Below are 72,089 nucleotides of genomic sequence, written 5' to 3' on the forward strand. Positions count from 1 at the left end.
ACAACAGCCATCTTGAAATTAGTACAAAATACAATCCCAATTTGGCTTAGTAAAATGCCAGAGCAATTTCTTAAGCATCGACAAAGAAAAAAGCAGCAACCAACAAGCAGTGGCTCAGCAAGACAGATTAGCTTTGCTAATACTTGGTATTATTTTCCTTTGAGGGACTATGAGTGTTGTGCCATCTACCTGTAAGAGTTTGTTAGATTCCCACGGTTGAAATGATTTCGATAAAGTATCAAAGAGCATGGTCCCTAAACCCATGCAAATCTTCACTTGAGCAGCAAACATTACTCCTTCTTATCCATGCATATTGTCTCTCAGGGAAGATTACCTCATTTCATGGAAAGTGGTGTCAAGTGTGGTTTGAATGTCAAAGGAGTGGTTATAAGCCTGAAGTGTGTTTCATCCTTACTGCTCGTGTGAGTTGCTGAGGATTCTGTGGGTGCTCGAGGTGATTTGATGAGTGACTGGTCGGCGTGCCTGCCATTCCTGGCTGGAAGGATTTGTATCTGTGCTCAGTGCTAGAGAGGGAGCTTGACCCTCTCCTGAGGCGGAAGGGAGAGTAGGGCAGGCTTTCTCCGAAGATGGAAATGGAATGAAGTCTCGCACTTGAAGTTCTGACTGAGTGACAAGGAGAGACTTTTCTTCCCGAAAGCTGATCGCTATTGTATTGTCCTACTGGAACATGATCGATTTTTGTCTGGTTCTACCAGTTATGGAGAATCTTGCTTTCCTCTGTTCTTGCAACACACCAGACATTACATACCCACACCTGAACGCTAAGACTGTTAACTACTCTTCAAGAGTTTCTGTCTGGCAAGTGCTGCCTTGAAACAGGGCTAGTAGAAGGGGTAGCACTTTAACATCTGTGTGGAGATAAGTATTGCAATAGGTCTTGCCTTTCCCAGACTGAGTGAGGCTGGTGCTTCTTTTAAAAATCATATATTGGAACCCATGGAGTTTTGTATGTCCTTTGATTAATATTCAGATACTAAAATGGCTTATTCTGCTTTCCCTGGAGTGAGGTAGAGGCATTTTAGAGTTTGATCAATTCTAGCATGGGTACTGATTGGCCGGAAGTACCACTTGACAAACAGGAGAACTTCCTTGACCTTGTTGCAAACGTTCTGGTGGTTCTTCTTTATCAAGGACAGGACACAGGGACCCTTCTTCAGGCCACAGGTTGATTTCACACTATAAGGGGAGTAATACTTAGTAAAGTAACGTTAACCTACCCCCAAAAAACTCTGTAATATCTGGGACAGGCATGCAGAATGTTCAATTATTGACAGCAACCAGGACTAGCTGCAGCGGGAATATTACGAGGTGCAATTCTAAAAGGCAGAAACTCACCTGATAAACTTGCATGTGAGTCTGGGTTAAGGGTCACTAGCCAAGTCAAAACATCGCTGTTGGGGGGCATGGAACAGTCCCTTCAGTAGACTCTTCCCAGCCCCCTAATAATTTCCTGATCCCCACTTTTTGCTCGGTGACCAGCATAGACTCCCCTGCTCACTTTTATCATCTGCTCAGAGCTGACAGTAAATCGGAGCAGAAACATCTCTGTAATCAGGGACAGCCATGCAGAAAAGGACAGGATAAATCCAGATCCTTATTGTTATTCTCCATTCTGGGGACTCAAGCTGATAATTGCACTGTACTAGGCCTAGGGTGTAATCGCCTTGGTGATTGCGGAACCCCTGCACGCACCTCTCCTATTCAGGGGGAGTAGTCTCTGCAATTATTGGATGTACTTCTTGCCTTAAATGAGAAGATGTCTTCCTAAGCCATCTTTCTCTAAATGAGCTCTCTAACTCATACATGTACTGATGGTGTGAGAACAGTTTGATTACTTTGCTCTGAAAAACGCGAGGACCTTCTTCACTTCCTTTGAATGTACATGCTCTTGTGATTCCTCTGTCAATGTTTTTGAGAAAACAACCAAATGAAAACACGAAATCTGTCTCCTATTCAAATGTAGATTCACTTACTGATACTGTTATTAAATATCCATGCTTTGTGTGGTTTCACTTTCTTATAGATATGGTTGCTTAAAAATTTATTGCGGGATGAAAAACTCGTCAGTGGGCATGTTCCAGTTTCGTGTTTTGTCACATATTAACAGTTTGTGCTTGAGAACTTCAGCGTTTACATTTTACTTTTTAAAATGGAAACTGTTTTTGTTTCCGGTCTGTAAGGCTCAGCACATACACGTTTTCTTAGCTATAATCTGGTATGGAAACTGATGCCTTGTTTGCTATGTTGCACCATGGTGCCATCTTTGAGAGTGGGGTCACTAGAAATTGTCTGGAAGATAGTTTTTTTTTTACCAAGATTAATAACTGATTTATATTGATGAAAACTGTAAATGTGTTCGGCCGGTGCATGCCGGGCGCCACTCCCTTTTCTTTCTGTGGAGCATTGACTAAGTGTCTGTCCTCTGACCATGCTGTGATTGAGGTACGTGGTGCAGGACACTTCCTATGTTTCTAATTCATGTGCTGCTTTCTTCATTCGTTCTGTTTTCAAACGGCTTTTTGGACACTGTTTAACTATGCCTACATCTTTTGTCTTACTCGTACAACTAAAATGAAGTGACACTTTGCGTGGGTTTGATTAAGCAGTTATAATGTTTAAATGTCACATTAACAACACATTTACACCTTCTCAATGCTTTTTTTTTTTTAAACTGTTTTATTAATTTTGTGCACACAGCATACAATCGTAGTTTACACACCTGTCCAATCGTAGCGCATACAGCTATGTCATGTCCTGCAAACCCCCAGAACCGTCCCTATCCAGAGCGTCTCACCTCCCCCTCTACCCCCACACCGCCCTTGTCAGTGTGCCTCCATGCCCTTGATACAGCTCATCAGATCCAGCTTGTAGACGGCAGGTGATTCTCCTCTCCAGTCCATATCTACGTATAAGTCCAGGTGCTGCCCAATGCTGCACAAGACCTCCACTCCGGTCTCGGGCTCAAGTGACCCATGCAGGTCGGCTTCCCCCTGCACCCAAGTTCCCTGTCTAACTCTCCTCCTCTGCCACACCAACCTCCACCTCCCCCTGTTCCGCGTCCCCTTCCGAGTGCGCCGGCCCCCCAGCCTCTCCACTATCATCAGCCTCCAAAAGTGATTGCAAATCCGTCACAAGCGCACTCCACGCCCTGGCTGTATCTAGCGCCTTATCGTTGGTCGTACGCCTAGCTAATTGCAGTCTGAGAGAGCCTTCGCACGCAGCCCATTGCAGGAAGCACCTCCGCCACCTCTGGAAGTTAGGTCCCCCTCTAGATTTCCAATGTAGAGTAAGTTCCCTCTTGGCCATAATGAACCCCAAGTCATAAAACTTGCTAGTAATTTTAGTGGCAGGAGTATGAGGAAACCAAAGTAGCAGGCATGCACCCGCGTCTGCAGCAACCTGACGACCCGCAACTGCATTCAGGCAAGCGAAAACATCAATCCAGTAGGTGCCAAGCCCTGTGCACGACCAGAACATATGCGCAAAGTCAGCATCCTCCGCGGCACAGCGCGGGCATAACGATTGCGCACCTCCAAAGATCCGTTGGATTTTGGCAGGCGTCCAATACGCCCTATGGAGTGTGTAATATTGAACTAGCTGGAACCGAACATTACGGGTGCCCTTCCAGGCCCTGCGTACAAGCTGAGGCCAGGTCGCCTCCGGTATCTGCCGACCAAGGTCAGCCTCCCAGCGCTCCCGCAGCCCGTCAAGGGGAGGAGGATCAGCCAGCGCCAGCCTCCTATACAGGCATGTGATGGCCTTAAAAGTGCCAGCCGCCATCACGACATACTGGCAACCCAACGACGTGGGTGGTTCCACCAGCCCCATCCTCCAGTGCCTCTGGATCCCAGTAACCAGAGCCGCATGTAACAAGAAGTCACCCCTCGGCAGGTCGAAGGCCTCCCGCAGGGCGCCGAACGGCATCAAGGCGCCGTCCCGATATAAATCCCCTAGCATGTGAACCCCGGAGTCCTCCCAACTGGCAAGCGCCGACCAATCCCCACCATGCGGGAGGGCGGTACACATGCCCAAGGGAATCTCCGGCGCATATGGGGCGCGACACCCCACCCGCCTGTGACCACGCAGCCAGCACCGGCGGAGGGTACGTTCCTCAAGAGTCAGCCGCTCCAACCGAAGCTCCTGGTGGAGCACAATAAAGGACAGGACATGGCGCTGCACAATCCGACCCTACGGTCCGTCCAGTCCTCTAAACTCCCGCGCCACCGCCTGCGTGAGCCACTGACGCTGAGCAGCCAAATAATACCATTCGAAGTCCGGCACTGCCAGGCCACCCTCCTCCCGGGACCTAAGCAAAGTATTCAGGGCTATGCGTCGCCTGCCAGTGCCCCAAATAAAACCTATCACTGCGGACCGTAAAGTTCGGAAAAAGGAGGGCGGTATCCACACCGGCAGCGTGCGGAAAAAATATAGGAGGCGCGGCAGGACCACCATTTTCAACAACGCAATTCGCCCCGCCACAGATAACGGAAGGACGCGCCAAAACCCCATGCTACCTCTAATGCCCCTCATGGCCCTACCTACATTCCCCTCATAAAGGAGTGAATGGGTGTGATATATATGGACTCCGAGGTATTGCAGGCAATCCGGTTCCCAGCGCAGGCCGTCCAGCACCTCAGGCTGGGCGCAGCGGGAAGTCAAGGGGAAGAGGCAAGTCTTAGACCAATTAACCTGTAGGCCCGACAGGTTCCCGAATTCCTGGAGCAAGGCCTGGGCTCCCGTCACTGAGGCATCGACATCGGCCAGGTATAACAAGAGGTCATCAGCATACAAGGAGATATAATGCAAACCGTCGCGTGACGGTACCCCCTCAAAGTACCATCCCTGTCGGGCCCGCGCCGCCAGCGGTTCAATCGCCAAGGCGAAAAGGAGTGGGGACAATGAGCAACCCTGTCTAGTGCCCCGTCCTACTGAGCACGCCGCAGATATGGAGCGGCCCGTCCGGACCCTAGCAGTGGCCGACTCATATAGCAGCCTTGTCCAACGGACAAAGCCATCCCCCAGCCCGAACCGAAGGAGCACGCAGAACAAATAAGGCCATTCCACACTATCGAATGCCTTTTCGATGTCCAGCCGCTCCCGTGGGGCCCTTCCCTTCAACATCCATGACCCTTATCAGGCGCCGTATGCATGTCGAGGTGTTCCTAGTGGGGATAAAACCCGACTGGTCCGTGTGCACCAGGGAACACATATGGGCGGTCAACCGCGTCGCCAAGATCCTGCTCAACACCTTGTAGTCCACCGTGAGCATCGATAGCGGACGATATGCCGTCCTAGCCGTGGGGAGGCCGCCCTTTTTCAACAGCGGGACTACGATCGCTTCTCGCGCCGACGCCGGCAATCTACCCTGCTCCCAGGCCTCCCCATAGACCTGGTGTAATCGAGGAGCCAGGAGATCCACATATGCAGCATAAAACTCCACCGGGAGGCCATCCCCCCCAGGCGTTTTCTTCCTGGCCATATGCTTAATTGCTGCTCTGATCTCCCCCAGCGTAATAGCCGCCCCCAACGCGGCGCCCTGCTCCGGATCCAGCCGCTGCAGCTGAGCCTCTTCAAGAAAGGCATCCAGCGTCGCCGGACGTGCTGCCATCCTGCTCCGATAAAGGTCCGCATAATAATCCCGGAACTGAGTGTTTATCTCCTGCTGCGAATGGACCAGGCCCCCAGTCGGAGTAGCCAGCGACAAGATCGGCGTACCCCTAGTGTCAGGATTAGCCAACCATGCCAGCAGCGAGCCGGCCCGATCCCGTTCCGCATGCGCTCGGACCATATATTCCCGGTAGTCATGGCAGCGGAGCCTCTCCACCTGGGCAGCCACCCGCTCTCGAGCCGCCAGTACTTCTTCCCTATTTCCGCCTGCCCCGTGACTGCTCCTCTCCGCCTGCCGCAGAGCAGCCTCCTCCCGCGTGACATCAGCTAGCAGCGTCCGGCGAACCCCGGACGAGGACGAGAGGCACGCGCCTCGCACCACCACCTTGAAGGCGTCCCACTCAATTGCCCGAGGGGTTGCGGTACCCTCCAGCGCCAGCGGGTTCAACCGCCACGTGGGAACCGGCTGCCGCTGTCTGGTCCAGAGGACCGTAAGCAGGCAAGGGTTATGGTCCGATATGGTCCGCGCCAGGTACTCGCAATCACTCGTAAGTTCCTGAGCCCCACCCGAGCAGAGGAAAGTGTCGAGACGCACATGCAAATCATGCGGCGCCGAATAAAACGAATAATCCCCATCCGTGGGGTGACACGTCCGCCACGCGTCCTGGAGTCTCCACCGGTCCTGCCAGTCCCTCCGGGCCTTGGTCACTCTGCGCACCGCTGACTGAGCAAGCGGCGGATGGGAACGGTCCATCTCAACATCCGCCACAGAATTAAAGTCCCCTCCTACGTACACGGTGCCCACGAGCATATCCGACAACCGGCTTGACAACACGGAGAAGAACGCAGCCTGATCAAAGTTAGGGGCGTAAACATAACAAAACGCAACATCCCGGCCATCCAGCCTCCCCAACACTGCCACAAACCTCCCTTCCGGATCCACCCTAGTGGTCAATGGCTGAAAGGGGACACCCGCCCGCACCCAAAGTAGCACCCCCCTAGCATGCGCAGAGTAAGTAGTATAGAAGAGTTGCCCTCTCCATCGCCGCTGTAGTGCCTGCCCTTCTGCCGACGTCAAATGCGTCTCCTGCAAAAAGGCCACCTGGACCCCCCTCCGGACTAAATACGCATGCACTTTGTATCTCTTCCTCATGGAGTTGAGCCCCCGCACATTCCAGGTAATGCACTTCAAGTCTAATCTAGCCGCCATCAACGGGTACACAGCAAAGGCCAAACCCCCACAGTCTCATCGGCACACTGACAATTCCCAAAAACTCAGAAACCCCAAAACAACTCCCACCAACTCCCACCCCACCCACCCCCAGAACAGGCATCAAACAGTTGTCACCCATCCAAACCCAACCCCCGAGTACGAGGGAAACTCTGGAAGATACCAGAGACTCACAAGTTATGTGAGATCGAGGGGGTGACTCCCACCAGCCGGCCGGATAGCCAAGACCCGTCACACCAGGAAAGGTCGATCCCGACTAAGAAGAGACCTCCCCCATCCCCCTCCCAGCAGCACCACCCCCCATTAAGAAGGCCAGGGACCCAGCACCTCCCACAGGAAGCAGAGGGCAACTACAGTCCCATCCGCTCAGAAAGCAGGACCTCATCCGCCCACAGCGTGCCCACCCCACAGGGCCAGCACATCCCCTTACTGTCCACTATGCTGTTGCCCGTAGTCACTCATCCAGTAGTCCATCAGCGGTCTGCGGGGTGATCAGAGGCAAGCCCCCAGTTTCCTTGTCCGAAACCTCATCCGAGCCACCCGGTTCCGCCTCATTCGAACCCAACCTGGAGCCTGAGTCCGCCACCTGAGTCTCAGGCACAGCTCCGGAGATGTCCGACACCGCCTGTAAGGCAGCCCTCCTCTCCTGGTCCGTCTGTGAGGCCGATGGGGACCTCCTGCCCAGTTCTCTCCTCCGATTACGCCTACTCCTGCGCGGTTTCGGCCGGTCCTCAGCATTCCCCGTCCAGGTACCCGCACCATCCTTGCCCGCTCGATACCGCTCTAACCACTGCCAAGCGTCGTCCGGGGAGTCACAGAACGTTGCCACTCCGTCCACCAGTACCCTCAGGCGAGCAGGGAACAGCAGAGAGTACTGCACCCCCTCATCGCGGAGAGCTCTCTTGACAGCGACGAAGGAGAAACGGCTGCGTTGGACCTCCTGGGAGTAGTCAGGAAAGATTGACACAGATGCGTTATCCACCTTGTAAGGACCAGCCAGCCTGGCCTGCCGCAATATAATGTCCCGGTCCCTGAAGTGGAGCAGCCGAACTATCACCGGCCGGGGAGGTCGTCCCGGGGCAAGGGGACGAGCCGGGACCCTATGAGCTCTCTCCAACGTGTAGAAGTGCATCAAACCTTCAGGGGCCACCACGTCTCCAAGTACGCAACCATGTCGTCTCCTTCAATATTTTCGGGTAGACCCACCACGCGGATATTGTTGCGTCTGTTGCGCCCCTCCGCGTCAGCCGCTCTCCGTTCCAACTGCTGCACCCTGCGGGTTAAGTCCTCCAGCGTGGCATCCGACGCCTTCTGGGCCGGTTCCAATGTTCCTATTACCAGCTCTGCGACCTTGACGCGGTCAGCAAGCTTGTTATGATCCGCTTTCAAAAGGCTAAGGCCCGTGGAGACCTGGGCGATGTCCTGGCGCAGCGCCTCTCTTGTGTCCCCTATGGCCTTAAGAATTTGATCCATCTGTTGCTGCTGCAGCCCAGTCGCCCGTCTGCTGCAGGTCCTGAGCGTCAAGGGAATCTTCAACCTGGTCCGGCGGCGCTGCGCCCGTCCCTTTCCGCGGCTTCCCCATGGAGACCAGCTGGCGATTGCGTCGACGCCAAACGCAACAGGGCCGATCCAACGTGTTCTGCAAAGAAGGCCAAAGTCGTTATCCCTCCGGTAAGCCTGGCGAGATGGTGGGGTCACACACAGTGAAGGGAAGGGAGGGGGGGTGCAGCCAGTAGGCACAGCCGGGCTTCGGCACCTGGCACCTCAACGAGACTCCCTCCTTCCCGCGTCCCAGCAGCCGCCAGCCCAAACCACCAGCAACCCTACGCCGCTCCGGGCCTCTCTCGATTGCCGGCAGGTCCCAGGGCAAGTATCCAGGACGTCAGCAAAGTGGGCCCAGGTCCCCACTCAGGGCCAGGAGGCTGCCCCGATGAGTCTGCAGTGCCCCCAGCACCCTGCGGCCCGCGGACTGTGGTGTGGTGCCAAGATCGCCGCTGCTGAGGTCCGCTGTGGGCCAGAAAGGGCCCCCCCCAGACAATCTCGAGCCCCTACAAGCACCGCGGACACCAGTCCATCCGATATGCCGCCACTGCCCGGCAGATCCGCAGCCGAATTGGCACCCCCGGCACCAGGCCGGTGTTCTCCTCCAGTGACGCCGCAGGACCTGAGCGCCGGTCGTCCACGGCGCCGGTCGTCCACGGCGCCGCTTACCACAGAGGGGCGCCTCCGCTCCCAAAGTCCACTCCGGGCCGCTCTGCAACACCAGCGGCCTGGCACTCCTCGTTCCGGTGCCCAGCACGTCGCTCCTTGTCCGTCGGGCTCCCAGTGGGCGAACTCCCGCACTCGGGACCAGGGCACCCACCAGCTCCGTCCTCCAGTCACCCGCAGCGGCTCGGTCTCCGGCGGCCCTTCAGAAATCGAGGCCGGGGATCGGCCGCGAGACACAGGCCCAAGCAAAATGGCCGATGACCGCCTCCGCGGACTGCGGGGCGGTGCCAAGATCGCCGCTGCTGAGGTCCGCTGTGGGCCAGAAAGGGCCCCCCCAGACAATCTCGAGCCCCCACAAGCACCGCGGACACCAGTCCATCCAATATGCCGCCACTGCCCGGCAGATCCGCAGCCGAATCGGCACCCCCGGCACCAGGCCGGTGTTCTCCTCCAGTGAGGCCGCAGGACCTGAGCGCCTGTTGTCCACGGCGCCGCTTACCACGGAGGGGCGCCTCCGCTCCCGAAGTTCGCTCCGGGCCGCTCTGCAACACCAGCGGCCCGGCACTCCTCGTTCCGGTGCCCAGCACGTCGCTCCCTGTCCGTCGGGCTCCCAGTGGGCGAACACCCGCACTCGGGGTCTGGGCACCCACCAGCACCGTCTTCCAGTCACCCGCAGCGGCTCGGTCTCCGGCGGCCCTTCAGAAATCGAGGCCGGGGATCGGCCGCGAGACACAGGCCCAAGCAAAATGGCCGGTGGCCGCCTCCGCAGCGCCCTCCGATGAGTCCAGTCCCCAGCAACCACGGGACCCAGCGTACTCCAGATCGGCGCTAGGGTGTCCCGCAATGATCAGGGAGCAATCCCGGGTGGTGGTGCCGCCAGGGGGGTCCTTAAGCAGGATAAACACCGAGACCGACCCGGAGCTCAGGGCTCAGGCGTCCATGCTCGGCAGCGTCGTAGCCACGCCCCTACACCTTCTCAATGCTTACCAGCACATGCCAAATTTTGTTGCCTTTCAGACATGAATCCCCTTAATGCCCCATACCTCTGCGTTAAATTTAAGTTTGGTTCCTTGTTTAAGTTACTTACACCCACAACTGTCCTACTCTATGCCACGCTACTCTACTCTATGCTACTCCACTTCATGCCACTCCACTCTACACCACTCCACTCTTGGTCACGCTATCTCACTTCCCGCCACCCTATGCTACTCCACGTCACTCTACTGTATGCCACTTCACTGTACTCTGTGCCACTCTATGCCACTCCACTGTACCCACTCCACTCTATGCCATTCCGTGCCTCTCTACTTTACATTGCTCTAAGCCCCTCCACTCCACACAATGCCACTCTACAGCACTCTATGCCACTCCACCCCACACAATGACACTGTACGCCACTCTACACTACTCCTCTGTATGCCACATTTCTCCACTCAGCGCCACTCTACTCCACTCCACTCAATGAACCTCCACTCTGTGCATCTCCATTCTATGCCATGCCACTCCACACTATGCCACTCTCCTCCATGCCACTCCACTGTACACCACTCCACACCACTCTATGCCTCTCCAGGCCAATCCACTCTCCGTCAGTCCACTTCACTCTTCTCTACTCTAAGCCACTCTACGCCACTCCACTCTCCTTTACTGTATGCCACTCCACTCTATGATAGCCCACTCTGCTCCGCAACACTCCACGCCACACCACTCCACCCTACGTCACTTTACCCTTTGCCACTCCATGCCACACCACACCAATCTCTGTCACTTCACTCTACTCAACACTACTCCACCCTACGTCACTTTACTCTACGCAACTCCATGCAACACCACTCCACTCTCTGCCACTCCCCTCTACTCTACACCATGCAACACTACACCACTTTACTCTATACCATTCTACTCTACAGTTCTCTATGCTACTCCACTGTACTCAATGCCACTCTACTCCGCCCCACTTTATACACTCTACTCCACTCCCCTCTATGCTACTCCATTCCACTCTATGCAGCTCTACTCCCATCTATGCCACTCTGCTCTATGCAACTCTATGCCACTCTACTCCACACCATTCACTTTTAGCAATGCTTAAAAGTAGCCACACTGCTGTACGGTGTGACTAAAAGACATTGGCAAACCCAACAGCTCCTGTATATGCTTGTTAAAAATGTAGTGTGCAAAGCAAATACATTTAACAATGGAACTTCATGTAGACCACAGTGAAGCTACATGGAAGAACAGGGGACATATCAAATATCATTTTGGGACAAATTATGTTGTAAAGAGTGAACGTCTTTGCATTCATGTATAGCTAGAACAGATCTAAGAAGAAACTCAAACCCTAGGCAAATAAAGACAAGGAAAATGCCTATTCTAACTCGACCTAGGTTGCAATACGCTGTCATCTGCAATTTCTTTCAGAGATTCACATGAATTTGCTGAGTGCAAACAGCAATGGTAATATTGATTAAGTGGAAACAGAATAACCCCTACCAAGGCAGTTCTAATTCTTAATTGGCCTCCGGTGGTTTAAAGTGTAAATCTAAAATTAATTGGCTTGTAAGCAACCTGTGCATTGTGCTACAGTACTGTGGGGTTCCTGTGATAAGTGGCCTTTGTACTAAGAGCAAACCAGTATGCCTTCTGCCTCTGAAGTGTACTGTCTAAGGTTAGCTGCTAGGAAATAAGAGGAGTAGTAAGCATGAATAGGATTAGACGAGAGTACAGAGAAGAAGAACAGTCTAAATCCCCATTTCACAAGGACATTGGCACTGGTGCTGTTTATGAGAACCTTGCAGAAAATAATCAGCAAAATGCATACACATCCAGTAAAAATTCAGTTTGTTGACTTTATTACACAGCCAGCTCTCCGATACAAAAAGTTCGTCATTTTAGGCGATTTAAACCTCCATTTTGACGATAGGGAATGTAAGGAGGCACAGGAAGTGGCGACAGCTCTGGCTTTATTGGGGCTGAACCTACAATCCACCGCCCCTACACACCTACATGGTCATCTCCTAGATCCCATCTTTGCTAACTGGGACGGTATTATAGCCTTCCCTCCGGTTAGCATAATTTTGTCTGATCACTTTGTCGTCCCGATCTTGGTTGATAACACACTTATAGAAAACAAATTATTTAAACCCCCTTCCCTGAAACGAAGAAATTGGAAAAAGTTTAACCAAGAAGCCTTCAGACTTGCTCTTCAAAAAAATGCTCCTCCGCATAGCAACTCCCTTCAGGAGGCTTGGCAAAACTATGAAAGATGGCTGTCCACTGCTCTGGATGAGATAGCTCCCTGGACATCCAAGCCCCTGGCTAGGCAATCCAAAACTGCTCCTTGGTTTTCGGAAAAATTAAAACTGGCCAGAGCGAGATGCAAAACGTTAGAACGGAGTTGGAGGAAATTCTACAAACCTGAGGACAAACTATTATATAAGTGTGAATTAAACAAATACCATAAACTAGTGAGATCTGAAAAAAGTTGCCACCTCAAAAGTAGAATTGACGCAGCAGACAACCCCACTAAAGAACTCTTTTCTATCTATAAGGAACTCACGATCCCAACGAGGCTGGAAGCTCAAGATACTTACTCGAAACAACTATGTGACTCTATTGCTGACTTCTTCGTAAACAAGATAGATAAAATTCATGCCACCTTTACGGAGGATGAGGCCAGTTCGAGTAAACTGTAATAGCCAAGACCAGCAACACAGGGACTCCTGGTCTCACGTGTTTTATTACTCCGGAGAAACAAGAGTTACTGAGCATCGCAAATAGTATACAATCAGGCTCTCCGAGCGATGTATGTCCGCCGACACGCTGTAAAGGAGTCATGGAGACCACAATAATTGATTACATCAGTCTTATTGTGTCACTCTCCTTTCAAGAATGCCAGGTATTAGATGCTTGGAAAACCGCTCAAGTAATCCCCCTTAAGAAGAAGGCCAACATCCATATCTCCCAATTTCAAAACCTTCGCCCTATCTCCCTCCTCCCTTTCTGCGCAAAACTTGTGGAAAAAGTAGTTAATAGACAGCTCATGAGCTATCTAAAAGAACATTCTCTCCTGCACCCTACACAATCTGGGTTCAGAGCGGGGTACTCTACGGAGTCTGCCCTACTTTTTTCCACCGAAAGTTTAAGGCACATAGTGGATGATGGAGAGACAGCAGCGTTGGTACTTTTAGATCTTAGTGCAGCCTTCGACACCGTGCTGCACTCAACGCTGCTGTCTCGGCTATCTGACATGGGAGTAAAGGGGCATGCCCTTGCGTGGATGGAGTCCTTCTTGGTCAACAGGAACTTTCAGATGCACTGCCCCCCCTTTAAGTCTTCTCTCAGGAAGGCGAGCCATGGGGTTCCTCAGGGCTCTATTTTGAGCCCTACTTTATTTAATATCTATATGGAACCCCTGGCTCGCATAGTGGAGACTTATGTGGTGGGCATTGTCAGTTACGCTGATGACACCCAATTGATGTTCAAGCTCACACCCGACCACAGAGAAGATGCCACCAATTTCTTCAACTGTCTCTCTTATGTGGCAGCCTGGATGAACAATAGCTGTCTTCGCCTTAATGGTGATAAAACCCAGCTGTTGGTGGTAGGAAAATCTTCTTCTGCATGGTCCCACATGTGGTGGCCTGCGGAATTAGGCAGCCTGCCCTGTCCTGCGGTCGCGGTACGTAACTTGGGCATAACACTAGATTCTAATCTTTCATACATGCCTCATGTCAGCAAAGTCACGGCTAGATGCTTCAGCGTACTGAAGGTTCTTCGGAAGGTATTAGACCTCCTCCCCATGGATTCCAGGAAGACCATTGTCCATGCCCTAGTAACTCCTCATCTGGACTATGGGAATGCCCTGTTACTAGGTTTGAGCAAAAAAGGACTTCACCAACTCCAGTGTGTCCAGAATGCCGCTGCACGTCTGGTGCTCAAGCTTCCTCGCAGAGCCTCAGGGAAATCTGCCCTGTCCAAACTCCACTGGCTCCCTATTGAGGAACGAATTAAATTTAAGCCAGAATATCTAAAATGCCTTCTTACAACACACCGCCCCACCAGAAATCTGAGATCTTCTGGAGCAATGTTGTTCAAAATCCCTAAAGTCACCAGAGCTAGGATGGGCGGCCGTTCGTTTAGATATCTGGCTGCTAAGTGCTGGAATGAGCTCCCACTTGAGATCCGTATGGAACCCTCTGAAACTAGGTTTCGGGGAAAACTTAAAACTTTCCTATTCCCACGCACTTAACTCCTTCCCATCCCCCGCCCTTGAGTTGGCATACCCGTGCTCCTTCCTCTAAGCTTCATTACAGTATTCAGCGCGGGGACACTCTGTTTTTTGAGTAACCAGGCGCTCTACAAATGGCTTTAAATAAAAAATAAATAAAAAAAATGTATTAGAAATAAATGACGTGGAAGAAGTCGCCAAGTTTCGATACACTCCAGAATTAGTTTTCGTTCATTATCCACAATGTAGCAAAAGTGAACCATTATAATTATTTAAATAATGCAGCATTAGATAAACCAACATCCATCGTAAGAGGTAGTAGCCTCCAAATGACCAAAAATGTAATGTTTGTTTCTCTCGACTTATTTGTTTGATGTAACTTCTTTGGGTAGCTTTTGCTGTGGAATCATTATGAGTTCCATGGATATAGGGCTGGTATCTCGGATTACAAATGATTTCTCCCAGAATGGGGAATAACACACAGACCCGGGAATGCTACATCCAAATTCACGTTTTTCCCCTTTTGGGGGATAATAGCATGCCCAGATCTGAGCTCTTTTACCACCTGATTGGTGCCTTGCCTTTCAACACTACCTACCAAGCCCTATCTGATCTCACAAGAAACGACAAACATTGGCAAAGCCACTAGGTCTGGTTTTAATGTGCTAATGAAAGCAAACACAGGCCTGTACAAGTGCTATGTTTGCACGTACTAGCGCATTGAAGCCCCTAATGGCTTTGAAAATGCTAAGTAGAGTGAACAGCACACAACTGTAGTAGTACAGGTTAATGACAGATGTACCACAGGCTGTTACTGCATGTCCTGAGTGGACAGCACAAACAGTACCACATTCCATTTCCAGGTGATCCAGGATCAAATAAGCATTGGCAAAGCCAGTGGGTCTCTTCTTTGAGTCCTAGTGGCTCTGCCAATGCCTTTTGTTCATGCTTAACGTTGTACAGCATGAACAGTAGAACAAAAGTCACAAAGACATGGCTGCATCATTCAGTATGCATGTGCCTGTGTGATGATGTATGTGCACACATACACTCTTTCCAAATGACACGGATGCCTCTTTTTAAATTATTTTATTTACTCAGCTAAATTGGATCAGTAAATAAATAAAAAAAGAAGTATCACAAAAACTCCCTTTTCAATGATTTAAAAAATATGAATTAACAGTTTATATTTGGAAGGGTTGGGTAATGGAGGAGTGGGTATGTGCAGAAAGAAATGGGGAGTGGGTGAGATGGAAAAACAGAACACACGAGGGAAGAACAAGGGTGGCAGGGGAGAAGCACACAAGTGACAGACAGCAACACAGAGTGCTGGGGAAGGAGAGCGGTACAAAAGGGGGTGGTGATGGACGGAGCATCTGAACCAATCAAAAACTCACACCCAGTCAAAAGATCTGGGTTTGCTCCATCACCGTTCTTTAGCCCACTCTGCCACCCCAGTTCAGACATGGCTATATGCAAATCAGTCTGACCCTGTGCCTCATGGGAACAGTTCAGCCCGAACTGCCAAGCCATGCCTTCCCTGGACCGGAAACAAGCTTCCGAGGGGAAGGAGAGCAGTACTCAGATGAGAGAGTACAACACAGAGCGCAGAGAGAAAAGCACATGAGGAAGACAACTGAAAACAGATGCATTCATGGAGTGCTTAGGCAAAAAGAAAAAAATTGTTCACTAAAAGTCCGCATGGAACGCTTAAGCAAAAAGGAAAAAGTCGTTCCCTAAAAGTGAGCAGTGGAAGGACAGAAGTACAGATGCTATGCTCCATGGACGGGACAAACACATGATGAACAAGAGAAGCTATCAAAAAGAAGCAGGCAAATAAGAATGACAGAGTCAACCAATAGTAAACAATGGCCAGGCTTTAAGCCCACTCTGAATCCCTGGTAAGCTGGCGATAGGTATTTTCCAACTAGACAGCTGCTCTGACTGGTGGGCTCGACATAAAGAAAATAGCTGCAGTTATTACCGTTGAAGTGCCGAGTAACTGATATCATTTCGAAAATGCATAATTTATGAGGCAGTTGCACAGAATTAATAGTTTCTCTAAAAGTGCTATATATAAGAAGGATCACAGTGGAACAAGCAACATAGAAGAACTGCTACAGTAACGCACAAAACAGTGACATTGTCGAAGGTCCAAGATAATAAATGCAACCCGCAACATAGAAGCAGTACTGCTGTGGCACATACAAGCAGCAACAGCAGCAAAAGATTGAGCATCCTAGCACTTGGTCTTAGTGAGATGAAAGCTCAACATGAAAGAAAACTCGCTCATTGAGCCTCAGCAATGAAGCAAATGACACACCTCATTATGAAAAGTATAGAATTGCAGGATAAGGGGCCATATGTAGGTAGCTTAATACCGGTCGGTAACGGCTGAAAATTGGTAAATTTGCCGTTACCGACCGGTACTTAGATTTTTCTAATGTAGGTGGCTTGATTTAAGGATTCAGTAATTTACTGATTCGGTAATTTAAGGAATCTGTAAATTACTGAATCCTTAAAATACCGAATCAGTAAATTACCGAATCCTTAAATCCTATGTAGGAAGCACTCAAGTCAGTGCATTTTTTATTTAAGGATTCGTTATTTACCACCAACTACAAGTTGGTGGTAAATATCGAAACCTTTAAAAAGGCCCATAGGAATGAATGGGAATTACTGAATCGGTAAATACTGAATCGGTAATACCGAATATTACCGATTCGGTAAAATTTACCGAATTTTACCTACATGCTATTTACCAATTCTTAAATACTGAATCGGTAAAATTCAGTATTTAAGAATCGGTAAATAGAGATTACCTACATATGGCCCAATATTTCTTAGATGTTATTTGTTTTAAAGTATTTATTTATATGTATGTTTTCCATATTTTTCCATGTTAAAAAGATTTTCTCTAAAAATAACACGTTACAATAATATGCAGAATTTTCATATTTAGTTATGTTTATCGTATTTCAAGTAAGCATTGCCTTAAAATGTCAAACATGTTAATCTTAGAGTGTGACTCTTGTTTTCAGGATGGATTCTGGGGTACCAAACCGTTCCTGCCACAGGCTGAGAACAATGCACAGCTTACATTGCAATGGAAGGTCTGCCTTGGAGACAGAATGATATGTTTAATGACAAAAGTAGTGACAAAATCTATGAAAGACAGTTACTCTATCAAGGCAAACCTAAACATGAGCCAGTGTGTAGCTATTCTGGAACTCAGCATCTTGCAACATGCCTAGAAATATAACCAGCATGATGCTTTGCACCAAATGCCACCTCCATTAGACATGCTGTTTATCTCCAATCTGAATCTCTGGAAAGCTGACATCAGCGCATATCTGCCATTTTTATGCCTCTATCTTCATTGCCAATCCAATGAATTCTTGACAAAAATATTTCTGCATGGCACTAGACTAAAATCATACTCTTATGTCCTTGTTCGAACACTTTTGACTCTCATGCGTCCAGTTCACGTTTGTCATTTTAAGTGTTGTGCTTGTGAGGCATGTTTGTACTGACTGTAGCAATATATGCAGTGTTACACTCAGTATTTCCAGACCCAGTGCAAACCATAATTGACTGACTCCCTTCTTTCTTGATTGCACTGTCTTAAGTTGAGAAGAACACAGTGCATCCCAGACTGGTATAAAACAATCTCCCCAAACCAAAATGAGCTTCAGCCCCAGGAGCTGGTTTGTAGGAGTACCTAGGACATTGGCAGTGGCTGGAATTGGCCTGTGTACTAAGCTCAGTTCGAAGATCAGGAGTTATAAAAACGTGTGGTGCCAGCTCACACTGCCATCAGCCAGCTGGGATAGTTATCTGCCCCTAATTCCGATCAGGTCTCCAGAATACTGAGAACTTTAGCTGGGGAGCACTGAGTCAAAGGTTACTTGATATCCCCATAGATTATCCTACAGCAGTAAATTATTGTATGTTCTCACAACAGAATAACGGTTATGGTCTTAATTTCACCTGCACACCGTCGGTCCCAAATGTTTTAATTGTGCTCACTCTTTTGGATCAACCACAAAAAAACAAGTCTATACAATCAAATACACAAATTGAGGCGCACAACAATTGAGAAAGTCTAAGGCGATTTTTTTCAAAACTCACAAAGTTTATACATTATTTGTAATAGAACATATAACAGCAAAGAAATTCTATCAATTGTGTAATGAACAGATTTTTCCATTCAGATTGTTTTTCCATCATCTTTATTCATAAAGTGCTCAAATATTACGAAAAAACAAGATGACATGTCCAAGGTAAAAACAGCCTACACGTTTCGTCCCTATTCACATGGAATTTCTTCAAGGCTGTTGAACATAAAAACATACATACAGACAATACATTAGAAAAACAATCAAACAAAAACCACTTAACATAAACATAATTCAACCTGAAAGGAGTTGTTATTCCATTCCATAATTTGCATTCCATTGGTTAAATAATGGTCACTCCTTCAGATAATACATAAAAAGACTGACTGTCTATGTACAACAAACTATTTCATTTTTAATAAATCCAAACCTTATTTGCATTGCACAATTAACGTTAAAAAAATCCAAACTACCTATGCATATGAATTCTGATTGCACTAGAGCTCACATTTTCCCTACACCCCTTGCCATGGTACACAGGTGCATATGAAATTCTCCTATACCTTCAGCATTACCAAAAGTCATGATCCTCCTTTCATCCCTGTTCTTACGCTAGACATCTCCCTCAGCTTTAGATTCATTCTTATTTGCCCTGAATCATTGTTTTGCTGTCATTTGGTCCAATAATCACAAGGAGTAGTGACATCGTGGCATTATTTCATGTCTCACCATGAGTGATTCTATACATCACTACTTTGCTCTATAAGCTTGATCCTGGTAGTACCAAAATGTAAACTCGCATTTTTATAGTAGTACCTTCCTCAAGATTTGAACAGATAACAACTTACCGACGCTCAATATTGCGGAAAGTGTTATCTTCAAACACCAGATGTATATTCAACACTCTTTGTCTGCTGTTATATCCTGAGAGTGAAAACAAAGGAAGTATTCTCATATTCTGTTAAAAAATCCAGTCAAGCATAACTAAAGTCTTATACACACCAAATATCGCCACCATGAAAACACTTACCTCATATATTTCCTCTATAAATTCAATGCCTATTTAACCTGCCAGCAATGCAATACATTTAATTTGCAGTTTCCTGTTCCCTCTCGTGCGTTAAACAAAACACAACCATATTAGCTTCATATCGAGGAGAAGTGTGGCTCACCGATTAGAGCGGCAGACCCTGAGGCAGAGGTCTGGCCCGGGACCAGGGTTCAATTCCCGACGTGGCAGGGTCTTGGGCTCAATGTCCACTGACTCGATAATTCTCGCCTAGGTGCCTACTCTAATCATGGGTCCCACTCTGCAACTCTGGGCAATAGCTTGCTTAATCTCCACAACAGCCCCAAAAGCGCTAGGATGCCTGGCCTCACCTTGGAGGTGCCCGGTAAGGGGGTATCTCACAGGGAAAGCCAGGAAGGGTTCCACAGCGGTATACAGCGCCAAGATACCTTTCAGGTGGTAGTGCGCTTTACAAGTATACACACATTTACATATCTCTGATCTACATGTTGACATGAGCTTATTTTAACCAAAGATGAACAATTTGTAATTGCCCACCTCTCTTTATTCTCCAATAGTCAGGTAATTCAGATTTTTTTTAATATATAGAAGTCTTCTTTCATCAGGCCTCAATTCGATCGGCCCTTCCTGCGCATATCTGCGCCCAGAGAAGCATGTAGTGCCTCCTAAGGAAGAAAGCATGCAGAAGTCATGATTATCTACATGATAGCTCAAGTCCACTGTGCCCCAAGACAAAAACCACTTCTACAATATGTCCAATTTTCGAAAATCATAAACCATTTCCTTTACTTTGTGGCAGGTGGATTGCCTGTTTCCCGGTGAGAACTGTACTTGTATTTAGCTCAGGCTCGTCTTGTTTATTGCTAGAATTTAAAGCAAGCGTAGAATTGATGATTTACAGAAAAAGAACATATTTGTTTCTGATGAAGTGCCTACTGTGTGAAAAAAACACTGTAGTTGGTGGTAAGGGAATTGATATTTAATTTTTCTTTTACTTATATGGTTATTGGCTTGTCTGTTTCCTGGAGAGAATTGAATGTGTATTTGGCGTAGCCTTTATTGGCTCACTACTAAAATTTAGAGTAAGCGCAAAATTGATGGCGTACTCATAAGAACGTATTTGTTTCTGATGAAGTGCATACTGTGTGAGAAACACCCCAGGAGAGACCGAAGAACGTCTCACTAGTCTGAACATATTGCTATTATGTATATATTTTTATTTATATTTCTGGAATGGTTTCATGCAAATACGTATTTGGGCAAGGGGGTGAATCAGAACACGATTGCACTCGTTAATTTAAACAAGCATTGGCATAGCCAATAGGTCTCGTGTTTGGGATCTTATAAGTGTTTAGCCAGGCAACAGTTGATGCTGTTGTAGGAAGGATATTGTGCTGCATAACTAAATACTTATAAGGTCCCAACGGCGAGACCTATTGGCAATGCCAATGTTTGTTTCAAGCGCAGCCTTGCCACTTCTCAACATAACAGGTGCAAGTGTATCAGAATGGATGTCTTCAGTTTAACCTATCGTGTAAAGGTCAAAGGCTGTATTTCCCACGCTGGTACAAGTGTTACCGAACTTCCTTAGTAGAGCAGCAGGGCCACGGCTGATGGAAGGACAGAATCCGCTATGGTAGAATTTAACAAGAGATTTATTTTGTGGGTCTTAAACCAAATCGAATGTCCAAATTGGACAGTATGATTGGGGCTGTGGAAAGCTGGGTTACAGTGTTGTTTATTTATCATATGCAACAAACAACCATTGACAAAGCAAATAGTCCTCGTTCGTAGTATGTGTAATGTTAGTTGTTGCATTGTATATCTGGATGTAAAGACATAAGCAGCAAAATACCAGTCAGCAGCACACTATGCTAAGCACAGATTTTAGCGTAAATGTTTAAGCGTGCCCTCAATTGCATTGGCCATGCCCCTTAGTGAGACTCGCCCTTCCCCAGTTTTTTTTAGCCCTTTTAAAGCCCTGCTTCATCTTTTACAGAGAAGAGGCATTTATGACCACAAATGTATTTTACTGCCATGAAAAATTCACCAGAAGAGATTACCAGAAGGTACAGGTTTTATAGTTACTGTTGGAAACGTGTTTATTCTCGAGGGATGGCATGACCCTTTGCGACAAAATGCAGGAGGTAGTATGAGTGTGAGGAGAAGCAGGAATGCATGTTTTTATATCTGTTATGCCTTGGCGCTTGGTGCGGGGCCTGCACAAAAGGCCTGAATGTTCGCCCTCTTTAACGATTGTCATATCACCGCGATTGTTTTGCGCACTCAAAAAACATGAAATGCGCACCTGTGTTCAAGGTAAATAGACCTTTTGAAAAATTACAGTAACAGTATACATTCAAGTAGTTTAGATTACGCGATTCGAAAACATGTTTTAAGATGACTGACATGTTGGGGAGTTTCTTCTAGTCCATCCTCCATAACATCTAATGATTTTCCACCAATCATACTATAGGGAGGTATTTTTAAAGAGTACCGGAATACTCGTTCCGTTTGGACCGTGACACAGTTGACTGCTGACTTGTGCGAGGAACAGGTGAGAGACAGAAATAGTTTAGCTTTTCGCTGTGTTGTTGGAAATAGGGTTATGGGTGTTGACTCTGTTGAAAGCATTGCGCACTGTGCGAGCGTAGATGATCCTAATTGACGAAGGAGGGGTAGGGATACTCTAACATAAAGTGTGGGGCCTTTTCATATATTTGCAGTATCATGTGGATATTCGCTTGATTCTTTCAGTGGGATTCCATTATGATGCCGTCTACCTTAAGTAAAATGAGGGTTGTGGTGGTAGGTTCGGTGACTATATAATCCTGAACTCGTTCCTGGGAGCGGAAACAAATTGATGTTAAATGTTTGTGATTTTCGGAGATTGGACATATTGTAGAAGTGTTTTTTGTCTTGGGGCACACTGGACTTGAGCTATCATGTAGATAATCATGACTTCGGCATTCTTTCTTCCTAAGGAGGCACTATATGCTTCCCTGGGCACAGATATGCGCAGGAATGGCCGATCGAATTAAGCCCTGATGAAAGAGGACTTCTATATATCAAAACACTTTTCCTGAATTTCCTGACTATTGGAGCATAAAGAGAGGTGAACAATTACAAATTGTTCATCTTTGTTGAAAATAAGCTCATGTCAACATGTATGTGAGAGATATGAGACTAATATGGTTGTGTTTTGTTGACAGCGCGGGAGGGAACAGGACACCGCAAATTAAATTGATTTAGTTGCTGGAAGGGTAAATAGGCATTGAACTTATAGAGGTTCGGCAGTCATATAGCGCGGAGATACTCCCCTGGGAGTTTATTCTAGCGCTCTACAAACAAGCAAATAAATAAATAAATAAATAAATAAATAAATAGAGGGAATATATGAGGTAAGAGTTTTCATGGTGGCGATATATGGTGTATAAGAATATAGTTATGCTTGACTGGATTTTTTAACAGAATATGAGAATACTTTCTTTGGTTTCACTCTCAGGATATAACAGCTGACAAAGAGTGCTGAATATTCATCTAGTGTTTGAAGATAATATTTTCCGCAATATTGAGCTTCGGTAAGTTGTTATCTGTTCAAATCTTGACGAAGGTACTACTATAAAAATTCGAGTTTACATTTTGGTACTACCAGGATCAAGCTTAGAGAGCAAAGGTGTGATTTATACAATCACTCTTGGTGAGACATGAAATAATGCCATGATGTCAATACTCCACCTCCACTAACTTGACCACACCTCTACTTGCACCAACTCACCCACCACCAAATCACTGACCACCAAGACAATCAGACTCACTACAACACTCTTCACCAGCATTGCATAGGCGGAGTCGCAGGGCAAACACCCCAAACTAAATAAATATATGAAAATATTCAGTACTATTTCCCCAACTCACTCTTTGAAAACTACATATTTGTTCAATAACGTTTGTACCAATTTTGTAAATACCTGTGTGTAAATGTCATCTACGACCTTTTTTGTACTTTAACCTAAGTACACAGTAAAGTGTAATTTATGCTCTGTTCATTGTTGACATTCTAAGTATCATGGTTGAAAGATTTGGTAATTCAATTTTATCCATTACCTACATACTTTAACTTTTAATTTTCATGGCAGAAAAATAATTAATATGATTTTTCAATAAAATATGAAACAACATTTTTTAGAATCAATAATGTTTGGAACCTTATCTAAAGGTTAAAAAATTTCTTGGGATTGGGCAAAAGAAAAACATTCAAAGTCTTTTTTTCAGATGGAAATAGAAAAGGAGTGAGCAAATACGAAATAATGTTGGAAAATGTTAGGGACCAAGTCTATATACAAAGGGGAATAAATTAAACAATTATGTACAATAAAAGAATGTCCAAGATAAGCAATCCATAATTTATAGTCAAAGGTCCAAAAAATAGACAAATCTGCAACAGAAACCCAGTGTCCTAAATAATAATAAAACCATTTTCCCAATTAAGACGGGGTGGCGGAATCAGGTTCCTGGCTTGGGGGAGGAAGTTCCAGGACGGTGTAGAGACAAAATATCAAGTTTTTTTATCGACTAGACATAATATCGAGTCAAAAATATAGAATAGACATAATATCGACTAGACATAATATAGACTACCAAAATATTGACTAGAAAATTTTAATATCGAATAGAATGGACATAATATCAAATCAAAAATATAGAATGGACATAATATCGACTAGACATAATGTAGACAACAAAAATATCGAATTTTAGGTAAGTTCATATTAATTTTTAATTTTTGTGTAATATAATTCTGTAGCGGATTGTGGGTTTATAGGGGAATAGGGTGGGAAGTAATTTAATTATAATTAGTTTAATATGTTATTTTATTTATTGTTATTTATTTAGAATTAATTGTTAATTCATTATTAATTGGCAATTAATTATTAATTGGTAATTAATTAATATATAATTGTTAATTAATTTTAATTAATTGATAAATATTTAAATTTTAGTAATTTATTTTCGGTTGTGGGTTTATAGGGGAATAGGGTGGGAAGTAATTTAATTATAATTAATTAAATATGTTAATTAATTAATTGGTATTTATTTTGAATTAATTGGTAATTAATTTTTAATTGATAATTAAATAATTTTTCATTGATATTTAATTTTAATTAATTTTTAATTGACAATTATGTGAATAATATTTTATTTTCTGTAGCGGGTGGTGGGTTTATAGGGGAATAGGATGGGAAGTAATTTAATTATAATTAATTAAATATGTAAATTAATTAATTGGTATTTATTTTGAATAAATTGTCAATTAATTTTTAATTGGTAATTAATTTGTTAATTGATAGTTATTTTTTAATAATTGATTAATTGATAATTATGTGAATAATATTATTTTATTTTTAGTAGCGGGTTGTGGGTGTATAGGGGAATAGGGTGGGAAGTAATTTAATATAATTAATTAAACATGATAATTAATTAATTGGTATTTATTTTAAATAAATTGTTAATTACATTTGAATTGGTAATTAATTAATTCTTAATTGGTAATTACAATTTATTAATTGATTAATTGATAATTATGTGATTTATATTAATTTATTTTCACTAGAGTGGGGATATTAAAATGTACCCCTATGCTATCCAACGCTTTCCCTACTGTTGCACTCACTGGAGTGGGAATAGTAATTTTTACCCTTACGCTATCCAACGCTTTCCCTACTGTTGCATTCGCTGCAGTGGGAATAGTAATTTTTACCCCTACGCTATCCAATGCTTTCCCTACTGTTGCACTCTCTGGAGTGGGAATAGTAATTTTTATCCCTATGCTATCCAACGCTTTCCCTACTGTTGCACTCTCTGGAGTGGTAATAGTAATATTTACCCCTACGCTATCCAACGCTTTCCCTACTGTTGCACTTACTGGAGTGGGAATAGTAATTTTTACCCCTACGCTATCCAACGCCTTCCCTACTGTTGCACTCTCTGGAGTGGGAATAGTAATTTTTACCCCTACCCTATCCAACGCTTTCCCTACTGTTGCACTCGCTGGAGTTGGAATAGTAATTTTTACCCCTACGGTATCCAACGCTTTCCCTACTGTTGCACTCTTTGGAGTGGGAATAGTAATTTTTACCCCTACGCTATCGAACGCCTTCCCTACTGTTGCACTCGCTGGAGTGGGAATAGTAATTTTTACCCCTACGCTATCCAACGCTTTACCTACTGTTGCACTCTCTGGAGTGGGAATAGTAAATTTTACCCCAACGCTATCCAAAGCTTTCCCTACTGTTGGACTCTCTGGAGTGGGAATAGTAATTTTTACCCCTACGCTATCCAACTCTTTCCCTACTGTTGCACTCTCTGGAGTAGGAATAGTAATTTTTACCCATACGCTATCCAATGCTTTCCCTACTGTTGCACTCGCTGGAGTGGGAATAGTAAATTTAAACCTCTCGCTATCCTACGGAAAAAATATTGTATATGTTTTGTTAATAATATGTATATATATATATATATATATATATATATATATATATATATATATATTAAAATATTTTTTTTAAGTTACAATAATTATTTATTAATTTTACGTTTTGTTTTGTTGTAACTTTTTATTATAATAAAACATCAAAAAACAAACAAGGCAATATAACAATAGTGCAACCATTAGGCGTGTGCTCAAGGAGGACGGGAGATACACGATAACATAAGACAGAATTTATTGATTACAGGTAAGGGGGTCGGAGGTGAGAAGTGCATATCAACGATAAGTTACACCACATCATAGCAGGAATGCTGGGTCAGGGCGATTGGGGAGGACTAGAGATCTCAGTGAGTGGGGGCGTACATATATCTCCCCGGTACGAGTTCCATTGGTTCCAAATTTTCCCCCATTTTCTGGGTCTACCTCTCGCCACATACACCGTTTTCTCTCTAAACATGCACCAGTCCATATTCTCTTTCCAGGCAGACACTGTGGGGGGCCTCTGGGACTCCCATAATTGTGCAATATCTCATATTGGCAAGAGTCGCCCATCGAAGCTGTGACACATCATAATCATTCGGTCCCCATACATTCAATAGACATCGTCGGGCTTCTGGCATCATCACAATACCCGTTACATCATTCATCACATCATGTACACGGTTCCAAAAACGCACCACCTCAGGGCATTCCCAAATTATATGAAGAAAGGTGCCAAGGAGACCGCAACCACGCCTACATAAGCCATCCGCGGAATAGCCCATATGGATCAGGAGGGGGCCGGTGACATAGATTCGATGGAGGATCTTGAGTTGGACCAGGCGGAGGCAGGCCGGAATCGCAACCTCCCTGGGAGAGGAGACCGCAGATTGCCAGTCCTCCTCGTCTAATTCAATACCATCAGCAATCCAGGTGTCCCTAAGGCGGTCAAACAGGCTCGACCGGTCATTGATCATCTTTTTGTAAAACAAAGAAATGGTGCTATCCGGCACATGACCATCCAATATACGATCTTCGAGGGGGGAGGATTCCGGAACGTCACTACCCACAGGAAAAACTGAATTCAAGGCATGACATACTTGAACATAACGAAAGAATTCCCTATCACTCAGCTGATATTTCACTTGTAAGTCCGAAAAGGTCTTTACCCTGCCCTTAACCCAAAGATCACGCACTTTACTAATACCGATCGTATCCCATTTGTCAAACCCCTTCGTCTTCCACAGACAACCCAATTTTGCGGAGGCATAAAGCGGAGTTGCACGGGTTAATCTATCTCTCCAGCCCATAGCCGCAGTCGCGCTATGCCACACTCGCACGGCTATAGCGGTAGGACCGGAGAGTTGCAAACGGGAGGATCCCGAATAAAGCGCCCTGTTATAGTCACCACCCGGTAGCAGCCACCTATCCATTTCAAACGCTGGATTCAACGCCGGACCATACATCCCATGGTTGATGGCAGCAAGTTGGGAAGCCCAATAATACCGTCTAATATCCGGAAGTGCTATGCCGCCATCATACCAGGGAAGCGTTAACTTTGGAAGAGCGATGCGCGAATGTCCGCCCCATATCAATTGCCTCTGCAAGGATTCTACCTCTCGGAAGTACTTCGACGGAATCACATCAAAACTGTTCTGGAGTGCATATAGAAACCGCGGTAAGGACATCATTTTAAAAAGGGCCGCACGCCCCAGCGGAGACAATGGTAATTTGCGCCAGCTCACTACATCCGAACGCAAACGTTGGAGTGGGGGGAGCAGATTACGTTCATAGCGGACCGCAGGGTCCAATGAGATAAACACACCCAAGTATTTAAAAGCAGACTGCGACACCTGGATGGGACATCCCCGCGGCAGAAGGGGGACACCACCCGCGAGCACATAAATATGGGATTTTGACCAGTTGATAACAAGGCCCGAGTTCTTCCGGAAGGAGTTAAGCACGTCGAATAACACATTAAGCGATTTTTGGAGAGACGTGAGGTACAATAATATATCATCCGCGTACAATGAAATACGATCTTCAAAGTCCGGAGTCCAATATCGAGGGTTCCCACCGCAGCCAAGCAGCAAGTGGCTCCAATGCAAGAGCAAAGAGAAGCGGGGATAAAGGACAACCCTGCCGCGTGCCCCTCCCAAGAGCAAAGGGCACAGAGACCCGACCATTCACTACTACCTGCGCCAGTGGCGTCTCGTACAGGAGTTTCACCCAGTTAATAAAGCCAGCGCCAAAACCGAACTTGGCAAGTGTGGCCCAAAGATACGGCCATTCAATTGTGTCAAAGGCCATCGTGGCATCCAGGGACGCCAAGATGGCCGGTTCACTCAATGACGTTGCCCTCGCGAGAACACCATGCAAACTCCGCAAATTCAATGCTGTGTTACGATGTGGGATAAAGCCCGACTGGTCCGGATGAATCAGATCACTGATCACCGTAATCAGGCGGTTAGCGAGTAACTTGGCAAGAATCTTAGGCTCAGCATTCAGGAGCGAGATAGGTCTGTAAGATGCGCAACGATCCCGTGGCTTGCCTTCCTTGTGGATCACCACAATGGTCGCAAGACGCTGATCCTGAGGGAGGGAGCCAGTTTCTCGCGCAGCCAAAAACATATCTCGGAGATATGGCGCTAGCGTGTCAGGGTGTAGTTTATACAGTTCGATGGGAAGGCCATTGGGACCCAAAGCCTTTCCGGAGCGAATAGAGCGCACCGCAAGAGCCACCTCATCCACCGAGGGTGCGCCATCCAAACAGTCCCAGTCAGACTCTGACAAACAAGGCAATGCGATATCCATAAGTAACAACTGAGAATCCTCTTCGGGTCTGTCGGACACCGAGGTATAAACCTCTCGGAAATAATCAGCAAAACATTCAACAATGTCAACAGGGTCCGTCACACGCACACCATCCGATTTCTCAATCACAGGAATCACACGGCTCGCTCTCTCCTTTCTGTCTAACCAGGCAATCAATTTTCCTGCCTTGTCGCCCACATCATACAGTCGACCCTGCTGTTCCCTACTCATCATCTTGGCAGTATCAGTAACTAAATTCTTATATTCTAATTGCTTGAGACTGAGGATATGCAATGCGTCTCGAGTAACGTTTCGCTCCAATGCACTCTCTAACTCAGTAATTCCTGTCTCGAGACGTACAACTGTCTCGTTCCTACATTTCTTAGCACACCCAATCAAAGACAATACCTGTCCCCTGATAACAGTCTTGAATGCTTCCACAATGAAACAGGTGAGGACACAGATCCCACGTTTTCAGCAAAATACAAATCTAATGATTTAATCAATTCAGTACGGGTTTTGGGGTTAAGAAGATACCAGGGGTTAATCGGGGCCACCCTCCCGTCAGCGCCTGTGTTCAGGTTAAAATGAAACCAGAGAGGGGAGTGGTCCGATACACCCCGGGCTAGGTGCCTAATCTCCCCAATCGAAGAGGACTGAGCCGCCGGCACCAGGACATAATCTAATCTAGAAAGACTACCATGTGCGCCCGAGTGGAAAGTGAACTGCGTCTGCTCTGGATGCATAAGCCGCCAACAATCCACAAGCCCCAATGTTCCCACAAATTTACCCAACCAGGATTGCGCAGCTGTAAGGTCTCTGGGTGGATAGTGATCCGCTCTGCCAGAGACGACTGAGTTAAAATCACCACCTAGTATCAGAACACCCCCCTTCGTCTTCCACAGACAACCCAATTTTGCGGAGGCATAAAGCGGAGTTGCACGGGTTAATCTATCTCTCCAGCCCATAGCCGCAGTCGCGCTATGCCACACTCGCACGGCTATAGCGGTAGGACCGGAGAGTTGCAAACGGGAGGATCCCGAATAAAGCGCCCTGTTATAGTCACCACCCGGTAGCAGCCACCTATCCATTTCAAACGCTGGATTCAACGCCGGACCATACATCCCATGGTTGATGGCAGCAAGTTGGGAAGCCCAATAATACCGTCTAATATCCGGAAGTGCTATGCCGCCATCATACCAGGGAAGCGTTAACTTTGGAAGAGCGATGCGCGAATGTCCGCCCCATATCAATTGCCTCTGCAAGGATTCTACCTCTCGGAAGTACTTCGACGGAATCACATCAAAACTGTTCTGGAGTGCATACAGAAACCGCGGTAAGGACATCATTTTAAAAAGGGCCGCACGCCCCAGCGGAGACAATGGTAATTTGCGCCAGCTCACTACATCCGAACGCAAACTTTGGAGTGGGGGGAGCAGATTACGTTCATAGCGGACCGCAGGGTCCAATGAGATAAACACACCCAAGTATTTAAAACCAGACTGCGACACCTGGATGGGACATCCCCGCGGCAGAAGGGGGACACCACCCGCGAGCACATAAATATGGGATTTTGACCAGTTGATAACAAGGCCCGAGTTCTTCCGGAAGGAGTTAAGCACGTCGAATAACACATTAAGTGATTTTTGGAGAGACGTGAGGTACAATAATATATCATCCACGTACAATGAAATACGATCTTCAAAGTCCGGAGTCCAATATATACCCCTCATCGAGGGTTCCCACCGCAGCCAAGCAGCAAGTGGCTCCAACGCAAGAGCAAAGAGAAGCGGGGATAAAGGACAACCCTGCCGTGTGCCCCTCCCAAGAGCAAAGGGCACAGAGACCCGACCATTCACCACTACCTGCGCCAGTGGCGTCTCGTACAGGAGTTTCACCCAGCTAATAAAGCCAGCGCCAAAACCGAACTTGGCAAGTGTGGCCCTCTCCTTTCTGTCTAACCAGGCAATCAATTTTCCTGCCTTGTCGCCCACATCATACAGTCGACCCTGCTGTTCCCTACTCATCATCTTGGCCGTATCAGTAACTAAATTCTTATATTCTAATTGCTTGAGACTGAGGATATGCAATGCGTCTCGAGTAACGTTTCGCTCCAATGCACTCTCTAACTCAGTAATTTCTGTCTCGAGACGTACAACTGTCTCGTTCCTACATTTCTTAGCACACCCAATCAAAGACAATACCTGTCCCCTGATAACAGTCTTGAATGCTTCCACAATGAAACAGGTGAGGACACAGATCCCACGTTTTCAGCAAAATACAAATCTAATGATTTAATCAATTCAGTACGGGTTTTGGGGTTAAGAAGATACCAGCGGTTAATCGGGGCCACCCTTCCGTCAGCGCCTGTGTTCAGGTTAAAATGAAACCAGAGAGGGGAGTGGTCCGATAGACCCCGGGCTAGGTGCCTAATCTCCCCAATCGAAGAGGACTGAGCCGCCGGCACCAGGACATAATCTAATCTAGAAAGACTACCATGTGCGCCCGAGTGGAAAGTGAACTGCGTCTGCTCTGGATGCATAAGCCGCCAACAATCCACAAGCCCCAATGTTCCTACAAATTCACCCAACCAGGATTGCGCAGCTGTAAGGTCTCTGGGTGGATAGCGATCCGCTCTGCCAGAGACGACTGAGTTAAAATCACCACCTAGTATCAGAATACCCTCTGGGAGACCCAAAACCACCCGCCCCAAGTCTGCAAATGTTGTGGATTGTAAGCCAGGAGGAACGTACACCGATACTAATGAAACTGTTCTCCCCTCCCACCTACCTACAAGTGCAACATATCTACCCCTAGTGTCAAGGACTACGTCATCAACCTCGAGGGGGAGTGAGGTCTTAAGCAATATACCCACCCCTCTAGAACTAGAAGTAAATCCAGAATGAGCAAGAAGACGATAACCCCGCCTGTTAAGAGCGTGGCAAGTATTCCCAATCAAATGTGTCTCTTGTGGCAGTACAACATCGGGCGAGAGGCACCGGGAAAGAGCTGCATAACCACCGCCCTCTTTATCCGATCTCCCAACCCATTCACATTCCAGCACAGTAGCTTCAACCCCCTACCCCCATCCAAGCCCACGATGAACTCCCATCTCAGGACGAGCACCACACCAATGTCCGAAGTCATAACAGTTCATTGCCTTGAAGAAAAAGAAAAAGAAAACAACCCCCACACACTTCCCCCCTCCCCCAGTAATACCCAACACAACTCCCCCCCACCCTGCACCCCTGCACAGACTCAAAAGCCACCCCAATTTGCAGTGCGCCTGTCGCCCTATAAAAAAATACACAACTAATCTACACAAAGAAACCCCAGAGGAGGAAAGGGTCCCTCTGTCCCCGCTGCCCCCAAAGATACACTTAGAACGATCAAAGAAGTCAGTGAGCTGCAGCTGTCCATGGTGGATAGTGTTCAGGACTTAGGCACCATTGTCATTTTAAGTTTATTTAAGTATTTTAAGTATGTTTAAATTAGTACTTTAAAATTACTTTTAAGATATTTTAAAAACTCGATATTTTGACTGTCTATATTTTTCCTATCGATATTTTGAGTCGATATTTTTGTACTTACCTGTTTGTAGATAGGAAGTCGATATTCTGGCATTCTATATTTTTACCTCGATATTTTGGTAAGTCAATATTTTGACTGTCGATATTATGTCAGTGATCCGTTCCAGGACATCCTTTGACTCACTTTTCACCACAACAATGCTTGTGTCCTCCTCTGATGAGGACCAGACCCCCATGGAAAATTCTCTACATAGGAATAAAGCGGGGGGGACAATCAAGATTATGTGGGAGATGGTACAGCAGTAGGTGGTCACCTATTGTCATGAAAAGGTTTGAGCAGGCAATCGCATGGCTGAAATCCAAGATATCACCACAGGATATTGATTGAGTTAAGATAGATCGAACCATTCAGGGACCGAAGGAATCTGTACATGAATATTACGAGAGGCTCTTACAAGCCTTTTAGCAGTACAGTGAGCTAGATACCTTAGACCCCAAAGATATGGGACAGTTTGTTTCCAGGTTCGTCTTCGGTCGGAGTCCAGAAATTAGCTTCATAATTCAGCAGCATTTGATCTGCTGGCGGAACAAGTCAGTGACGAAATACTGCGATATGCCAGATACTGCATTGCTGAGGTGGACTTGAAACACAGGAAGCTTAAAGAAAAGCAAATGCTAGTCCAAATGCAAACCCCTGATAGGGAGCTCCAGACATAGCCAAGTGGAGGGATATTAGGAAGAAGACAGGGAAACAATCAGGGAGGAACTCAGACTGCTCAAGGCCAGGGAAAGGGAAAGCCTGTAGACCCCAAGACAGGGATGGATGTGGCGACGCTGAAAAAGACTAATGCGTGTCATCTTTGTCACAAAATCATGCATTCGAAACGCAAGTGTAGGTTGAATCCAGCCAATCAGGTCCAACAGGAGTAGGAGACGGTGCAGGTACCTGAGGTTTTGAATACTGTGAGAATACCAAGGCCTATGCAAGGGGGGCATTGGCACCGCAGGTGGAAGTTCCACAACCTCTGAGAATTCCACATGGAGTTAGAACGTTCCAGCAAATGCTCCTTTTTGAGGATTTCGATGAGTACAGCTCAGACCTGTTACACTGACGGTGCCTGAGAGGGGAGGAAGACTGCACTCTTGGGGCAGTCTTTGAGGTAGACCAGAGGGGACCATTTGTGGAGGCGGATGTTGGCGGTTAACCTACCACTTTTTTGGTTGATACTGGTGCTACCCGTTCTACTGTGAGATCTGCAGTAGTTTCCAACCTACCCCTCTAGGGGCAATCAATCCAAGTCGTAAGAGTAGCAAATAGGAAAATTACTAACTCATTGACCAAGCCAATTCCTGTGAGAATAGGGACTTTCCGAGATCGACACCAGTTCGTGGTGTGAGACTCAAGTCCAGTCTGCCTGTTAGAACAAGATCTCTTATGTAAGCTCAATTGCACCATATATTGCATCCCCTGGGGAGTGGAATTGCAGAACAACGATGATGATGCCACTTTTAAGGTTGCAAATCAGCATTTGTTCATAGAGATGTATCCTGTGTTGACTGTGGGAGTGCTTCCACTTGACTTGACAGACTCTGTCTCATTGGATGTGTGGGATTTTACAGGAGAAGAGATTGGACTGATCAAGGGTGTTGAGCCAGTTAAGATCCAGATTAAGCCAAACGTTGAGTTCCAGAGAACACCCCAGTACAATTTGTGACCAGAGACGATCGCAGGGATCAAACCTGTAATCGATTCCATGATTAAGCAGGGAATCCTGAAGGAGATAATGGGCAGTCCATGTAACTCACCCATTATGGGATTACAGAAACCGAGTGGGAAATTCAGAATTGTGCAAGACCTGTGAAAGGTCAACACGATTGCGGTCCCATGTTGTCCAGTGATATCGAATCCATCAGTGATACTATTCCAGATTCCATGCAAAGCAGAGTAGTTTATGGTGATTGATCTGTGCCAAGCATTCTTTTCGATACCCCTCCATGAAGAGAGCAACATTTTATTTGCTTTCCAGCTTCAAGACCGTGTGTTGAGGAGGAGCTTCGCGGGCATCCAAGATGGTCGCGTGAGCACAGAGCTCCCCGGACCCGCGCCGCCCTTCACGGATTTCCTGACTACATCCTGATTTCGAGGACGGGCTTTTGTTCGTACATCCTTGCTGATATTCGTACCTTTTGAAAAATCGAATTTGGACGCTGGGGTCCACTTTTGCATCGTCTCTACTTTTTGTGGCCTACCCCGAGGCGGACCGGGGGCTCGGTTGCTTGGCAGGCCGTGGAGTAGTGGATCAACAACGGCTGAGGGGGGTCCCCTCTGGTCGACCCCTCCTGACGTTCGGTTTCGTTTTCTGCTCCCGGCTCTGATTGGCAGAGGTGTAGCCCTGATCCACCTTCGGCTGGCCTGTTGTCACTTTGCTGTTTGGTGCTGGCCCGACTGACTGCCCACAACCTGACCTTTTTTTTGTGCCTACAACCATCTGATCTGGTCTTGTTGACTGTCTGGACACTCCACGACCGGCCATTTTCACCAGGTCGCGGGTTTCCAATATGGCCACCAGACCGCCTCTTGAGAAGCGCAAGACCAAGGCACCTCTCCGTGGCGGCCAAACCCAGACGAACATTATGGATCACTACTCGCAGGTCAAGGGGTCTCCTGACGCTGCGGGCCGTGCTTCGGATAATCCTAAAACTGTCCTTTCAGCGTCTTCGGAACCATCCTTACAGGACGTCATGGGTGCCATTGCCAACATGCAGGCCTCTATGGGACATCAGTACGAGGCCCTAGCCTCTAAGATCGGCACGGTGGCCGTTGACATTACGCTGATTAGAGCGGATCTTGCGAAGACCAATGAGAGGGTCGAGTCATTGGGCTTGAAGACTTCTAGTCTTACTGCGGATGTCACAGAAGCCCGGACTGAGATCGGCAATCTGCGTTCCTCACATGACCTGATGGCTCGTCGTCTCGAGGACTACGAAAACAGGGCCCGTCGCAACAACGTGCGCCTTATTGGTGTCCCGGAGAATCCAGAGATCCTGGGGGTTGACCTCTTGGTGGAGGACTTGATTACCAACTATCTTTCTCCCGCTGGACTCAGCAAGTTCTTTGCGGTTGAGCGCGCTCATCGTGTCCCTGGCGGGAAGGCTAAGCCGGGTGCTCCCCAGAGGCCCATTATTGCCAGGTTGTTCCACTTTAGAGACCGGGATGCTGTTCTGCAGGCCTCACGGGACAAGGGCCCAGTGAATTTTGAAAATGCCTCCGTTTCTTTTTATCCTGACTTTTCAAACGATTGCGGGACTTGGGTCTCAAGTACGCCATGTTGTTCCCTACCAGGCTTTGGATTGAATATCGGGAACGTGTATTCTTTTTTGATCGCCCCGAAAATGTCAGTGACCGGCTCGACTCTCTGCCTATAAGAGATGAACATACTGGGCACCCCGAAGGCGCCGACGGGGGTGTGGCGGAATGAGGATTTTACCTGTGGATCCTGGCATCTGAACTTTTCTGCTGTTTCAGATGAGTTCGGACTTGGGTCTTCTGTTAGGCCTAGATCAGCCTGGGGGTCGCGGGGGTGAATGGGGACTCTTCCTCCTCCTGGGTTCTTTGCGTAGCTTAGTTTAGTAATGGGGCGACAGGCACACTGCAAGTTGGGGTGGCTTATTAGTCGTACGCAGGGGTGCAGGGTGGGGGAGTAACACGTTCAATTTGGGGGGTGGTGGGGGTGTGTGTGTGTGTTTCTGTTTACTCACGAGGCATCGTATTGTTCTCCTCATCTGCACCGATCATGGGGTTCTATGTGGGTCCTGCTCTGCCTACTTTTCGGGGATGGGGGGTGGCGAGTTGAGACTGTTATCCTGGAATGTCAATGGGTTAGGGGACAGAATTAAGTGGAGTATTGTTTTGCGATTCCTTCGGCATCATTCTCCTGATATTGTCCTCCTGCAGGAGACGCATTTAATAGGCAATGCATGTCAGGCAATGAATAGGCGCGGTTATCGGTTGGTGGCCCATGCGGGGTTTACTTCTGGGTCCAGGGGGGCTGGTATTCTCATTCGGTTCTCTCTCCCTTTTGCAGTTGACGAGGTGAAACTCGACGACAGGAGGCGCTTTGCGGTGCTCACTGGTAGGTGGGAGGGGAAGACGTTATCCATACTTTCAGTTTATGTCCCCCCGGGTCTGCAGGCTTTAACCTACTCTGATCTGTGTAGAGTCCTTTTGGACCTTCCTGAGGGCCTTCTTATTTTGGGTGGGGACTTGAATTTGGTTGTTTCTGGCTCCTCTGATCGTCACCCTCCCAGAGATCTACCCAGGGCACAAATGTGGTTGAGTGATTTGCTAGAGACCTTTGGGCTTGTGGACGCCTGGAGACTACTACACCCTACACAGTTGCAGTACACCTTCCACTCTGGGGCACACGGTAGCCTTTCTAGATTGGACTATTTCTTAATGCCAGCGGTCCAATCCTCCTCCATCAGAGAAATCCGTCAGCTCCCTCGGGGTATTTCCGATCACTCTCCCTTATGGCTCCGGTATGAGGTCGGGGCAGGCGATGAGGGAAGAGTTGCTCCTATTAATCCATGGTACTTTCGCAACCCCAAGACCCGTTCGGAACTTGTAAAAGCTATTAGGCATTATTTCGACGAAAATGTGGGGTCTGTTTCTTCTGCTGTTTCGCTATGGGAAGAAAACTGTTATACGTGATCAGTCCCTGTCCTTGATTGTCGCTGTTAAGAAGGCTGCCAATGCGGAGGTTGTGCGATTGGAATCTGAGATAGCCGCTCTGGAGGACGATCTTCGGTTGGGCGTCTCCAGTATGAAGTTGCACTCCCTTGCTTTGAAACAAGCTGACTACAAGGCTCTGGTAACTGATGCTGCGAAAGTGATGTATAGGGAGCAGCAGGGACGACTGTATGATGTGGGAGACAAAGCGGGTAAATTGCTTGCGTGGTTGGACAAGAAAGAGAGGGTTAATCGTGTGGTCCCTGTGATTGAGCGGCTTGATGGAGAGTGTGTCACTGATCCAGCTGGGATCGTACAGTGTTTTGCGGACCACTTTGAGACTGTATACACCTATGTTTGTGATATGGATGAAGAGGACTCCCGATTGTTGTTGCGGGACATTGCTTTGCCTCGCCTTTCTGACGCTGACAGAGACCTCATGGATGCTCCCCTTACAGTGGATGAAGTTGCGGTGGCTATTCGTTCCCTCCGTTCGGGTAAGGCGATGGGCCCCAATAGTTTGCCCATTGAATTGTACAAGCTGCGACCTGATAAAATGGCGCCCTACTTAAGGGACATGTTCCTCGAGGCTCTGGAGTCTGGCTCCCTCCCCTTGGACCAACGACTCGCTACTATCGTAGTCATTCCTAAGGAGGGTAAGCCACGGGATCGTTGTACTTCGTACAGACCCATTTCTTTACTCAATGCCGAACCCAAAATTTTGGCTAAACTATTAGCGAATCGCTTAGTAACTGTGATCGGGGACTTGATCCATCCAGATCAATCCGGTTTTATCCCACACCGCAACACTGCTTTGAATCTGCGTAGACTCCACGGAGTTCTCGCGAGAGCCGGGACGCTTACTGAACCGGCCATTTTGGCTTCTCTTGACGCTACCATGGCCTTCGACACTATCGAGTGGCCCTACCTTTGGGCGGCCCTCTCGAAATTCGGGTTTGGGCCGGGCTTCATAGCCTGGGTGAAACTTCTTTATGAGAGTCCCCTGGCCCAGGTAGTTGTTAATCGAAGAGTGTCTTGCGTTTTTACGCTTGGCCGGGGTACCCGGCAGGGCTGTCCACTGTCCCCCTTGCTTTTTGCTCTCGCTCTTGAACCTTTGGCGGAGTGGCTCCGTTGGGAACCTTCTATGCGGGGCATCCGATGGTCTCCTGATTTCGAGGATCGAGTCTCGCTATACGCGGACGACATCCTCCTATATCTCACTTCCCGTAAAAAGGCCCTGAATGTACTTTTTGATGTTCTGACGTCTTTCGGAAAGAACTCCGGTCTTGTTATTAATTGGGCTAAATCCTGCGTCTACGTTTTGGCGGGAGATCTCCCTCCACTGCCGCGTAGATTTCCGATTCACGTATCGGAGACCGGTTTTAAGTACTTGGGGATTTATGTTTCCTTGGACCCCTCTAGGCGCTACGAGCTCAATTTATTACCCCCCCCCCTTCAGCGGCTCATGCTCGATGTGGCTCGCTGGCGTAGGTTACCGTTGTTGCCCCTCGGTAGAGCGGCACTTTTCACATGATGTCTCTGCCTCGATTTTTGTACGCGCTTCAGAATTCCTATGACCAGATTGCCTCGGGTTATTTTCCTGCAGTGGAGAGCCTACAGAGACAACTGGTCTGGGACGGGTGTGCCCGTATTGCTCTTTCTAAACTCACGCTTCCGTGGTATGATGGCAGTATATCCCTCCCGGACATCAGACGTTATTACTGGGCATCCCAGTTAAGTGCGAATAATCATGCGACCTACGCACCGGGCCCTGCCCCGGCGTTCTCCATGGACAGATTTATTCTGCCAGGGGGGACCTTCAGCAGAGCGTTGTACTCTGGAGGACTCCGTGGAACAGTGACCGGTCCCACTAAGATTGCAGTGAGAGTGTGGCGTGATGTGAATGCGGCCTTGGGTTGGTGTGGCAGGTTCACTTTGTATGATTCGGAATGTTTGGGCCATTTGTGGAAAACGAAAGGCTTTGATAAATGGGATATGATTGGTATCAGCAAAGTGGGCGATCTGTGGTCGAAGGGTACTGTCAAGTCCTTTGCCGTGCTGCAAGTGGAGTATGAGCTTGGTGACAATGAATTCTTTAGGTATGCCCAGATCCGTCATGCTCTATTGTCTGTGTTTGCTGCGGGTGATGATATTCCTGAGTCTTCCCCTCTGGAGGACCGCATTTTGGATGGTCATGTGCCCGACAGCACAATCTCATTGATTTATAAAAAACTCATCAATAACAGAGCTGACTTGCTGGTTCGCCTCAGGGCCGCGTGGTGTGCGGACGGACTGGAATTGGATGATGAGGACCGTCAGTCGGCTTTGTCCTCGCCCAGGGAGGTCGCCATTCCTGCTCGTTTGAGGTTCGTCCAGCTTAAGATACTTCACCGAGTGTATGTCACTGGGCCTTGTCTGGTTCGAATGGGCTTTTCCTTGGATGGGTTATGTAAGCGTGGCTGTGGGATGTCTGGTACCTTTCTCCACATATTGTGGGAATGCCCGGAGGTGGTTAAGTTCTGGTCCCGAGTACATGATGTCATGGAGAGTGTCACGGGTGTGTCCCTGCTGCCCGAGGCCAGGCGTTGTTTGTTGAATGTTTGGGAGCCTAATGACTACGGCTCAGCACAGATTGTATGGGCGACCCTTGGAAATATGGTCGCGAAAAGGGACATTGCCCAGCTCTGGGGTTCACATAGACCGCCCACCTTATCCAAGTGGAAAGAAAACATGGACTGGTGCATGTTCCGAGAGAAGACCGTGTACCTTTCCCGGGGACGGCCAAAGAAATGGGTTAGAATCTGGTCCCAATGGAACGCCTATCGTGGTAATATATGTACTCCCCCGCAGGATGTAACCATTGATGTGTCTTCGTCCCCCTAATTGACATTCACTCTTCATCTATTGTCAATGATTCCGCTTGTTTCCTTGTCCGCCCCTATCCCCGTACTAGCCGATTGAAATGTATCCATCTATCCTTTGAGCTCTGCCCGCACGGACCCATGATAATGCACTATTATGTTTTTGCCTTGTGAGGTTTGGTTTGTTTTCATGTATGTTTGTTTAATTTCAATAAAAACTTTAAAATAAAAAAAATAAAAAAAACGTGTGTTAACATGGTGTCGTATCCCTCAAGGGTATACAGAGATCCCATTGATCTTTAATCAGATCTTGAAAAAGAACCTTGAGAGTCTAGTGTTGCTGCAGAACTCTGTTCTCGTGCAATACATTGACGATCTCATGGTTGCATCAGAAATGGAGGATGCTTGCAGGATCAATACCATTGCTTTATTGAATCATTTGGCAGAAAAAGGACACAAGGTGTCCCCAAATAAGTTGCAGTACTGTTTGAGTGAGGTACAATACTTGGGCCGTGGAATAGAGGAAGGCAAGAGAAAGGTGTCACCAGATCGAATTGAGGCAATCATGAATATGGCTGTACCTACCACTCAGAGGCAAGTAAGAATGTTCCTAGGGATGGTTAGGTACTGTCCCCAATGGATTCCTAATTTCTCCCCGAGGGTGAAGCCTTTGCAGAGGCTGACACACAAGGATGTGAGTGATCCGGTGCTATGAGACAACAACTGTTTAATGGCGTTCTTAGACCAGAGAGAGGGTCTGTGTCCTGCTCCGGCGCTGGGAATGCGTGACTACAGCAAGTCTTTTTCACTGTTCTGTTGTGAACTTGAAGGTTGCGCATTGTCAGTTCTGACTCAGAATTATGGAGGTGTACGTAGACCAGTTGCCTACTTCTCAGATACTTTAGATCCAGTAGCTTCAGCATTGCCCGGATGTCTCAAATCTGTTGCTGCAACCGGTGTCAGCATTGAGAGATGTGAAAGCATTGTTAAGGGCCACCCTTTGATTGTGTATGTTCCGCATTCTGTTGAATTGTTGAGGATGAGGAGTAAAACGCAGCACCTGACCAACAACAGATTCACACACTACGAGCAGGTCATACATGTTGCAGAGAATGTGACTCTGAGAAGGTGTTCTGTTTTAAATCCCGCCACACTGATGCTCTTGCCAAATGCAGATGATGAAGATTGTGAAGACCATGACTGTCTCGATGTGACTGAACTCTGCACCAAACCGAGACCTGACATTGTTGATGAACCTCTGCCTGACCCTGATGAAATTTTCGTCGTCGATCGTTCATGCTTAAGAGACAATGTTGGCCATTGAGAGCAGCGTTTGGTGTATGTACCATCACAGGAATGATTGAAGCTGCTTGTTTGGAAGGAGTATACTCCGCACAGGTGGCTGAAATCATTGCCTTGACTCGCTCCTGTCTGAACAGATCCGAATCACCATCTACATCGACAGCAAGTACGGATTCGATGTGGTTCATGATTTCGGACAGCTATGGCCTCAGAGGAGTTATATGACATCATCTGATACTCCCATCAGGAATGGAGAATATGTTAGGCAACTGTTGGAGGCTTTGCAATGTCCCAAAGAAATTGCTGTTGTGAAATGTGCAGCACATGGGAGGGAAACAGATTTTGTTTTACTCGGCAATAAGTACGTCGATTAGGTTGCACGCTTTTGTGCTGAGCAAGGGTGTATATTCACTGGAGATTACACAGGAGAGAGCCAAGAAAAAAATTAACTCAACATGATGTTAGTGATGGCAGACACTTGGGATGAGCTCAAGCGCCTGCAGGACGAGGTCTCAGAGTAGGAAAAGGATGTGTGGATCAAGTCAGAATGTGAGAAAGGGGATGTTGACATTTGGGTTTCGAATGATGGTCGAGCAGTGTTACCAGATGACCTTTTGAGCCCGATGGCAAGGCAGATTCATGGTGCTCTACACCTTGGAAGAGATGCAATGGTGCGAGTAGCCAGACAAACGTGGTACAATCCATGATTTCATGCTGTTCCTGAAGCGGTGTGTCAGAGATGTGTTACTTGTCAACAAATGAATGCTAGAAAGAAGACTGTAGTTACCTTGAGTCACATTGGGAGGTCAGGAGGACTCTTCAATAGGATGCAGTTGGATTTCATTGAGATGGCTAAGTGTAACAGATTGAGGTACATTTTAGTGGTGGTGTGTGTGTTTTCACAGTGGGTGGAGGCTTATTCAACACGAAGATGTGACACCCTCACCGTAGCAAAACTGTTATTTAGAGTGCTGATTTCTAGGTTCAGTTTTCCAACCTCTTTGGAGTCGTATAGAGGAACACATTTCCACAGCGAGATCATGAAGTTGCTTTGCACTGCTTTAAATGTTGATCAGAGACTTCATTGTAGCTATCAACCAGAGGCTTCTAGGATAGTGGAGCAGATTATTGGTACTTGAAGGCACAGATGGCAAAAGTGTGTTCGCCTATATCCCTGAAGTGACCTGATGCGTTACCCTTGGTGTTGATGAGTGTTCACAGCATCCCAGATAAGAGGACTAGCCTTTCCCTGCATGAGATCTTAATGGGGAGGGCAATGTGGTTGCCAGCGGTGCCAGCCACAGCGTTGATAAACATCACTGATAACTTAATTCTTGATTACTGTAAAGGACTAGCTGATGTGGTCTGTTCTGTATTTCAGTAGGTGCAGGCTGCCACTGACTCTGAGGAAGAAAGCCATTCTGGGAGTGGTCCAGAGTCAGATTCAGCAGAAGGAAGTGGTGCGCAGAGTGACCGAGAGGAAAGCCGAAGGGCTAATAGCACAGAAGAAGCGTGGCCCGGGAGGAAATGAAGGCTGAAACTGTGACTGACTCCTGAGAAGAGATCTTGCTCCTGTGTCAGAGGTCTCTGATTCGGAGGAGAGCAAAGAAGAGTAGAATCAAGGCCTGAGGAGATCAAGAAGGACATGGGTGCCTTGCCAGAGATACACTGCCCCTTGAAGGGGTGCTGACGATCACCGTACTGAATCCTCCAGTCTTGAGCAAGGTGCGAATCCTGATCTTACACAGGCTAGTTTTCCCGACGTTTGGATTTGAAGAATCGACTCATGAACTGGTAACTGTTCGTCTTGAAATTTTACAACATGTTTTATCTGTATAGAATCTGCACTCATTGTAGATTGTCAATGAACTCTGTTATGTAAATAGGTGTTTCAAAGAAGATAACCTAGGCCTGAGTGGAAGAAGAATAAACTTAGCGACTTACTGTAGAAGAAGAAAGAGGTTAAGGAAGTTTTCTATGAACTGTGTAAATAAGGAACAAAAGTGCTGTGAGGGGAATTTCCAGCTCATCAAGAAGCAACATTTGGACTGGTTAAGTTTCAAAGTGTTCATTGGTAAAAATCAAATCAGACAACGAGAATGGAGGCTGAACATCCAAACCGTACGTCCAAATGCATGATAGCACACTCATAGTAGTTATCATAGTGTCAGTTGTTATTTCGCATGAGATAGAAGTAGGAGAGGTAAGGGAACGCCTACACCTAGCACTTCAACCAAGAAAGAGGGTATCATAGGAGCTGAAAAGGCTTTGCTAGATCAAAATAGTCGTAGGTTGCATGTAGATTTGTCTGAAGGTGATTTTAAGCTTAATGCGTATGCCAAGCTGCTATAGAAGTATGTTGAGGCGATGGATGCATAAGATTCTTATGTATGTATGCAGTTGCCTGCCTCAGTGAATGAGGGTATTAAGTATGTAGTTTGTTCCTTAGTATATTAGTGGAGAAGTGTGGCTCAATGGTTAGAGCGGCAGACCCTGATGCAGAGGTTGTAGCCCGGGACCAGGGTTCAATTCCCCGCCTCGGCGGGTCTTAGGCTAAAAAATTACACGGACCTGATAATTATCGCCTCGGTGCCTATTCCAATCATGGAGTCCCACTCTGCAACTCTGGGCAATAGCTTGCTTAATCTCCACAACGGCCCCCACAACGCTAAGGATGCCTGGCCTCCACCTTGGGGGTGCCCAGGAGTGGACACCTCACAGGGAAAGCCAGGATGGGTTCCACAGCGGTATTCGTACAAGCGCCTTGAGACCCTTGCGGGTGAGTAGTGCGCTATACAAATATCAATTTACATTTATATTCTATGGGAGAGGCCATTATGAGTATTTCTTTTCGAATTATGATGCAGTGCTTTCGGAGGTACCAGCTTATAAGCACCTGAATAAGTACGATTATTATATGCAGGAAGATAGGGTTGGGAAGTACTTCATACCAGCTAAAACGCTGGATACCTCTTATGCCATAGACATAATCTGACTTGTTCACTAACAGATGTAGAAAAGAAATTTGTAGATCAAATAGAAGATAGATATAGACAGCTAACACAAACACGTCACACTGGAGATAGTCCAGTAGATTGGATAGATGAGGAGAGAGCTCACAGAGTGAAGGGAAGGTATGGCCCATAGCATTGGACCTAGTGCAAAAGGGGAAGTTGTGTTTGAAACGTGTGCAGACCTATTAAAATAAGATCTATGTAGGACAAAGTTCGTGTGATCATGTTTTCACTATGGAAGCGTCCGCAAAGGACTTTCTGCAAGGTTTGGTGCAAGTGGTGCCAACAGTATATTATGTGTGTGGAAGGAATGCTTATGTAAGATTGCCTGCTAATTGGTATGGTACATGCTAGTTGGGTATGATTTTTCCTAAGATCTACCACGCAGATTATTTGGAACTGCTGGAAGATAAAAAGCATTCTACAGCAAGGAGAGATGGAAGTAATACCAGGGTTAGGAGTGATTTTGAATGATGTGAAGATAAGAAAGTTGGCGACTGTTGTGGATCAATTGTTGACGAATACAGCTAAGTCATTGATACTCGTTGATGGAGAGATGTTATTGATAAGGATGACGGTGATGCAAAACCGTCGTGCTTTAGATGTCTTATTGGCAAAAGAGGGCGGAGTCTGTAAAATGTTGAAGGTTCAAGAGTGCTGTACTTACATACCAGATAACAGCAAGGAGCTGGAGAAATATATAAGAAACATCACTGTGATCCATAATGAGATTTAGGATCTGACTGAGGAGGGAGTTTGGGAAAAGGGGTTGGAAAGGTGGGAAGCTGGTTTGCGAATCTAGGGAAGGGTATCATTGGATATATTCTGAAGCCTATCATTATCATTGTGGTTTGTGTGGTTTGTTTGTGGGAATTTGCTAGAGCTTACCAGTGGTACAGTGCAAACCAAGATGAAAGATCCCTTAGAGAGCAAGAGATGAGGATGACCAGACTGCAGGACAGTCACTATCAGAATATATACAACCTATAGCAGTTCCGACAGGGTAGAGTGGCTATAAGCTCTGTTTAGGTCGGTTCTTTCTCCAGGGAATTGTGATTTTGGTGATGACACTAGTCATCAAAGGGGGGGAACTGATAAAGCATCAAAGTATTTTGGAAATTGTAGGGGTGCATCATAATCACCTGTAGTCAGCACCCACATATAATCCTGTGTTGAATTAAGTATTAATTATTAGAAATTGTGGATGTAATAATGAACAATGTATGTGTAGTGTAAGGGATGTGGCTCGTGTTAATTGAAAGAATAAAACGACATTTAAATGTAACTGCTTGTTGCAAATGCTTAATGGATTAGTTCACGTGTAATATAATGCATTAGATTTTAACAAGCACTATAAAAGTCTGCACGTGTAGAGATGACTAAATGTGCCTTAAGGTGAAGAAATGTAATGCTTATAAGAGTAATGTTATTAATGCGTATAGTTTGGGTGTAAAGGCCTAAATGAATGTTCACATTTTGCTATGAGAGGCCTGTTTGTGGTTTCTTATGTTAGCTAAATCGAGTAGGCCTGAAATTTATTTTCCTTGGGAAGGCTCTCAGTTGAAGGCAGTCAGCAGATTTGTCCATGCAATGTTAATTCGTTCACATGCTTTCCGTTACAGGTGCAAGGACACTTCCCTTGTTAGTTAGACTGATGCTCTTTGTTTTAGGAGTTAGGTATGGAGGAGACCTGTTACAGTGTTTCATTGGAATGCTGATAATTGGGAACGCGCTGGAGAAGCCCGAGACTCAAGGACAACTCATACATTCTTGTACGAAGTTCAAGTTTACGGAAAAGTACCTGCGCAAGCTGTTCAGCCAAAGGGGGTGTTTCAGGGCGTGTTCTTTGAGTTGATCATTTAGTATTAGGGAAGTTCCCCGGGGAGGGAAGGGTTGATGAGAGCAGACGAGGGCAGAGAGCCATTAGGACTGTAAGAGAAGGGATTGATTCTTAGAATGAAGACTTAGCTTTGGCTTCTGACCCTTTCCAACGTGAGTATACTTCTTAGGAATTCTTCACAAGCTGACACCTTTTCTCGATCTTGCCTGGGAGATGTTATGTAGAGATGTCATCTTAGTGCTAGAGTAGGGAAAGATTTAACCGATTATTTTTCTTTTCTGTAAAACTGATGAAGACTAATTTGGATATTGGAGCAATTGTTGCTTGTTAAATTTTCATAGAATTACTTATTCTTTCACGTTGCACCAAATTAGGTTAATCCGTAGAATTAATTTTGTATTAGTGCCCATGTATTTTTTCAACTTCGTTATGAGGTGCTTGTATGCTCAGTTATTTTTGGTTTTGTAATAAAAAACCTACATTGTAAATCGGAGTCAGTAATCCTTTCCGAGTCTAAATTGATTAGTATCTACTGATGGTGGTGAACATTTTGATTTTCTCCCCTTTACACTTCTCAGCAGATAAAAAGATCCAGTCGGCCGAGGATTCTTATAAATGGTAAGATCTGATAAAAAGGAGATAAGAATCCGGCGCACTCACATCCAAAAGTGTAAGATATGAAAGAAGGGCATTACTTATACTTTGTTCCATTCAAAGAGAACACTGTAACTTATGTGTCGTGAGTCAATGTGGTGGACGTCTTAAAACTGTCGAAAATTACATTCCAAGCTAAAAAAACATTCTTTTCCATACTTCCAAAATAGCTGCTACGTTACCTCCGCATGCACTATACGACTATATGCAGACAACAGCTACCTTGAAATTAGTACAAAATACCATCCAACTTCTATTGGCTTAGTAAAATGCCAGAGCAATTTCTTAAGCATCGACAAAGCAAAAAGCAGCAACCAACAAGCAGTGGCTCAGCAAGACAGATTAGCTTTGCTAATACTTGGTATTATTTTCCTTTGAGGTACTATGAGTGTTGTGCCTTCTACCTGTAAGAGTTTGTTAGATTTCCACGGTTGAAATGATTTCGATAAAGTATCAAAGAGCATGGTCCCTAAACCCATGGGATTTTTCACTTGAGCAACTAACATTACTCCTACTTATCCTTGCATATTATCTCTCAGGGAAGATTACCTCGTTTCATGGAAAGTGGTGTCAAGTGTGGTTTAAATGTCAAAGGAGTGGTTATAAGCCAGAAGTGTGTTTCATCCTTACTGCTCATGTGAGTTGCTGAGGATTCGGTGGGTGCTCTAGGTGATTTGATGAGTGACTGGTCGGCGTGCCTGCCATTCCTGGCTGGAAGGATTTGTATCTGTGCTCAGTGCGAGAGAGGGAGCTTGACCCTCTCCTGAGGCAGAAGGGAGAGTAGGGCAGGCTTTCTCCGAAGATGGAAATGGAAGGAAGTCTCGCACTTGAAGTTCTGACTGAGTGAGAAGGAGAGACATTTCTTCCCGAAAGCTGATCGCTATTGTATTGTCCTGCTGTGGCATGATTCATATTTGTCTGGTTCAACCAGTTAGAGAGAGTCTTGCTTTCCTCTGTTCTTGCAACGCTCTAGACATTACATACTCACACCTGAACGTTAAGACTGTTGACTACACTTTATGGGTTTCTGTCTGGCGAGTGCTGCCTTGAAATAGGGCTAGTAGAAGGGGTAGCACTTTAACATCTATGCGGAGATAAGTATTGCAATAGGTCTTGCCTTTCCCAGACTGATTGAGGTTGGTGCTTCTTTTAAAAATCATATATTGGAACCCATGGAGTTTTGTATGTCCTTTAATTAATATTCATGTACCAAAATGGCTTATTCTGCTTTCCCTGGAGTGAGGTAGAGGCATTATAGAGTTTGATCAATTCTAGCATGGGTACTGATTGGCCGGAAGTACCACTTGACAAACAGGAGAACTTCCTTGACCCTGTTGCAAACGTTCTGGTGGTTCTTCCGGATCACTGAAATATTATCGACGGACACATTATCGACTTACCAAAATATCGTTGACAAATTATCGAGAACAAAAATATCGACTTACTATACTTATTACACAAACTACAAAAATATCGACTAAAAAATATCGAGTACTAACTATATCGAAAACATAAATATCGCTTAAAAAAATATCGACTACAATTATATCGTTGGACATGAAATTAGCCCTAACACTACAAAAATATCGACTACAAAAATATAGACTACCACAATATCGTAAAAAAAATAATATCGAGTTCATGTTTGCACACTTTTCTTTCTAAAATACCATCTTTATCATCAATAAAAGTCATTTCTCTGTAAAAAAAACTTTTCACATATAATACCTGTTTCTTACATAAAATTACTATTAATCCACATTTACTATACATTCTATTACATGCATTTTATCATTTTCTATTATTCTTTGCATTTAACTAACATTTTCATTACTTATTTTCACATATAAATATATTTCATTTAAACACGAACCTGCTTTAATGCGGGAACAACCACATACCACCATTCTCACATCAACAAACACTCCAATTAACTTAAAAAAATTCAAACTAGCCTATACTATGCTTCCTTACATCCTACAACCAATCAAATCAAAGCACACATAACACATATACTATAAAAGGGCTACATGCATTCTACCATTTGTTGCTGCTACCTATCTGGAAAGTAGATGCCAACACTTTGAAGATTTTGTTGCAGAATAAACATCTTTAAAGATCCAGCTTACTAGCTAATTAATCAAGTAAGTAACACAGCATTTTAGTAGAAAACTACATTAGAAGTGCACTATTTTCCTTACATCTCCTAACTCTTAGACTTATTTTATTTTCATGTCTTCCTACTTTTCTGATAGAAACTACTCCAACACAATTCCTATTACATGGTCATATTTCTTCATGTGCAAAATCAGATAGTAAGTATATAATAATTCTCTGTTACACACCAACTGCTTTGTTTAAACACTAATTTACAAGAGTATTTATTTTTCATTGACATTATATTTACAGATATACAGAAATGGTGCTATTTCTACAGCAAAAACGATAAAACTAACCTAATTACACATGTAAGTATAGATGTGTTTGTTATAAAACGGCCAATTTCATTAATGCACATTTTTAAACAACATATCTTGCTTTTTACATCTTCCCTATAGATCATTTGAAAAATCCAAGATCAACTATAGCAAAACACAAAAATACCCTTCAGAAAAAAGTAAGTATAATTGTTATTTGCTAAAATGTTGGCACAAAAAACGCTAACTATATTCTTAACACCATGTTATTTATTTTAAATTGCCTCTACAGATATTCAGAAAACATCATACATCTATTCTACATATCATATGAAAACATCCTACACAAAATATACCAATATAGAAGAATCGCCTTGTAAAAAATGTAAGTATATTTATCATTTCTCTAAAACTGCCTAAAATAACACAGTCTATGTTCTTAACAACATCTTATCTATTTTATATTTCCTCTACAGATATTCTGAATACATCATACAGCTATTCTACCTACAACAAAGAAAACGACATATTTAGAAGTTAGTATACGTTTAAATCTGTTACATTTCCAAACGGTTCAGTATTAAAATTATAATATTTTGCTTTTATTTCTTCTATCTACTCTACAGATCATACCTGTACTAAATTGATGAACTCCAGCAATTACTACTATTCTACTATTTAAACAAGTAAGTATATGTAATGTTTACATCAAATGCACTAGTAGACAAAAATGACAACTGCTTTTGAGTAGGAAATACATTTGTTATATATAAACATTAATGTTGTTTTTCTATATTTTCATACCAACAGCAAATAAAGACATACATACAAGAACATCATTCAAAAGACATTTCTGCTTCTGTGACTACTACTTTGATTAACTGTAAGTATAAATGCATCACTAATGATGTTAGCACCACATAAGTAAAAAAATGTGTACTGATTTTGTTTCTTTCTACTCTTTCCTAGAACAAGTAAATCAAAATGACTGAAGGTGCAGAATTTGTCATGTCTCAGAAAAATAAATTGCTATTATGCTACATGGGTTATGTGTATAATCAGGAGAGACAAAGTGGTAGAAAGGTTTTTTGGAAGTGTACACAATATTACTCCAACAAATGTTATGGGAGGGCCACTACCAAGGAAACTAATGTGCTATTTACTAGAGAACATAATCATCCCCCAAATGTCACCGAAATTGAAATTAGAGATGCCTTAGAAAGTATTAAAAGTGCTAGCACACAAAGTGACAAACCCACCACCCAAATACTTAAAGAAGAACTGGTAAAAATCCCTAACCATGCTTCAGGGCAACTACCCTCTATTGATTCCCTGAAACGCACAATTGCACGCACCAAACGACTCACTAGCACAACCCAACCCAACCCAACTTGTTTTGAAGAAATTATTATTTCACCCGAAATGGCCATCACACACAATAAAGATAAATTTATTCTTTTTGATAATGAAAGCAGTACAAACAGAATAATTATGTTTGCAACTGCAAGTAATTTACGAAAAATCCAACAGTGTCCCCAATGGATGATGGATGGAACATTTAAACCCTGCCCAAAACCTTTTTACCAACTGTATTCCATCCACGGTTTATACCATCATTCTAACATACCTTTCATTTACTGTTTGCTACCCAACAAACAGCAAACAACCTACACCGAAATTTTAAATGTTCTCAAAACGGAAATCAATAATTATTTTCCCGAAAAAATAATTATTGATTTCGAATTAGCTATGATAAATAGCATTTTGAGAACATTTCCCCACACAGCAATCCAGGGTTGCTATTATCATTTTAATCAGAGTATATGGAGGCATCTCCAAAAATCTACTTTAAGTGTACTATACTCTACAGATAGCACCTTTGCCTATCAAGTTAAAAAGTTAATAGCCCTGGCCTACGTCCCTGTTACAGATGTTGCTGAACATTACAATTTATTAATTGACAGCGCATATTATAAGAGGAATGAGGATAAGCTAACACCATTGCTAGACTATTTTGAAGACACTTGGGTGGGAAGGTTGCACAGATCAGGACATCGACGCCAGCCCAAATTCCAAATCCCTTGGTGGAATGTCTATCTCAGTACTTTAAACCAAGAGGCGAAAACCAACAACAGTGTTGAAGGGTGGCATAATGCTTTCCAAGCAACTACAAACAGAGGCAAACCCACATTCCACAACCTTCTTGAAGCTTTGAAAAAAGAACAAAGCTATCAGGAACTAAGAATGGAACAATCAGTGTCACAAATAGGGCCCAAACTCACTAAACAAACCCAACAAATGTTCCGACTACTTCAAAGTCAAGTCACATTATACCCTACAACTAGAGGTTTAGAATACCTGGCAATAATAGCAAAAAGTCTTCTATAAAAATGTCAAGTAAATATACGAATGTCTTCTTACAATACTAATAAAAATCACATGTCATAAACATATATAATGAATTATAAATAAAACATATTTGTTTGACAAACTTTTAAAAAATATGTAAAAAAATTCGTAACAAATATGCAATGTTTATAATTTTTTATAACATACACATAACATTAGAAATCGACATTTCCCACCCAATCAAAATTGTAAAATAAATACAAAAAATTTTTAGAATTAAGAGACGCAATCAAGGAAAAATCAATCCATACAATCCAATCCAATATCTTACTATTCCAATATGGGAAACCCTCAAAAACCCGAAAATAAATTGTAAAACGTAAAAAAACGCTCCAGGAAATCCCGAAAACAGTAGTGTGTACACGTTAGGATTTAAAGTTATATACACACAATTTTAAAAAAACGGTCACGCATATCAAAGTATCAATCCGATTCGAAACCCTCCAAAAAACCCGAAAAAGGTTTAAAAAGTGAAAAAACCGCTCCAGGCAAACACGAAAAATAGGAGATAAAAGTCAAAATATAAGCATAATAACTTAAACATTTGTTTCTCCGTTAAAAAACACGCTTCCTTCCATGTAGTTTTCATGCGAGGAACCGAAACCTGTAAAATAACATACATAACGAAAGCCACCCACAAATACCCCCTTCACATTTGTAAATATACTAACAATTAACATTAACCATGTAAGAAGACATTTCCGAACAATTAAAATTAGACTTGAAGGAAAAAAAGCACGACACATCTATAACGCAGACTTTTCACCCAAACGCTACTTAAACTAATAATACATACACCAAAAAACACTACAGAGTTTGATTACACCCTCAAACATGACCACTTACTTATAATTAGTATTACAAAATAACCTTACCTCTCTCCAAGCGAAGCAACTCCCAACCGTGAGCTTCTCCAGTCCTGAATGGAGCGCAATAACCTTACGCGGTAAAAAAGTAGTCCCCTTAACCCATTTGTGTAAAAGGATAATAGAATAAACAATGTGAAATAAAAAATATATAATACATACACATGTATAATGTAACAAATTAATACACTATACTCATGACAAATTTCCTTTATTAACAAAAAATAATATATTTAATATTAATTAATATATAATATGTATTATATATTAATAATATAAAATAATTATGTAAAACTTTGAATAAAAGATGTAAATATTTAGTTATTCTGTATATTTATAAGAATAATTTTGTGTATAATTTTTATAAAACATTATAAATGTTTATGGGAATAATTAATAATGATAAATAATATAACTTATTTATTGTTATTAATATAACAAGTAGAACCATTTAGTATATAAAGAATGCCCTGAAAAAAGTCTCTATTTTATCTGTGAATATAAATATTTTTGTTAATAATCAATGAATGTTTATGTTTATTAATTAATAATAATAATAATTATTAAAATAATTATTATTTTTATTAATTATTAAAAAAAGATTATATAATTATTTATAATTATATCAAAATTATATAATTGCTTTACTAATATTCGATAAATACCAGATATTATAATTAAACATATTGTTTCCCTATACAATTATAAACTTTACAACCAAAGCGATTTATATGTTTTATGTAAAAACAACATTGTGTGAAATATACACCAAGAAAATTTATTTTGGTATTTCAATTTATCCTAAGAAATGTAATAATAGTCATGTTACTTGTTACAAAGAAATATGTATTATATATTTTATTATATTAATATTTAATATTAACATTATTAAATATTAATGTAAGAAATATATAACAAATCATTGTTTAATGTATTTCTATATAAATACTTTAAATTGTAAATGACTGATGGGAATATGTAAAATTTACTGAAAGAATCTAGTAATCCAAATTATTGTTTACATTGACCACATGTATATAAATGTAAAGATGTTATTGTGTGAATAATAAAAGTAAAAAAAAATGTGATGTTATATTTGTTATTGATTTTATTGTAGTACACAATAAAAAAATTAAAAATTGTTTAATAAACTAATTTGAAAACATCTATGTTGCATAATTTTTTATTATTAAAATACAGTAATGAACAAATGTATACAAATGTGCTGCACACTGACCAATTTTATATGTATTGTTACTACTCCAGTCAATCTAAAATCATAGAAGCTGCAGGACACTAGCAAAAATTATTTTACTATTCCTACTACACTCAAGGTAATACCATAAAATGTGGTGGAGACTAACCAATGTATTTTTATTAATCCAACTCCAGTGTTGGTAATATTACTGATGGTGCTGGACACCAACCAATTAATAATTAGAATTCCAACTCCACTCTAGCTACTGTCTGGAAACATGCTAATACATAAATAGTTTTTATCTAAATAAAGTGTACTAATGTAAAGTTATAATAATATCTATTTTCGTGTGATAAATTTTATGTATCACTGTTAAGTTAAACTATACATCAGCACTCTAAAATACCCAAAACTGTCCCAAAACACTAAAAAGACCCCTTGACCCTAAAGGCCAAAACTGACCCAGAACACTACAAATACCCCTTTATCAACAAACTGAAAACTGACCCTGAACCCTACAAATACCCCTTTACCCACAAACTGAAAACTGACCCTGAACCCTACAAATACCCCTTTACCCACAAACTGAAAACTGACCCTGAACCCTACAAATACCCCTTTACCCACAAACTAAAAACTGACCCAGAACCCTACAAATACTCCTTTACCCACAAACTGAAAACTGACCCTGAACCCTACAAATACCCCTTTACCCACAAACTAAAAACTGACCCTGAACCCTACAAATACTCCTTTCCCAACAAACTGAAAACTGACCCTGAACCCTACAAATACTCCTTTCCCAACAAACTGAAAACTGACCCTGAACTCTACAAATACCCCTTTACCCACAAACTGAAAACTGACCCTGAACCCTACAAATACCCCTTTACCCACAAACTAAAAACTGACCCTGAACCCTACAAATACTCCTTTCCCAACAAACTGAAAACTGACCCTGAACCCTACAAATAATCTTTCCCAACAAACTGAAAACTGACCCTGAACTCTACAAATACCCCTTTACCCACAAACTGAAAACTGACCCAGAACCCTACAAATACCCCTACAACCACAAACTGAAAACTGACCCTGAACTCTACAAATACCCCTTTACCCACAAACTGAAAACTGACCCTGAACCCTACAAATACCCCTACAACCACAAACTGAAAACTGACCCTGAACCCTACAAATACTCCTTTCCCAACAAACTGAAAACTGACCCTGAACCCTACAAATACCCCTACACCCACAAACTGAAAACTGACCCTGAACCCTACAAATACTCCTTTCCCAACAAACTGAAAACTGACCCAGAACCCTACAAATACCCCTTTACCCACAAACTGAAAACTAACCCTGAACACTACAAATACCCCTTGACCCACAAACTGAAAACTGACCCTGAACCCTACAAATAGCCCTTCACCCACAAACTGAAAACTGACCCTGAACCCTACAAATACTCCTTTTCCCACAAACTGAAAACTGACCCTGAACTCTACAAATAGCCCTTTACACAAGAACAGAAAACTGACCCTCAACCTCAAAAATACCCATTTACCCACAAACTTAAAAATTTCCCAAATCCCACTAAATACACCTTCACTCACGACTACCAAAATTACCCTGAACCCTAAACAATTAACCTATAACAAAAAATATGAAACTAAGCCAGAACACTATAAATAATAATGAACACAACATTAAACATAAATATATAAAAAAAACAAATATATTTCAAAAAACTATTATAAAATATATTATCACATTACCTATAATAATAATTTAGATTAATTAATATTGTTTAATTCCAATTAATTAATTAACATCAACATTAATTAACACATTACATTTAAATGTATACAATTAATGTAATTAAGTCATTATTATAAATTAATTACCAATTAATTTATTTAAATGATATGCAATATATTAATGACATCATTAACTAATTATAATTAATGTGTTAGCAATTAATAAATGTAAATAATATACTAATTCTTAATACAATAAATCACTAATTATTATTAATTAATAACCAATGTATCAATGAAAATCATATACAAAATATTTGTTAAAATATTAATTAATAATAATTAATTAATCAATTAATCAATTTAATAATATGCTAATTAATCAATTAAACAATTAACTAATTAATATTAATTAATTACCAATTACAATCTAATTAAAACAATTACCACACATATATTAACTAATTATTTATTATTAAATTACTTCCCACCCTATTCCCCTATAAACCCACAACCCGCTCCTAAACATTAATACAATGAATCACTAATTATTATTAATTAATAACCAATGTATCAATGAAAATCATATACAATTTTTTTTAAAAAATATTAATTATTAATAATCAATTAATCAATTAATCAATTAAACTATATGCTAATTAATCAATTAAACAATTAACTAATTAATATCAATTAATTACCAATTACAATCTAATTAAAACAATTACCACACATATATTAACTAATTAATTATTATTAAATTACTTCCCACCCTATTCCCCTATAAACCCACAACCCGCTCCTAAACATTTGGTACTATTTATTTATATATTATATATATATTATTTTATAAAATCAATATTTTCTAACATTTTCTCGATATTTTTTACTTTCACTATATTTCGATATTTTGTCTAGTCGATATTTTTAAGTCGATATTTTTGTATTCGATATTTTTGGGTCATTTTTGCAGTCGATATTTTTTTCAACGATATTCCTATAGTCGATATTTTGTTAATGTCGATATTTTTCCGTCGATATTTTATCCATTCGATATTATGTAGTCGATATTATGTCCAGTTACCGGTTCTTTCTTATCAAGGACAGGACACAGGGACACTTCTTCAGGTCACAGGTTGATTTCACACTATAAGGGGAGTAATACTTAGTAAAGTAACGTTAACCTACCCCTAAAAACTTTGTAATATCTGGAACAGGCACGCAGAATGTTCAATTATTGACAGCAACCACGACTAGCTGGAGCGGGAATAATACGAGGTGCAATTCTAAAAGGCAGAAACTCACCTGATAAACGTGCATGTGAGTCTGGGTTAAGGATCGCTATCCAAGTCAACATATCGCTGTGGGGGGGGGGGCATGGAAGTCCCTTCAGTAGACCCTTCCCAGCCCCCTAATAATTTCCAGATCCTCACTTTTTGCTCGGTGACCAGCATAGACTCCCCTGCTCACTTTTATCATCTGCTCAGAGCTGACAGTAAATCGGAGCAGAAACATCTCTGTAATCAGGGACAGTGTTATGTATGTATGCTAACTCGCTCTTGTGCTGTGTCTCGTTCTCCTCCTCGCTCCCAGCTTGCTTCCACTGTCTAGGTGTTCTAGATTGCGGTACAGTTGGAGAGCTGAGGGAAGAGAGTGGAGGTGTTTCTCTGCTGAGCGAATGATCTTCAATAAACCATATTATTTCATCAATTTGCATTTTCCCATCTTTACAATTTGGCGACTTGTGACCAGAGGAACTCACGCTGATCTCCTTAATTACTGGAGTTGGATTTCGTGGATTTGGAATTTACTTATATGGATCGTTTTTGAGGTGCTCCACATCGTTTGGATGCCACCTGCTGCCTATTCGCCCTCGTTGGTGCATGGATTGGATACAGGTTGTATTTACCTGTTGGCTTTGATTTATTTATTGAGCACTCTCTCCCGTCCTAATGCTGGTTTTTTTTTTTGTTTTTTTTAAACAAGCAAACTGCCACTCTTCAGCGCGAGCATCTTACCTCGGCTCGAAGAGTTCTCAGCTCAGCAGAGTTCGCCTTGATTGTTCTACATTCCTTATCGAAGGTCTGACTTGCGCATCTACGCGGTGTGCGCATTCCGTTGGGGTCACGTACTTTGACCTTTGCGTGCCGCCATTTCGGATGTGAATTTTGTATATACTTCGGTGACACGCACACCTGCGCTGCATCAAATTGACATTTCATGCGTTATAGCAGTCATCATTCTGCGTTTGTAAAGCGCGCAGTTGCGCTTGACTGAACCTTCATTTCTGCTCACAAATATTCTGAGAAATGTATGGTTTCGAGGAGCAGACGCTAATTAAGGATTTGTATACACACTGCTCTCCATACAGTTCACGGTGATGTGCACACCTTTATTGAGTTTCTTACACGGTGATGTGCACACCTTAATTAAACTTCATCATCATTAATGCATTTATACATGGTTATGTGCACTCCATGTTGTTTCCTTCTTTAAGTATTCATTTCTCTTAGGCATATTTTGTATGTGTATGAATTGCTTTTACGTCAGTGATGTGTACACTTTGAGGTGCATATTTGTACTTGCACAACTAGTGCTAATTTATTCTTGACAATGACTACATTATTTTTTTATTATTAGTTTTTTTTTTCTTTTGTCTTCCAACATGACAAGCCAAAACTATTCTATTCAACCTCCTCAAGCTTTTTGGCCTGCAGGATCCGAACTATGCATGAAATGGTCGGAATGGAAGGCTTACTTCCTTAACTTGATCGACACCATTGACGAGGAAGGAAAAATTACACCTGATAGGAAAAAGAAACTTTTACTACATTCTTTGGGTCCTGGTGGGCTTAAGGCTTATGAAGGGATGACAAAAACTTTGGGTGGTGGTGATGTAAATGTTTTTGATGCTATTGTAAATGATTTTGATACTTATTTTGCACCAAAGGTGTGTATTGATATTGTCAGATTTCGTTTTTTCCAACGTAAACAAGAAAGTACTGAAACTGTTGATCAATATGTATCTGCACTGAGAAAACTTGCTGAGGATTGTAAGTTTGATCATTTGGTAGATCAGTTTATTAGAGATCAAGTTGTGATGCACAACAAGGATCCAGCTGTTCAAGACAGACTGTGGATTAATGGTGATGCTGAACTCAAAGATGTTCTTAGTATTGTCAGGAAGGCTGAAATGTCAAGCCGTAGTGCAAAGTTACTTAAACAGGATGCTGCTATTGCTGAAACTTCTGCTGAAATTGTTAATAAGATTAAAGTAAAAGCATCTGGTTTTAAATCTTCAACTCCTGTTAGACATAAAGTTGAGTCATATAAGAAAAAGGAGTTTGACTGCAATCCTAGTTTTAGATGTTTCAGATGTGATAGTCCTTCACATTTAGCCTCAAGCAAATTTTGCCCTGCTTTAAAGCAGCGTTGTTCCAATTGTGGAATTGTTGGCCATTTTACTAGAGCATGCAAAAGGAAAGGGGTGGTAAAAAAGTTAAGTGCTTAGATGAACCAGATTGTGAATCCAGTGATGGTGATGAGGGCATCAAGAAACTTACCATTAAGGATTCCTGTGATGAGTCTATTCACCATTTCATTTGGAACATAAATGACTTTGACAGTAAGTCGTGCAAAAAACCCTTGTGTTCCATGATTATTGGAGGAGTTACTGTTCAAATGTATGCAGACTCTGGTTCCCCTTACACGATTATTGATGAAGCTACTTGGGAATCCCTTTTTGCTAATAGATTATGTAACACACTTTTTGTTTCAGATATTCAACCTGAGGGGTATTCTGGGGAAAAGATTTTTATGGTGGGATTCAGACCCTTAGTTTTTAAGTTTAAGAACAGAGAAACTTCCAGTAAGTTGTATGTTGCTAAAAAGGGGCCAGCTGTCTGAGGTTGGAAGGATCAGGGCAAGCTAGACATAATTCTCAATCTAAATAGTTCTGAGCCCGTTATGGTCCTTAAAGAAAATGATTTGATTTGTGAGGAGTTGTTGAAGAAATTTCCGAAGGTTTTTAATGGAAACATTGCGAACCTTAATGAATTTGAACACAAAATTGTGCTAAAATCTAACGCTTGTCCTAAAGTGCACAAAGTGAGACATATTCCCATCCTTCTTAGGGATGATGTAGAGAAAGAATTGGATAAACTTGTTAAAGCTGATATAATTGAGCCTATAGAGTCTGCCGAATGGATTTCTCCAATTGTAGTTGCCAGACGTAGTAATGGCAAATTAAGATTATGCATTGACCATAGGCATTTAAATAATAATATCGTAGTAGATAAATTTCCCCTTCCCAAAATTCCTGAAATGTTGTCTCTTGTAAGAAATGCTGGGTGGTTTTCATCTATTGATTTATCTGCTGCCTACCATCAGATTTCATTAGCTGAGGAAAGCAAACATTTGACAGCCTTCATCACGGCTTTTGGCTGTTTTCAATATAAACGTGTAAGTGAAATGTGAAAGTCGATAAAAGGAATGGAGCTGTCCAGAGGCTGTAGGATCGATGGGACCACGCTACACTAACTTCAGGTAAGTAATAGGAGGCCCACGGAACGCGTGTGCAGAGTGTGAACTCACACGCGAGATGCGTAACAACGTCTATGGACAGTACAGTTCAAGTTAAAGGTAAGTATGGACAATCTTGACTAGGTAGGACAACAACGACTGTGGAAATGGACACTAGGACAGTTAGACTACCCTTGAGCACCGAAATGCTCTCGTTACCTCACCCACGGGCTGCGGGTGCATAGGTGCCAAAGTGTGTCGGGTTCTCGCGTTGAAGTCTATGGAGCCTGAAAGAAAAGATGCTGCAGGCGACCAGGAGGAAGATGTCCGGTGCGATCCAAGGGTGGATCTGTGAAGAAGAGGACCTGAAAGCAGAGGGGACAGTGTTCAAAGTCACTAGCCAGTGACCGGTGTGGAACCAGAAAGGAACCAGGTGCTGTGGTCGCGATCAGGTGAAGAGTGGACGCTTGACTCTGCAGCCACGTGGACCAGGAGGTATCTTCGATGACCAGGATGGAGGCACGAGCTGTCCCATGCAGGCTCTCGCTGTCGGCGGTGTCGGATCCGGGATTGGAGTCAACAGGCCTTGGCAAAGGCAACCCACGCGGTGAAGGGAAAAGACGTCTGGTGCGGACTAGGAGAGTCCGGGGTGCCCCTCTTTTGGAAGGGAGCAAGGGCCAGTCTGGAGCAACCAGACCAGCAGCAAAGATTCAAAGGTTCGTCGTCTAGGAGGCCACTAGCCAGCCGGCAAGTGACCAGACAACGCGTCGAGCAGCAATCAAGCAGAAGGGCCCCACGCAGATCTCGTGGAGGCTGGAGGGCTGATCTTCGGTGCAAGAGCTGCTCGGGGCTGGGGCTTCTCAGTCCCCAAAGCACTTGCTCGAGTTTACCTCAGGAGTCGTGCTGGAAGCGAAGTGCAGTTTCTTCCAAGATGGCCGGTCCCACGTGTCTCGTCGCACCCACGGATCTCAGCTGTGCTGCAGATGTAGGTTGAGGTCGGAGAGGTCTGGGAATCCGGGTCTCGTCGGGCTCTGAAGTCTGGATCCTCGAGGGAAGACGACAAAGGGAAGCCGCTGGACGCTTGATGGTGCCTGCAGTTGCAGGGTGGACACTCCTTGCCCACAAGGGAGATTCTTCAGTCTTCTGTGGAGCAGAACGTCGAAGGACAGAGTTTCTTCTTGTTGAATAGTTCAGGATAATCTAATTTGGAATGGGACCAGCTCCTACCTTTATTCTCCTAAAGGGGGCTGCACTACTGACTAGGTCCCTCCCCTGGGTGGGAACAGGAAGGGGGTGGTTACACCCCCTATCCTTTGTCCGGTTTCGCGCCAGAGCTGGGGCAGGGATGCCCCAGCAACTGGTTTGAACCGGTGTATGCACAGGGCACCTTGTGTGCCCCAGGCATGTCTTATTCCTTTCAGGCCTATCCCCCAATACACAAAATCCTGTCTGGGGTGGTGCTAGCACCTCCCAAGGCAGGAAACCCTTTGTCCAAGCCATCCTTGCTGGAAGGACTCCCAGCAGCAGGAGGTCAGACTTGTGTCTGTGGTGGCAGCATCCATTTTGTGATGCTGAGGCTCGAGTTAACTTTAACCGGGGTTCACAGTTACATACATGTCGTGTCCGTCTAGAAGGGTGGAATGCAACCCCGTCGCCAGAATTGGCAAGGGGGTAGTATTCCAAATCGTATGACACCTTACTCGACATGTTTTGATAATGTTATACCAGAGTTAGCATTTAACCGCGAGGTTGATAATGCACTTAAGAGTATATGGTATAGCGTTATCATGGAACAGCTATTGGGATTTGGTTCCGCAAGCTGCAAACGGGCTCAGCTCATGCCAGAGCACCATCTCACATAATTCCAAGCACTCTGCCTTCAGGATTGATAAGGCCTTCCATAGGAGTGACTGATAGGGATATATGTGTCCATTTTAGGGTTAGATATAGGTATACTATATCTATAGCAAAGGGTGATTACACCACCTTGCCCCAGCTGTCATGCAGCCAGTTTTGTCAGTTTTAGATGGCCAGCCTGGGGTGGCATAATACATGCTTCAGCCCCTGGTAGGCCCTGGGTACACCTATGCCCTGGATACCTAAGGCATACTGTATAGGGACTGATAAGGTGGCCCAGTACCAATTGGTAAATGCACCTAAAGTACATGGTTGTCAATTTAGAGAGAGAACAGCTAGGCTGTGGGTCTGATTAGCAGGCCCACAGCCAGGGAAAGTCGTAAACCAGTGAAGCAAAAAGCAAAAATCTGGGGTGACCATAGGATTGCAGACCCCACTCTCCTACATGACCCCCCCCCAAACTTAGGGACATTAAACTAGCCTTGCCCAGGTGAGTCTTCCTGTTCTAAGTGGAAATACCTGGAGAGACCATCTGCATTGCCATGGTCAGTCCCTGGTCTGTGCTCCACTGTAAAGTCCATCCCCTGTAGGGAAATGGACCACCTAAGAAGTTTGGGGTTTTCACTCTTCATCTGATTTAGCCACAAGAGGGGCCTATGGTCGGTCTGAATCTTGAAGTGAGTTCCAAACAAGTATGGCCTCAACTTCTTCAGGGCCCAAACCACAGCAAAGGCCTCCCTCTCAATAGCTGACCAACGTTTCTCTCTAGGGATCAGCCTTCTGCTTATAAAAGCAATGGGCTGGTCATGACCATCAATATTCAGTTGAGATAGAACAGTTCCCACACCCAACTCAGATGCATCTGTTTGGACAATGAAGGTTTTGGAGTAGTCAGGACTCTTGAGAATAGGTGCAGTACACATGGCCTGCTTTAGGTCATCAAATGCCTTCTGACAGCTAACTGTCCACTGAACTTTCTTTGGCATTTTCTTGCTTGTCAAGTCATTAAGTGGTGTCACAGTGGACCCATAATTTTTGACAAACTTCCTATAGTAACCAGACAGGCCCAAGAAAGCTCTGACCTGTGTCTGGGTGGTTGGAGGAGCCCAGTCCTTTATGGCCTGTATCTTGCTCTCCAATGGTTGAACCTGGCCTCCACCCACAAGGTGGCCCAGGTACACAACCTGACTCTGCCCTATCTGGCACTTAGTAGCCTTGATAGTGAGGCCTGCCTTTTGCAGGGCCTCCAAAACTTTCCTCAGGTGGATCAGGTGATCCTCCCAGGTGGAGCTAAAGACAGCAATATCATCTAGATATGCTGCACAGAAGTCATCCAACCCAGTGAGAACTTGGTTCACCAACCTTTGAAAAGTGGCAGGTGCATTTTTCAAACCAAAGGGCATCACCACAAACTGGTAATGACCTCCTGGGGTAGAAAATGCTGTTTTGGCCTTGGCATCCTCAGCTAACCTGATGTCAAATGTACTTAAGGAAGTTGCAGAAGCCAACTTGTCTATCAGTTTATCTGCCCTAGGTATTGGATGGGCATCTGTCTTAGTGACAGCATTGAGACCCCTGTAGTCTACACAAAACCTCATCTCTCTCTTACCATCCTGGGTGTGAGGTTTAGGCACTAGAACTACAGGACTAGCCCAAGGGCTCTCTGAGGGTTCAATGACTCCCAATTCCAACATCTTTTGGACTTCTTTCTTAATGCAGTCCCTGTCGTGGTCAGGTTGCCTGTAGATTTTACTCTTGACAGGCAGACTGTCACCAGTGTCCACCTCATGGGTGCACCAGTTTGTCTGACTGGGGGTCAGTGAGAACATTTGCCTGAAGGATTGAAGAACCTGTTTACAATCCTCTTGTTGATGGGCAGAGAGGCTGTCAGAAAAGACTACACCATCTACTGACCCATCATCAGGGTTCTGAGTGAGCAGGTCTGGGAGAGGGCCACTCTCTTCCTCCTGCCCCTCATCTGTGGCCATGAGCAAGCCCATGTCCTCCCTGTTGACAAATGCCTTGAGCCTGTTTACTTGAAGCACCCTGTGGGGGCTCCTGGGAGTTCCCATGTCCACCAAGTAGGTGACCACTCCCTTTTGCTCAATGATGGTATGGGGTCCAGACCATTTGTCTTGGAGAGCTGCTGGGGCCACTGGCTCCAACACCCACACCTTCTGTCCTGCATGGTAAACAGTTAGGACAGCCTTTTGGTCATGCCAAGCTTTTTGAAGTTCTTGGCTGGCCTCAAGGTTTTTAGATGCCTTCTCCATGTACTCTGCCATCCTGGAGCGGAGACAAAGTACATAGTCCACTATGTCAAGTTTAGGCTTTTTGAGAGGTAACTCCCATCCTTCCTTCACTAGACATAGGGGTCATCTTACAGGATTCCCAAACAGAAGCTCAAAAGGACTGTAACCAACCCCCTTCTGTGGGACCTCTCTGTAAGCAAACAGGAGGCAGGGTAAAAGGATGTCCCATCTTCGCCTAAGCTTTTCAGGTAACCCTTTTATCATCCCTTTGAGGGTCTTGTTGAATCTCTCAACAAGCCCATTGCACTGTGGGTGATAGGGTGTGGTAAATTTATAATTTACACCACACTCCTTCCACATTGCAGTCAAGTATCCTGCCATGAAGTTTGCACCTCTGTCAGAGACAACCTCCTTAGGAAACCCCACTCTGGAGAAAACTCCAAGTAGGGCCCTGGCCACAACAGGAGCTGTAGTGGTCCTAAGGGGAATAGCTTCTGGATACCTGGTGGCATGATCCACTACCACCAGTATAAATCGGTGCCCAGATGCTGTTGGGGGGTCCATTGGTCCAACAATGTCTATCCCCACTCTCTCAAAGGGTACCCCCACCACAGGTAGTGGTATAAGGGGGGCCTTTGTTGTGCCACCTGATTTGTCACTGGCTTGGCAGGTGATACATGAGCGACAAAACTCTTTAGTGTCCTCAGACATATGAGGCCAGTGAAAGTGTGGGGCAAGCCTGTCCCAAGTCTTGTTCTGGCCTAAGTGACCTGCAAGGGGAATCTCATGGGCTAAGGTGAGAAGGAAACCTCTAAGAGACAAGGGGATGACCAGCCTCCTGGTAGCACCAGGTTTGGGGTCTCTTGCCTCAGAGTATAGGAGTCCATCTTCCCAATATACCTTATGGGCACCTGTAGCATTCCCTGCAGCCTCAGCAGCAGCCTGCTGTCTGAGGAGTTCAAGAGAGGAACAGTCTAATTGGGCCTGTCTCAAGTCTGCCCTGGAAGGTCCCCCTGTCCCAAGAAACTCAACCTGATCAGGTTCAAGCTCTTCTAGGACAGTTCCTTCTGGGGTCTCTGGGTCAGCCTCCCGAGAGGGCTGATCCTCAACCTGAGGCAGGGGGGAAGGCTCTGCCTTAACCCTACCATTCCTTCTCTTGGGTAGTGTCTGGTCCATTCTTCCAGGATCCAGCACTTGTTCAGCTGGGCATTTCTTGGCCTGTGACCTAGTCACAGCAAGAACATGTGAGGAGAGACCTAGCTTTTCTACATGAGTCCTGTACTCCACATCTGACCACAGTGAGGATTCCAAATCATTGCCCAAAAGACAATCTACTGGGAGGTCTGAACTAACTACAACCCTTTTGATGCCAGTTACCCCTCCCCAGGAGAAATTAACAACTGCCATACTGTGATTGGTAGTGACATTGCTAGCATTGGTCACTAGGTAGTCTGAACCTAGCATGATCTGGTCAGGGTCCACAAATGTTGGTGTCACCATGTGACACTGGCACATGTGTCCCTGTAGGCCTGAACCATTTTTCCATTAATTAAAGGCGTTTGTCTGTATTTGCCCAGAGTACTAGGACTTACAGTAGGGGTCATATCCATGTCCCCAGTACAAACAAGAACTGCCTGAGTAGGAATTCTGACTAAGTCAGAACCCACCTCAGTTCCCGGGGTTAACCCAACTATGGCCTTGGGAGGTACACTACCACTACTAACTGTACTAGGGGGTGCAGGTGTCTTAGGGACAGTAGTGGTAGGAGTTTGGCCTTTCTTGGTGCACTCACTAAACCAGTGAGTCTTACTTTTACAGTATTGGCACCATGGTTTCTTAGGACCATCATTCTTCTTCTTTTGGGAAGTTTGGGACCCACCCTCCTTAGGTTGTTGGGGCCCTGTTGAAGACTTCTGGTCATTTTGCTTATTCTCATTACCCCTCTGGTCTGCTTTCTTCTGGACACCACCCTGGTTCTGGTTCTGCTGCTTGACCCTTGTCCTGACACATCTGTCTGCCTTCTTTCCCAATTCTTGGGGAGAGGTCAGATCTGAGTCAATCAAGTGCTGATGCAACAACTGGTTCTGACAATTATTTAAGATTTGCTCTCTCATAATTAGATTATACAATCCAGTGTAATCAGTAACTTTACTTCCCAGTAACCAGCCCTCCAGAGCCTTAGTGGCACAATCAACAAAGTCAGTCCAATCTTGAGCCTGAGTTTTCTGGTTATCCCTGAACATCAACCTGTACTGTTCAGTGGTTAAGCCAAACCCATCAATCAGTGCAGTTTTCAAGACTTGGTAATCATTAGCATCCTCATCTCTAGCAGTGAGGAGCTTGTCTCTACCTTTACCTTCAAAGGAGAGCCACAATATAGCTGCCCACTGACTCTGGGGTACCTGCTGTACTTTGCAGGCTCTCTCCAAGGCAGTTATCCACTTGTGGATATCATCTCCTGTCTTATAGGAGGGCACTATTTTACTCAGGTGTCTATTATCAAAACTCCTGTCTCTATCCCTAGGGATATTGCTGCCACCAGTGGGGACTACCCCACTCAACTGTTGCTCTCTAGCAAAGGCAAGCTTCTCTTTGGCAAGGGCAAGTTCTTCCCTTTGGATCCTCAGATTAGCTTCCTTCATCTTTGCCTCATGCTCTCTCCTCTGAGGGGAAGTCATCCCCCTCTGAGCAGATGCATGAGAGGCACGAGAGTGCACAGATCTAATGGAGTCCCTAGAATGAGACCTATCTCTTCTAACTCCATAGTTAGGCCTGCTTATGTTCAGCACTGGGGGTCTCCCAGTTCCTTCCCTATGTAGGTCTAAGTTGGCCCTTGTGAGTCTGCTGACTATCACAGAACCTTTGTCTGCCTCATCCCCAGATTGTTCTTCTTCTTCCTCCTCCTCTTCTACATTCTCTGTTTCAGGGAGGTCTAGATCACCAAGAGTACCTTCTAAGGGGGGCATGCTCCTATCTGGATTAGAGGGGTCTGTGTTGGCAGCCCTTCTGGCATCATATGTCTCTAAGAGACCTAACAGAAAAGGAGTGGTAGGGTTAGAACCCTGTTTCAGTTTCCTGGAGGTACACAATTGTCTCATCTCCTGGAAGCTGAGGGCTGCGTATCTGGAAAGGACCTGTGGAGGGTCACTAACCACAAGGGGAGTCACTGAGGCCTCTCCTGTGGTAGACATGCTTTCTAGTGAGGTGTAAGTGGTGCATCTACCTACACTATGGGTTTTCCTACTGATCCCTTGCTAAGAGTTGTAGTCAGGGTGTGCTAGGCCCTTTCTACTACAACAGCTGGTTCAGTAGAACTCAGAGTATTTCTAAGCTTGTTATATGTACCTAGAGTACCTTATATGATCTTTCAAATGATATTTCAAGATTATACGTGGTAAAAACAACAGCAAGCTCAAATCCCAACCGCTGCACACCAATGTGAGAAGTTGGCCTGATATATGATGCTCACTAGTTCCAGTGATCACCTTGTATCAGTCCAAACAACCCTTATGGTGATTGGTTGTAAGTCAACCTTATAGACCAGCTATCCTAATGGTAGCATGGACAAAGCAGTCTTAGGCTAAACTCTTTTGGCATGTGAAGCCAGCTGTTTTACCACAATATAACCCCTTGAATACCAGATGAAAGGACACCACACAGGTTGTTATGAAAATAAACAGTATATTTATTAATAACAACACCTCTGAACTCTTTATGAGGTCAGAGGGCTAAGCACATGACAATCTCTTACGAAAAATACGACAAGTTGCACAAAATTGCAATGGTGCCCTAGGGGCACGACAAACCATATACTAAGTAAGTGGAATGTGAAAGTCGATAAAAGGAATGGAGCTGTCCAGAGGCTGTAGGATCGATGGGACCACGCTACACTAACTTCAGGTAAGTAATAGGAGGCCCACGGAACGCGTGTGCAGAGTGTGAACTCAAACGCGAGATGCGTAACAACATCTATGGACAGTACACTTCAAGTTAAAGGTAAGTACGGACAATCCTGACTAGGTAGGACAACAACGACTGTGGAATTGGACACTAGGACAGTTAGACTACCCTTGAGCACCGAAATGCTCTCGTTACCTCACCCACGGGCTGCGGGTGCATAGGTGCCAAAGTGTGTTGGGTTCTCGCGTTGAAGTCAATGGAGCCTGAAAGAAAAGATGCTGCAGGCGACCAGGAGGAAGATGTCCGGTGCGATCCAAGGGTGGATCGGTGAAGAAGAGGACCTGAAAGCAGAGGGGACAGTGTTCAAAGTCACTAGCAAGTGACCGGTGTGGAACCAGGAAGGAACCAGGTGCTGTCATCGCGATTAGGTGAAGAGTGGATGCTTGACTCTGCAGCCATGTGGACCAGGAGGTATCTTCGATGACCAGGATGGAGGCACGAGCTGTCCCACGCAGGCTCTCGCTGTCGGCGGTGTCGGATCCGGGATTGGAGTCAACAGGCCTTGGCAAAGGCAACCCACGCGGTGAAGGGAAAAGACGTCTGGTGCGGACTAGGAGAGTCCGGGGTGCCCCTCTTTTGGAAGGGAGCAAGGGCCAGTCTGGAGCAACCAGACCAGCAGCAAAGATTCAAAGGTTCGTCGTCTAGGAGGCCACTAGCCAGCCGGCAAGTGACCAGACACCGCGTCGAGCAGCAAACAAGCAGAAGGGCCCCACGCATATCTCGTGGAGGCTGGAGGGCTGATCTTCGGTGCAGGAGCTGCTCGGGGCTTCCCAGTCCCCAAAGCACTTGGTTGAGTTTACCTCGGGAGTCGTGCTGGAAGCGAAGTGCAGTTTCTTCAAAGATGGCCGGTCCCACGTGTCTCGTCGCACCCACGGATCTCAGCTGTGCTGCAGATGTAGGTTGAGGTCAGAGAGGTCTGGGAATCCGGGTCTCGTCAGGCTCTGAAGTCTGGATCCTCGAGGGAAGATGACAAAGGGAAGCCGCTGGACGCTTGATGGTGCCTGCAGTTGCAGGGTGGACACTCCTTGCCCACAAGGGAGATTCTTCAGTCTTCTGTGGAGCAGAACGTCGAAGGCCAGAGTTTCTTCTTGTTGAATAGTTCAGGATAATCTAATTTGGAATGGGACCAGTTCCTACCTTTATTCTCCTAAAGGGGGCTGCACTACTGACTAGGTCCCTCCCCTGGGTGGGACCAGGAAGGGGGTGGTTACACCCCCTATCCTTTGTCCGGTTTCGCACCAGAGCTGGGGCAGGGATGCCCCTGCAACTGGTTTGAACCGGTGTATGCACAGGGCACCTTGTGTGCCCCAGGCATGTCTCATTCCTTTCAGGCCTATCCTCCCCAATACACAAAATCCTGTCTGGGGTGGTGCTAGCACCTCCCAAGGCAGGAAACCCTTTTTCCAAGCCATCCTTGCTGGAAGGACTCCCAGCAGCAGGAGGTCAGACTTGTGTCTGTGGTGGCAGCATCCATTTTGTGATGCTGAGGCTCGAGTTAACTTTAACCGGGGTTATTATTATTATTATTATTATTAAAACTTATATAGCGCACAGCTACCCTGAGGCATCCCGGCGCTTTGAACAGTGCATCAACCGTGAGACCATGAGATAGTTGGGTTCACAGTTACATACATGTCGTGTCCCTCTAGAAGGGTGAAATGCTACCCCCGTCGCCAGAATTGGCGAGGGGGTAGTATTCCAAATCGTATGACACCTTACTCGACATGTTTTGATAATGTTATACCAGAGTTAGCATTTAACCGCGAGGTTGATAATGCACTTAAGAGTATATGGTATAGCGTTATCATGGAACAGCTATTGGGACTTGGTTCCGCAAGCTGCAAACGGGCTCAGCTCATGCCAGAGCACCATCTCACATAATTCCAAGCACTCTGCCTTCAGGATTGATAAGGCCTTCCATAGGAGTGACTAATAGGGATATATGTGTCCATTTTAGGGTTAGATATAGGTATACTATATCTATAGCAAAGGGTGATTACACCACCTTGCCCCAGCTGTCATGCATCCAGTTGTGTCAGTTTTAAATGGCCAGCCAGAGGTGGCATAATACATGCTTCAGCCCCTGGTAGGCCCTGGGTACACCTATGCCCTGGATACCTAAGGTATACTGTACAGGGACTGATAAGGTGGCCCAGTACCAATTGGTAAATGCACCTAAAGTACATGGTTGTCAATTTAGAGAGAGAACAGCTAGGCTGTGGGTCTGATTAGCAGGCCCACAGCCAGGGAAAGTCATAAACCAGTGAAGCAAAAAGCAAAAATCTGGGGTGACCATAGGATTGCAGACCCCACTCTCCTACAAGATGTTTTCAGGATGACATTCTTGTCTTTGGTGCCGATAGGAGTGAGCATGACAGAATTCTCAATGAGGTACTTTCCATTCTTGAATCCAAGGGTTTAACCGTTGAGCATTCTAAATGCAAGTTTGCCGTGAATTCCATCACATATTTAGGCCATACTCTTTCCAAAGAAGGCATTTCACCTAAGCGTTCTTTGATTGAAGACATTTGTGATGCTCCAAGTCCGACGAACAAAGAAGTTCGATCTTTTTTAGGACTTGTGGAGTTCTACTCAAGATTTGTTAGAAATTTTTCTTCAAAAATGTATAACATCAGACAACTTCTTAAAAATAGGGTTAGGGGGGGCGTGGCCAAGATGGCGGCCTAAGCGGACGCGACTCGAAGAGGCTCCTCGTCCCAAACCCGCATTACACTATAATCACACACTCTTTCACCCCCTGCTTGCTCTACAAGTTGCCTGCTTCGAGCGGAATACCTGTCGGGCCCCATGCGAGACCACACGCGCCAGCCCCCGAGGCGCGTATCCATTGGAGACGGAGGACGCGGCACCAGGCCGAGGAAGGGACCGCGGCAACCCGGCCCGCGGGGCGACCGTGGATTGCGGGGGTCTGCACGGCGGACTGGCCGACAGCGCACCAAGACACAGCTGACCCCCACTCGCGATAGAGAGGGCGTGGAGCAAGGAGCGGAGATCCGACCGGCGGTCGCCAGGCGGAAAGCATACGGAGTGGGGAGCGGAGCCGGGCGGCGAGACGCACCACCCGAGGCCCCGGCTTGGGCCTACTCGGCGGGAGTAATAGCGGACGCCGCTGGAGGCAGGCGATCCCCAGCACAGAGGTGAGGAGCGAGCCGGAGGGGCTCCCGGAGCCTGGAGTTTGGGGGGCGGGCACTCGAGCCCCCGGCGTGAGGGCCTGTCCGGGGCCTAGAAGTTGGGGCCCCCCGGCACACAGCTACTGTGGGCCACGCCACGTGGCGGATTCAAGGCACGGCAGCTGCCGCGCGGCCGCACACCCCCCCACGGTGTTGCACCATGCCAGGGAAGAGATCGCGGCAACCCGGCCCACGGGGCGACGGCGGCTGGTGGGGCTCTGCACGGCGGACTGGCCGACATCGCACCGAGACACAGCCGACCCCCACTCGCGGTAGAGAGGGCGGCTGCCGCGCGAACGCACCCCCCCCCACGGGTCAGAAGAGAGTAACACCAGGGCGCGGACGAGGGGACCGGATCCCGGCACCGAGGGTGAAGGCTCGGGGGGCACTCATCGAGCCTCCGGTGATCAGCGGCAGCTCACCGGATTCAGCACAGACCTGGGCATGTCGGCCTCAAACCGCAGAGCGGGCCGCACCATTCCAGAAATGCTGGCTAAGGGCGCATCTAAAGGGGAAAAGAGCCCAGACAAACAGACTCCGTCGCCTCCGCTTAAAGAGAAGGACCGGTACGAGGGGGAGGCCCCTGCAACTAAGTCGTTCATGGAGGCCCTATTCACTTCGCTTAGAGAGGACATTCAAACCCTCAAGCAAGACATGGCGGGAGGATACAAGGAACTGCGCCGCGACATCGACGGCCTTGAAGAACGGGTGGCGGAGGTCGAGAACACCGGGCAAGCCAGAAGTGAGGAGGTAGAACTCCTACAGCAGGAAATTATCAGGCTCCACGAACAACACACGGATCTGCAGGCACACACAGAGGACCTCGAGAATCGCTCGAGACGCAACAACATACGGGTCCGACATGTGCCCCCTAAGGCGGAAGGGGAGAATGTCACAGCCTATCTGCAGAGTTTGTTCCGAGACATACTGGGGGAGAGTGAGGACTTTGCGATCCGCATCGACAGGGCCCACAGGGTGGGGCTCGCACGCCGGGCGCCCG

The 72,089-nt window shown here is 45.1% G+C and overlaps 1 long non-coding RNA gene across 1 annotated transcript; it reads right to left on the minus strand.

The window, feature by feature from the left end:
* Positions 1 to 18,520: 18,520 nt before the first annotated feature.
* LOC144761562 (uncharacterized) lies at positions 18,521 to 57,440 on the minus strand. The gene is made up of 3 exons (XR_013595787.1): positions 57,327 to 57,440; positions 19,264 to 19,339; positions 18,521 to 18,631 (listed from the first exon to the last, which is right to left on the minus strand). It is a non-coding gene; the product is annotated as an uncharacterized LOC144761562 (long non-coding RNA).
* Positions 57,441 to 72,089: the final 14,649 nt, after the last annotated feature.

The sequence above is a fragment of the Lissotriton helveticus genome, chromosome 6 (genome assembly GCF_964261635.1).
Source record: "Lissotriton helveticus chromosome 6, aLisHel1.1, whole genome shotgun sequence".
Lineage (NCBI taxonomy): Eukaryota > Metazoa > Chordata > Amphibia > Caudata > Salamandridae > Lissotriton > Lissotriton helveticus.